General features: G+C 30.8%; 2 protein-coding genes and 1 pseudogene across 3 annotated transcripts; 1 reads left to right on the top strand and 2 right to left on the bottom strand.

Moving 5' to 3' along the window:
• Positions 1-28,401: 28,401 nt before the first annotated feature.
• On the bottom strand, positions 28,402-30,227 carry LOC128174847 (uncharacterized; annotated as a pseudogene).
• A 7,964-nt stretch (positions 30,228-38,191) lies between these two features.
• LOC128172167 (mantle protein-like) lies at positions 38,192-47,908 on the top strand. The gene is made up of 18 exons (XM_052837946.1): positions 38,192-38,316; positions 38,912-38,926; positions 40,485-40,505; positions 40,607-40,657; positions 41,037-41,114; positions 41,340-41,381; positions 41,609-41,644; positions 41,894-41,941; positions 42,553-42,588; positions 43,271-43,348; positions 43,758-43,799; positions 44,065-44,100; positions 44,843-44,926; positions 45,138-45,149; positions 45,591-45,680; positions 45,915-46,309; positions 47,626-47,658; positions 47,768-47,908. The coding sequence occupies exons 1-16, from the start codon at positions 38,286-38,288 to the stop codon at positions 46,286-46,288; spliced, it is 1,074 nt and encodes a 357-aa protein (XP_052693906.1). The 5' UTR covers positions 38,192-38,285; the 3' UTR covers positions 46,289-46,309; positions 47,626-47,658; positions 47,768-47,908.
• Positions 47,909-54,292: 6,384 nt separating this feature from the next.
• Positions 54,293-62,386, bottom strand: LOC128172185 (uncharacterized). Of its 2 annotated transcripts, none has more exons than XM_052837968.1 (13): positions 62,271-62,386; positions 61,460-61,477; positions 59,174-59,200; positions 58,554-58,613; positions 57,989-58,051; positions 57,845-57,874; positions 57,621-57,641; positions 57,488-57,505; positions 57,354-57,371; positions 55,941-56,012; positions 55,737-55,751; positions 54,856-54,884; positions 54,293-54,754 (listed from the first exon to the last, which is right to left on the bottom strand). In XM_052837968.1, exons 1-12 carry the CDS (start codon positions 62,311-62,313, stop codon positions 54,871-54,873), a joined length of 399 nt encoding a protein of 132 aa, XP_052693928.1. In that variant the 5' UTR covers positions 62,314-62,386; the 3' UTR covers positions 54,293-54,754; positions 54,856-54,870. The 2 variants fall into 2 exon arrangements, with proteins under 2 accessions (XP_052693928.1, XP_052693929.1); XM_052837969.1 differs by having other exon boundaries at positions 57,989-58,039.
• Positions 62,387-63,582: the final 1,196 nt, after the last annotated feature.

Raw genomic sequence — 63,582 nt, 5'->3', positions numbered from 1 at the left:
AGAGCTTATTTGTTTGTTAGAAACAATTAAAGGAATGGTACATGTACAAGAAATACACAATATTATTACTGAGTACATACTTTGCTCGTTTATTCAATACACACCAACCCAATAACGAACCCGAACATTAAAAAATTGGAATATAAAAAAATATTTTTTTCCAAAATATGTCAACTAGACGCTACAAAAGTGTAAACTTGATTTGTAGTTTTACATTTTGAAGCTGTTCAGCAAATTTCATATTATTCCTCAAATGCATAAAGAAAAAAAGTATGGAAAACTGAAGTGGGATAGACAGACGGACGGACAAACAGACAGGCAGATAGACGGACGGACGGACGGACAGACGGACGGACTGACGGACGCAGAGGAAAGCTCTCGTCCCCTGCGGTGAAACTGGAGCAACCATAGCAAATGTGATATCCATGTCTAATCCTTTACAAAAAAAATTTTTTTGGAGCAGAATTGTGTTCCTCGTGTGTTTTATTTATTTGCAAGGTACTTTTATTATAATGGAGAACAATGTTTCATCGAACACAATGACTCACTGATTATTGATAAAGAAGACTGATTTTAGATATCGTGAAATGTGTATTTCTTAATTCTTTTCAAATGGTATCTGTTTAATTCAACCTATTTCAATTTTCATGAGACGTTAGTCATTGTAAATGTTTCATTAAAGGGACAATGCCAAAAAGGAAATAGAGTATAACAGGTAAAGTGTTTCTGTTCGATAATGATCGGCGAGATTACGACCACATTCTAATATTATACATTTGATGTAATTGTGTGGTTTATGTATAAGTCACACCTATTCAATTAACTAAAGCATTCATACAGTAGAAGTACATTTTGACCCCTGTTAAATAGAGCAATAAATCAATATCACAGTTAATTCTTTTTTTGAATTACCTCAAGTTATACCTATTGACACTCCTATTCTGATATGTGGTTTGATAGACCACCATTATGATTGTTTTATCTTTAACAGGCATTATTGTGATGGCTTTCATTATTGTTATACTTATCTTTTAAGTTATATTTATGAAAAAGTACTTACTGTTTCTGACTTTTATTGTCTGAACCTTTCAAGTAGTTTTTATGTTCAGTTTATGACACAAAGAAAAGTAAGATTCGAGATTGAAAAAAGATTACTATAAAGTGTATAAAATAAGCTACTGTACTTGCTCTCAAACTGAAAATTTAATTTCTAAAAAGGGAGATATAAGTCACCTTAAGATAAACATTTAAAAAATTCTACTTTTTGAACCCACATTTTCCGAACAGCGGGATAAAGAACTCCATCAAATTAACACAATTTAGCAGATAACTGCTAAGATTATGAGTTATTAAGTTTACATTACACTTAAATTGATATAAAAATCTTTTTTTATTGTCAAAATGAGACCTGTAATTGTTTTTATACTTTAAAAAATGTTTGGAAAACAAATATGCACGTTTAATTCCGAGAATGTTTATACTCAAGGTGTTATCTAATTTATGCCAAAGTTCATTGACAAAATCAGTGACCGGTCTCTAAATGTTTTCTACGAAAACAAGGACACATTATGACACATCATATGTAGAAAATTAATGATGCTAATTCCAACAGGTATGTCTGTCCCGCTTACCTTGAACTTTGAGTACCGTACTCAAGATAAACGTTTAATGTGTGTTGATTTAAAGTATTTTCATTGTTTATGATACTTATATACACAAGTAGATGTTTACTTGTTTTTAAACCTACGTTTGTAGATTCAAGATCTTTAATCGAAGTAGACATAATCAGAACAGCTACACTAAATGCTTTGATTTAAACATTTTTTATAAGTAGGTCCTTAACAAATTAAAACATACACTTTTTATTACAAAAAACCTTAATCATTTTGCTCTTACTAGTTATCATTTTTAATGAAAGATTCTCCCGATATGGAAAAAAAAACATTATTTATTTTAATAGGATATTTTTTTTTGTAAATTATATCATTTTTTCTTAAACTGCGACACATAAGCCACTTTTTTGATTAATTGTGTGTCGTTCATACCTGTGTGCGATGATATACCAATTAAATCTTCAAACAACAACCACAAAATATTGTTTTGACATGCAAATACTATTTGTCACTGTCATTTTTTTAAAGCCTGATCTAAATTGATTCCGGGTTCATGTATATAGTGATCGAAATTTCTTGATGACTTGAACTTTCAAATATGTGTCATAATTTTGGTCCACAGTTTTTTCAAACAAAAAGTAAATAAACTTGATGACATAAGTGATTCCTGTAATAAATCAATCTATCAATTACGGTATTGATTTACATATACATTGACAAAACTGATTGAAAAATACGCATTGTGCCTTGCCTTTTGCATATGGAGCCATCTGTGAGTTTGCTCGAACTTAATGTTTATTAAATCTAATCAATCATGCCGATTGAATCATATGTTGTTTGTTTTATGAGTTTATTAGAGACTAATCAATTACATTTGACAAAAGTTTACCCTGCCTTCTTATCAAAACGTCACTTTTGTGTGTGATTTTATAACACACGGAATGCTGTCATTATAACCGCAATGCTTGAAGAATCTCCCCCTTTTTACCATACACAATGATTTAAGCATCCTGGTCATAGATCTGTTTATGTAGCTACACTTACCTCCAGATGTGTATAACGTAAAAATGTGCGAGAAAGATAATGCGTGATGCTTGGTATATAACGTCAATTTATACGAGTAAGAATTTACGTAATGTTTGCTAGGTTATCCAAGTGAGTATGCATATCACAACTTATTTTAAATAAATATTCTTAATTGGAAAGATTTTACTTTGCACAAAGGTCTTATCTAAGGTTATCTAATGTATATTTTGTTTTATGAAAATAAAGAGATTTTCAAAAAATAATGCTGTTAGACCGTTTTTGATACCTTAACATTGGTTATCCAATATTTGATATTTACAAAGCAAAATCCATCGTTATCCTCGATTTGTAGTAAATGAAGTAGACACTGTTGTTACTGTGGTTTCATTATTCGTTGGTGTCAATTTTATTTGATTCAATGAAAATCACAATTTCACGGATAGGTGACCAATGATTCTATTTTTACAAAATGTTGATTTAAATTGCACTTCAATGAACATTTAAATTTGGTAATCAACAGAACAAAGAAATCCCTTAAAACTTGTATTTAACGAGTATTGGTGAATCGACAGTAGACGTTTGAACGTTCTCAATTAGACGTCATTGTGTTTTATCGAGGTTGCACTGTGTGTGATATTTGTTAATACATCTGAGAACTAAGAGTTACGAACAATCAACATTACCAAAATCACATATTATTAATAGAATTTAATGCATGTGCATGGGAAAATAAACATCTTGTTTTAATTTTAAAAAAGCACTTTTAAGATCAATACATTGAAAAAATAAGCACAATAGACTCTTTAAACTGTTGGCACATGTATTCATTAAAACAGGCGTATTTTATATCAATCTATCTTTTGCTTTAACTTGTTTTGTTGTACATTAAAATGTTTAATCGTTTACGTTAATACAACAGCAGATAACGGCACCAAGAAATAATACAGAATTTTTTTCATGTAAGAAAAAATATCACCATGCATAATCATTAACAACAAATCATCATGCCTAGAACCACCTGTGTTTTAATTAATCAGTTGCAATTTTTTCAGCCGTTCTTTTATAAGAATATTTTTGGGTTTTTACGATCAGAAGACAAGAATACTAAACGCCATTTAAAAATACATATCACACAAATTGTTATCAAACAATATCGATAGAGGCATTTCTGTTTGGTCATTGCTCCTTACAGTTGACCAATCATATGATTTTATTCTTTTTTGGTTTTATTCTTCCTCGTTCTTGCAAGGACAACAGTTCTGCTTTTTACATGAGTGTTTATTTTTGGAGTATGGCCTTTTAACTTTGCATTAAAGAATTGAAATTTATTGCCTTTTTTTTTTAGGAAAAATTACATCAGATGGTTATATCTTTAATAAACAGTTGTGTTTTTTGTCACATTGTTTTTGCTAATGTTTTACGGGATTAAAATATTTAGGTGTATTTTCTTTGATTAGTTTTTATCAAAATAGAATCCCTTAAAATTAATGTTTATCATTATAGTCGAATACAAACCTGTCAATGTAAATTCGGGTTGTAGTTCAAGGGAATAAGGTTTCTCTCTTTAATTTGCTGAACCATTCTGACATTAAATTATAAGCTATTAAAAACAAACCAAGTCAACTCGTTTTCAATACAAAAAGGTCACTGAATTGACAAATGGAAATTGACATGTGCTAATACACCGGATATGAATTTAAAAACATAAACAAATGTAGGGGTCGCATACTTTTTAAACTTCAGCCTAGTGTTTGCACCGCATAAAAGGTTTGTGGACGAAACAACACCAGTAAAAACATGATTCTACAATCGTTACACATGTCAGTCTTTGAAGGACGTCTTTGGATTTTTTGAGAACATGGTGAAGGAATGTTGGGTCTCTTTTTTTAAACAGAGTATCAAAAACAAAAAAAAGTTAAAGCAAAAGTGAAGATGTTGGTGAAAATATTTGAATGAATTTTAACAAGATCTAAAAGAACCAGTGCAACAGAAAGATAAAAATTGAAACTGAGGTGTAACAATGTAGATATAGTAGCCAATTGTTATGGTCACACCAAAAAAAAAATAATAATCACGCTTATAAATTTCTCACTAGATTACTTTGGGTATGAAACGAAAGAGGGCAAAGTTCAACAAAGGATTGCTCTAAAGTGTCAATCTATCATTTAAATACAAGATATTGCCCCACTTTATTGGAACGACTTTAGAAAATTAAAAGGATAACCATGGCCATACATTTATCATATATTGACAATATTTTACGTTAAAGAAGAGTAGTATTTCATTTTATTGCCCAATTCTGAAACAACTCCAGTGATAAAGAATGGATATAACTGACGAATCTTTAAACGGTTGCCCTTTTTAAAGTTGATGCGGATTATATAAAAATAGTTTTCATTTCTTTTCAACTACGAGGTTAAACAAGGAATCTTCCATCTTCAACTTGTAGTTTGTGCCAATGATTTGCGAACATTCGAATGTCTATTTTCTTTTTCACATTCCTCAGACCAAAATCTTCAATACCGTTGATAGACACATTTATGTTTTGATTACAAATCTCTCACTATAACAATGTTTAAGAGACATCTAAAGACACCTATAGACGTGTTCGATTAAAAGGTTCTAATCGCATCTAACGTAGTACATACATTAGGTGGGAGGAAACTGGAAAAGTGAATAAGGCTATGGTGTCTGGATACAATGTCGCCTGCTTCGTCTGTGGCTGTTAACAGGTTCCTAATGACCATTAAGCCAGATGAAAGCGACTATTCACTAGGGCCAACTGAAGAGAAAGCTAACCAGGCGTGATCAGCCATGGGCTGCCATATTTGCTGTAACAACAATGTTACTTCCTAAAACAACTTTATACGACTTGTTAAAGGTAGAGGTTTTTTCACTAAATTACGACGCATTTTTTTTTCTTTCTTTCTCGAAAGTTGCCAATGACACCTTTGGTTGTTGTTCAACAGGAAATTAATCACATAAACCCGAAAACATTCAATCAAATTACGTAATTTTCAATACAGAATCAGTCACGTATGTTCCAGGAAACATCATTATCAGCCTATTTTCCTAAAACTGACCATAAGTTGCTTTTTCTGTTCTCTCGCTGATAACGGTTGATCAGATATATGATTTTGCTAATAAAGCACATTTTAAAGCGTCAGATGATTATCGAAATAAAACTTACTTTGTGAAAAATGAACTATTACTTGTATATGTTTTTTGCTGCAACGCTTACTGATACATACAACTGAAGTATTGACAGTAAATAAGTTGGTTATAGTTTGTTTGTTTGTTTTTTTGTTTTTTGGCGTTTTCATCGGTATACCGTGATCATATCTATTAGAATTAATCATTTATGTAAACACTAAAATACATTTTTTTCCATTCAGTAGAGAAAAAAATGTGAAAGTATTTTTAAATGCATTACAATTTACAAAAAAAGAGAAAAATTTCTAGGGGTATGGTCACGATTTTGGTAAATAATTATTTTTTTTCAAATTTTGATAGTTAAAATGGTTCAGTGAGGCATTTTCAAAAGGCATCCAAATGTTGAGTGTCATTAGTTGAATGATAAGCAGGTTACAGCAGAACTTTTATTTATTTGTAATATAAAAAGGGTTTTATTCACATTTTGAACGGTGAAGAAAAATTTCCAGTTAATCACCTAGAATGAATGTGTTAAATGTTAGGAACTGTGAATTTAAGCTTTAAATGAGTAAGAAAATAGACATATTAGCTTGAAAAAAAAACTAGTATATTGATCCCATGTAAACAAAAACAGGACACGGACCTTGTTTACTTAACAAAGAATTATTGAAGCATTGTAATTAATAAAATCAGAAGAACTGAATTTGACCAAAGTCGTGATCATGCGGAACATTCGGAAGAACCCCAGGTTAGTGGTTTCGACGTGTCCACCTATGTACATGACTGTGTATTATAAACTAATCAAAAGTGCTATTCATAACCATGCTATTCGCTTCTATAATGTCTTGCTTTTTTAAATAGAGTCCCACATGGGTATAAATTTAGAAATATTAATGTTTTTGCATTCAAAAATGAATGCTGTAAAAATGATTTAAAAAAAATGTTTGGACGTGTCGGATTTTAATATTACTGACTCTTATTTTTTTTATTGCTAGAACTTCCAGGAAAATGGATGTCATAACACGTGTTATTGTGCCTTAATGTTGATTCAAGAAACTCCATAAATAAAATTCTTCAAAGGAAAAAAATTTCCTCTATTGACGTTTAAACAGAAGTTCCTGTGTTTTTCGAACCGTAACGAATAGTTAATAAATAAAAAGTTAAGGAAAAAGGTCGCGCATACATAACAAGTAACATCAGTGGTGTAGTTCGTATTTAGTACTTTGTCACCCATCTTTCAGTAAAAACATTAAATGTACCAAATGATCTCTTTTTTTCTAAATGGTTGTATATTTACCTGAAAAATTCTTACGTAGTGAAGACTACAATCTTTTATACTCTGAATTGTATATTGATGAACCAAGTTTAAAAACATTGAAAATAATGTTTTTACATCACCTGTTTGGGTTTTTATTTTATTATTACAAAACGAAAATATAAACATCATTTTAAGTTATCAATATTTTATTATCACTATCAAATCACCAAATATAGACAGCATGACTCGCGATCATTATTTATATTAAGACTGAAGGAGACCGAATTGGGTTTTTGTTTCTTTTTGGAACCATCTCAAATAAAAGGTACATTTCCTATACAAATACACAGACATTTGTAATTTTTCCGCACTTTTCAGAAGATTTTAAAAGTGCTACAACAGCAAATTACCTCAAATTCATATATGTAATTAGTATTAACATCATTTTTCTGTCTTTTATCTGAAGAATAACTAAATTCTTTTTTTTATTGGGGGTCATTTAAAAATACATGTATTAGATGCACTAATTTTGCTTTTATTTGAAGTTGTACAGATAAAAAAATGACAATAACAAACTGTCAACCATCTCAAAAATTCATATAACGAAATACAAATTCAAAGCAGAGCAACACGGACATCCAGATAGATAGAGGTAGGATCAGGTGCGTAGGAGGAGTGAGCATCCTCTGCTGACCGGTCACACATGCCACGTGATCATTGTCACAATTGGGCATTTCATAATCGAGGTAAATGTCAAAATCGGGAAAATGTCATAATAGGGAAAAAACGAAACGTTGATTTGGTTTGTTTGTGAAGGTCAAAGTACAAACCTTGAATCAACACGGACCTCAGTTACATTGGGTCTATTGACGTAGATTAGATCAACGGATTAATTCGAGAATTACGAAAAAACGAACTCTGATAATACGATTATTTCTTGTGCATTCTCTTTACGTTTTCTTTTATACTATTTCGAACAACGTACCACACTTACTACAAATGTTTATTTTAACATTACGTAATAAAAGGACAATGACAACACTCACCTACCGGATATCGAAATTATCATATTTTTTTTTCATTCATTTTTTATTGTTTATTTATAGTGTTTGATTTTAAATTTTACATTGAAACAGTTTCAAAAAAGGTATGAATACATTGCATTATACTAGAATGGGCAAAAACATTTAGAATGAAAACTATGTATGCCTCCTTTATTTTAGATTTTAATCATTCATCAAACTAAAATAAATCATTAATTTAGGTTTAAAATCTGTAACTATCAAGGAAAGATTTAGATACATTTCAAAAGCATTTAATTTTTTTTGATCGGTTTCAGTCGCAAGAAAATAAAACAGTGTACAAAGTTTGACTTAGTCTAGGGTGTCTTTGTGATCTAGGGACCTGCTGAAATAAACATCTTTATTCACATATTTTAGCAAGTCACCAAACATAATTTGCTAACTATGATGCTGCTAGCGAAGACAACCCACTATTTAATCATAATGCCAGGAACTACATGAATAAAAAAGAAGACTGAACTGAATGAATCGAAAAATACTCACATCTTTCTTTTTCTACATATTATGCAAATCAGTTCAATGATTGTTTTATCTGTTGACGCAAACAAATCATAAGATGCATTGCTTTAAACTAATTTATGCTGATTTAACATTGAGAGAAACATTAAAACAATTATTTATTTATTCAAAATTTATTCAAATCTACCAAAAAATTTGAGTTTGGGTTTAACGTACCTAGCCGTTTAAACAATGAGAGGGGCATTTATATAACCCCGAATATCTTTAATATTAATTCAATGTTACCAAACTAAGAAGTTTCTACTCAGTCATTTAACATTAAAACTAGTTCTTATAGTTCTTTTTGAATTGAATGTTTTCGTTTTTTAAATGTGTAATACTCAATCCCGGTCAACATTTATGTCTTTTGAAATGAACATTGATTGACTTGTCAACTTTTCTGTCGTTTATTTTATTCTAAAAATAGCCGATATTAAGGGTGTAAAAGTTTTAAAAAAGCTGCAATGAAAAAATTACGTTTATGCTATACAGTTTTCTACGTTTTTAAGATAAAAGAAGATGATTAAGGTATACGTTTACTCAGAATGAAAAAAAAAATTTCACAGATCATAATGAATGATAATGAATAACCAACTATTGTGTGTAGACCTTTCATTGTTGTGCTGTTTTTCACTTTCAAAAAAAGTAGGTCAGTGCCCCACTTTTTGAGTTAATGGCCATTAAAAAAAAGGACGAGTGCACTTATGGGCCCCGGTGAAAAGTGAAAAAATGAAGAATCAAATTAAGCATATTTTTTTCCTTAACATTATCTATTGATATCTATTCCATAAGAATTAACAAGTTTTAGCGCTGAAATTATTGTTTATGAAAAGCACGAAGCTTTTAAAACATAGTAGGGGTCAGCAGACATTCGTGATTTTGTATTGTAAATCGAGGACAGGCATTCATTTTAAAGCCTTTGTTTACTGTCAGCCTAATGGAGTACAAACTTGTGGAAAAGACAATATACGCATTATACATTTAGTAAACTCCTGTGAAAGTAAGAAGATTGTACTCGGTTAGGCTGGTACCTAAAAAATGAAAAACGTATGAAAATTTCAAGGTTTTTCTTATAGCAAGCGAAATCTATTACCTGCGTGACCCATGTTTGAACTCACGCATGGAATAAATTATTTCAAACAATCACGTGGTTTCTATCCAGGTAAACGTTTGTCAAATGTGCTCACTGTAAAACATTGACACGTTTTAGATCGCTTTCCTTCATCTTTGTATGGTCAGGAATATTTGTTTGTCACTATGGTAATATGCAACTTCAAAGCTTCATTCGATTTTTTTTTCAGACGTAAAATAATGCATAAAGTATAATTCAGCAAACGCGCCAATCGATCCACCAACAGAGCAATGTTGATTTAAATGTCTCCTCCCTCTGATTTAAATAGACACAATTCAAGTAGGTTCGGTTCGATTTTTCCGGATTTAGATTATTTATAGGCATTTAAAAATCCTCAATTTTTTTAATTGTATTCTACTTTTGGTAAATTTAAGCGGGCATATAAATCAGAAGTATCCATGAGTGCTTAACTATTATGAGAAAAAAGCAATTTGATGATATTTTCTACATATAAACGGCACTGAAAAAGGGCCCATTCTCTATAGCTTAAGTGCACTTGTTCTTTGAAAAGTTAACAAAAATTAATTTAGAGATTTTCTTAATTGTAATAATAATATAAACTGCTAAACTATTTTAAAAATGAAATACAGTTTATGAATGACAGTGACACTAAATAGACAAAAAGCATTAAGTTTTCATTCTCAATTTTCATGAATATTCAAGCCCAAATTTTCTCTGTTAGTTTTTAATTTCCTACCCATTTTTTATTCAATTTAACTAAAACCTATATGATAAATTAAAACTTTTAAGTATTAAACGAAGTATATTGACCTTACTCTCAATGCATAAAATTCGTTTGAGGTCAATGATCAAAATTTCGAGAATTGGTGTTGGTTATCGTTTTTAAGCATTTTTAGTACATTGGTGGTGTGTGCCATTCGATTTTCTAATTGAAAACATATGCAGAATTTTAATGACTAGCAAATAAAATCTTAACTTTACATATTTAAGTATTACCAAACATATTTCAGTGAAAAAACAAAATCTGATTTTTTTAGTCTGAATTTTCTCTGTTTTTCTCTGTTCAGTCCAGCTTTGTTTAACGCTAGTTCCATAATTTGGAAAAATAACCGAATGTTATATCAATGATAATTCATTTCATAAGTACTTTTTCTGTTTAGAACAATTTTTACTCATGACCTTAACAGCAATCCAAATTTGAGAGAAAAAACCTGAGTAAACAACGTTCTTAATTCTACATGTTTAAGACTAAAAGAATTGATAATACCGGGGAATGTTGTTTACTCAAAAGCATTATATAATAGTTTATCTTATTTACAAGTAATTCATCTTTGTCCATATTTGCAGAACTGCAGAGGTCTATATTGAGTCTTCTTATCTAATTGTTTACTTGCGAAAGGCGGAAGTTCTAATTGAAAAGAAATCAAGTAAAAGGTTGGAAGGTATTTTTAAACAAATTTTTGAAGTTTTATACTGATTTGCATGATTCCAACTATTTTGACATAAAATATCCCAGAATAAGAAGTTCAGAATGTACTTTAATCAATTAAGTTAATTAATTATGTCCCCTTGATCATGTAGGGCAGTACACCACCAGCATACATTTGTTTGATTAACGCAACGCCGCTTTTCCTTCACTCATAGTTTCCGGATTTTTCCTTTATCTGCGTTTCAGAAACAGAAAATAAATTTTATAGCTTAAAAAAAGCCAGAACATATTATTGTACATTTTCTAAAATCTGATAGATACAATAATAAAAAAAAAACGTCGTTTCCTTAAATATCAATACTTTAAGAGATGATTTAAAAATGAAATTTACATTTCAAAAAAATGTATTAAAAGTATATTCACAATCAGTTATATCTACTGAAAAAGTTAATATATATAAAAAAAAGAATAAGAAACAAGATGTGCAATAAAGATTGAATATATCTTTAAATTCTTTGTAAAATTTAAAAAACAAATTTCTAAATAGTTATTTGATTTGTTGCTCAAATAAACCAGAAACATCGAGTCACATTTCTTGCTAAGACGTCAAAAGTATAAAAAAAAATTTGGTTTTAGTGATTATAATGTAGAAATCAATTTTGATTTCAGATTGTACACCATTTTAGACATGCATCTTAGTTGTCTTTAGTGTTATAGAATTAGGAACGTTAATTTCTGTTGAAAGGAAATAATCTAATATGAATGTCTGCATAAAAAATCCATGATATCAACCGGAATTCTATTATATTTATTTATTTTAAATACGGTTATGCATAGTTATTAATATCGTAAAAAAATATATTATAAAAGTTACTTTTAACGATAGCCTTTATGTCATTATATAAAGAATTGCAATACAATTTTAAAACAAAAATGCTAATATCGTTCTGTATGTTAAGAGAATTTACTAGAAGTTAAGTTTGAAAATAAAAAAAATGCCATGCAAACGCATCCGTGAATGAGCAATGAAGACTGATTGTCTGAACCAAAAAATCAGCGGCCTGTATGTATTTTTCATGTTCCTTTTAGCGAAACATTAATTTGATGAATTGATAATGCGTACGATGAATCTTCGTATCATTTCATAAAAAGGAAGACTGTTTTCTGTTAAAGAACATCTATAATAAATTGTTTTATTGTGCAATAATGAATACTTTTTTGTTTGAACTTAAACCATCTTGCCTAATATATTGCTTTCATTTACATTCACGAGATATCTCATCTTGGTGTTTCCCTAGCAGAATGTTCATTTCATTCAAAACAATAAAGTATAAAATAGAATGTTAGGTGCATATAAAAGCGCTCTCTACATGAAGTAACGCCTACTGGTATCGTCGTTCACGTTTTTAGAACGACAAGTAAGTACGTCCTGGTCAACAAAGTATAAATCAAGTAAACACTGCTTAACAGACTGTCCACATATTATACAAAGCTGTTATGAGAATAACAAAATCATTAATATTATTGTTTTGGACAAACAACACATTTCCCATGAATTTAAATCTAGTTTAAGAAGGTTTTTTTTAAAATACTTGCTGCATACACATAATAATAAAATTATTGGCCCTATTTTTTTTAAATGGTATTAAATATAGACAAAATTATTTAAACTAATGAAAATATAATTCTTTGTGAAAAGATATCAAAGATTATGACTGGTTGTAATAGAATATAATTGTAAATTATTATAAAAAAGGATTGCACTGCTTACAATTTTTATATGGATCACCTAAATTAAGTTTACCAATACCACTTCTATATTTGACATATATTAATTACCTTCCACAATTTTTAAATTATCTAAATTGGAAAGATATATCATATGTCATTAATGTTGGAGGGAAATGATATCAACATACCTCCAAAACTAGAAAAGTAAAAGAGAGTTTTCCTACATCTTAATAAAACTATGGCACACTATTTGAAGTTCTGTTTGATTGACGATAATAAATTTGTGTGCAATGTTGCCAGGTGAGTGAAGTGTTTGAATTAACGAATATATGAAGTATAGTTTTTATCGTTTTAAATACCAAACACACACACACACACACACACATATATATATATATATATATATATATATATATATATATATATATATATATATATACCAAACTTTTACGCTTTTACCTTACTATAATGTAGATAAAGATTGTTAGATGTTCTACATGTGATAAGCAATATATAAGAGCATATATAACACATAAATATTTCCAATGTTATTCTTTATGTCTTGAAAGGAAAAGAATTTCTAAAAACACATGCGTTAAATTGTGGTTAAGCTGCATATCTGCGAATTCTTTGAATATTTTATTCGTAGAATTTTAAAAGACTCATCTTATGTATTTAGAGGCGTTCTGTGAAATAATAGATTACACAAAATTTTAATCATGTGTTAAATAGAACATATTCGATGCTAAAGGGCAAGCGGAAATACAGTAGTAAATGATGGTTGTACCATTCATCTTTTTGTAGGTAGATTGAGGACCATCCCACATATCATAATTTAAGAGAAATGGATACACAAATATCTTTCACCATATATCAAATGGTTCCGTTTTCAAAGTCCAAAGTAGGTATTACGTCCAATCAGCAATCACTGCGAAGACTTTCTCTACAAACAACAGTCGAAATTTGAATGAATTAGAAGTGAACAAACGGGCGTTATATTTATTATTCAACTGATGTAGATACAAATGGGTGTCTAATCATATGATATATTTTCATAATTAGTTGTTTTCGTCCCGTTGATTACCTAAATAAAACGTTTCAGAACATTTCACAGATGACAAACGCGAAGTTTAAATGACATTTAATACTAAATTCATATTTAAAGACATATATTTAAGAAGAGAAAAAGGGAATTAAGAGATGAATGACAAATCAAGTCATTACATTTCGTAATAATTGCGACTAGTTTCAAACGAACAGTGTTGAAAATCGAAAAAATTAGAGGTAGAATATGGTTCCTCTAAGGAGTAAGCATCCTCTGCGGACCGGTCATACCCGCCATGTCGTCATCGGATTGCCCAACAATGAGTGGGAAAAACAACAGTCAGCATTCGATCTAATGGAAGATTGTATTTGCCTTCAAATAATGACATAAATCGAGACTGTTATACGTAGTAAACATGTTTGAAAATAGCGTGCCCCGTTTTGGAAATTGTTCATATATAGAGCATGCCCCACTGAGAAATGAAAACGGCAGGTAATGGAGGTATATAGCTGCATAATCAAGGAACATTGACGGTGCACAATTGAAGACAACACGTTTATACGAATGTTTTGTTATTAGGTTACCATTAAGGTTCCCCAATTCTCAGCTTCAAAGTATTTTTTTCATATTTTCCTTTCAACCTTTATAAAAAAGATGAAATAAAATGAATTTTTTAGATTTGTGAATGCATCTTACAACTTTATTGCGAATTTGCCTACAATGGATATAATAGAATAAAGAAACAAGTTGAGTATAAAAAAAGTACTGGAACATCGGTGGCTCGAACTTTTTACCAACATGTATATAAGTAGGAGTGCTCCGTGAATCCACTTCGCCAAGCATGTAGTTGTGTGACTAATGTTTATTCTATAAGTAGAATACTAATTAAAATTGTTTGAATAAAAGTAAGAATTATGGTACAAATAAAAGAAATCCGAATAAATTAGAGTTATTAAACATTGCTGAGGATCGAAGATCGTAAATGTCTTTTTCTAAAAAAGTCTAAATATAAAACAAATGACTCAGACTCTGGGATACAAATATTTTAAAGAAAATCGTTATCATAATGTTTACAATCATATCATAATTATCAGCGGTCAACACATGATAAATATACAAGTACATCTTTCAAATATAAGTCAAATTGATGATATATTTTTACAAACTATAGATTTTTCTTAAAAGCAGGAACAGTGTTTATAAAATAAAAAAGGTAGTTACATTTTAGATTGTTATTTAAAAACATATAAATTACTTTGGCATTTCCCATTGTCTTTGATAAACATTCAGTCCATCACCATTAAACAGATATATGCAAGTATCTGAACTTTGTTTACATGCTCCAAACATGTAAAGAAAATGTTAAATCATCATTGATCAATACACTGTTAAATGTGAAACGCATGTAGACCTTCCCTTTCATTTATTTTGCGCATTAAGTCAAACATATTTGTACAAACAACTATATCAATTTAATATCTGTATTATTTTTATAACTTTGAGTGACATGGCTGAAACTATTATAAAATCGTGTACAATGTAGATCAGCCTTTAATATACAAACTACAAATTGAGTGTCTCTCAATTTGTAATGAGATACATGTAGGTATGAACAAAATGATTTTAAAGGTAGAAAAAAAATTAACAATCGTACATATGTTTCAATAATTTTACAAAAACCATATAACTACATACTTCAAATGAATATATATATATGCATGGGGTTTTTTTTATTTTGAGTGAGGTTGGTTTATACTTTGGATGAGGGAGGCTGTATTTGTTTCAAAATGACATTTGATACAGCTTTAAACATGAACTCATATCGCCCAATACACTTCTTAGAAAAACGAGAACAACCAAAAGTATTTTAAAAAGTCATTTTGTATTATTGCAGATGATAAAGTTAATACTCTAGAAATATACATCAAGATTTTACCACAAATAGTGGTATCTATTATTTACCTACCACAAATAGTGGTATCTATTATTTACCTACTTTGATAACTGCAAAACCTATTCTTGGAACTATATTGTTGTAAACTCTAGGGAATTTACCCAGAAATTTAAAAACATCACACAACCTAAAATTTAAACTCTCTCTCTCTCTCTCTCTCTCTCTCTCTCTCTCTCTCTCTCTCTCTCTCTCTGTGCCATGACCCTCTCTAAGGTGTACACATCTTATATCTTTTCTTTATTTATCAGTGCTGTTACATTTATGATCTGATATTTTTCACAATAATATTTATCGATGTTATTGAATCCATGCTATAAATTGAATCATTACAAGAATTACAAAACCGTCGAAATCTTCTTCAATATTCAAACGAAGCAAAATAACGGATCAATTTATGATCAACACCTTTGTAATATTTGTAATTTGTTTGCTATTCATTTTCATAAAAAAACTAATCAATAAACAAAAGATCTTTTGACACGTATTACATAACGGTCAGTTTAAATCTAATAGTATTTCTAAAGCTCGACCTCTTCCTACTTCTGCAATTATGACGCAACATATCTAAGTTTTCTTCCATTCTTGCTTGCACAAATCATGTAGTCATTGTGATTTAATCAATTACAGACGTATTTTAGTTTTTAATGAGGAACAGAGGGCGAAAAACCATCTTTAAGCAAGTCCTTAAAGGTGGCTTAAAGGTGACTTAAAGGAGCTTAAAGGCTATACAACCTTTAAGCCGCCTTTAAGTCACCTTTAAGCAAGTGCTTATAGGTCCTTAATGTCCAAACTTCTTTAAGCTTCCTTTAAGCCACCTTTAAGCATCTTTAAGTGGCATTTACGCTCTCTTTACACTGCCTTTACACTGTCTTTAAGTGGCCTTTAAGTCAATATTGATCAAGCTGAACAATAAAAACATAAATTAAATGCAAAAGCTCTTTTATAGAGATGGGAGGGGGTCATCCGAGTGATAATATAATATCCAAGGAAGGGGGGGGGTGTTCCAGGCGGTTTTAATCGTCGCTCCATTAAACACAGATCGCTATCATCAGCACTGCTCTGATGGACACAGATTGCCGTTATGAAATTCTTTATAATTTTTTGGGGGTTTCAAAATTATTGTAGGTATGAGCGCAGTCTCTGTATCTTAATATGTGCATAAAACTAATTAAAGTATGTTTGTTTCCTATTATAAATTAATCGGTGAAAAAAATTTCTCTCTCTCTCTCTCTCTCTCTCTCTCTCTCTCTCTCTCTCTCTCTCTCTCTCTCTCTCCCAGTTCATCCGGTTATTAAACAAAATAAAGATAATGAACCAAAAATGCATGATTTAATTTGTTAATCGGTTTAAGGTTTGTATTTTTTTTTCAATTTTCATTATTTCTAACTCTAGATCTGCTAGATACATGTTAAAGATGAAAAGACTCTCAACTGCCTTTGTTATATCGGGCAGGATATTACTGCTTTGTTTGTATAGACATAGTTTTGTTCGTTTGTGTATATCTAATTAGAGTCTTTTGTTTGTCCAACTTAAGAAAACCCCTGGAACTAACACAGAATATACAAGATATACACAGCAGTTGTGTCGTGTGCCCAGGTGCATGTTTGTGTATATCTAATTAAAGTCTATTGTTTGTCCAACTTAAGAAAACCCCTGGAACTAACACAGAATATACAAGATATACACAACAGGTGTGTCGTGTGCCCAGGTGCACGTCAGGGTTTCTAAAGGCGTTGAATCTTAGTATGTACGAGTATACGATAAGTCTAGTGAATAAAAGTTAATTTACATTTGTAATTCATTTTCAAAGTATTATTTCCTAGCTCTGGGTTTCAAAGATGTTACGTCTACAAATTAACGATACATGTATGTAAGAGCAAAATCTTGAGGCTAATTAATTAATGTACCGGTGATCATAAATAGGGGTTGATTATTTAAATATATGTATAAGGGTAAATATGTCAAATATACCCGGCCTGGCACATCATACAATTGTATGTACAAGTCATTTGCAATTGCCACATGCAGTAAATACGTCACCGGTAATTGGTAATTTTGTTTGTTATGGAATTGATAGTTTAAAAATCATGTACATGTACATACAAATACATGGAAATATTTAAACATATTGGAACGGCGCCGCGATCATGAAAACCGGGAAATTGCGGGAAATTGAACAAATACCCTAATAGTATCAATGCATTTAATAAAAGAAATGATTTCATTTTCTTTCTTACATTTTTATAGCTATAAATTAGATGAACGTATATCTACTCGGTTTAAATTTATTAACTAAGAAAGCCTACTATAGTGAACCTAACGGTTTCAATTTAGGTATAATATATTTTTGTTCACTGAAGACCAAGTTCCGTATTTCATTCTAAATACATGCAAGCATGTAATTTATAAATTAGATATAATTGATTGTTACAAACTGAATGGTTTGTCAAAATCTTTTCAAGCAAACACATTCAATACAGTGATTCAATATCCACTGATATATAGGATTTAAAAACGCTCATAGATATGTAAGTTGCCGTGGCGCAGAGGATGTGTTGTGATGCTAGTAAACTAAGGGTCCCGAGTTCAATTCTCGCCGTGTCCGGTTTTTTTTTTTTGTTTTTTTTTTTTGTTTTTCTTTCTAGAACAAAAACCGTTTTAATACCTTTTCTTTCATAAAGTTAATACATTTTGTTGGAAATTAAGCACAATATTGAATTAATTTTTTTTAATGGCTTAAAGGTGGCTTAAAGGTAGCTTAAAGGTGGCTTAAAGGTGGCTTAAAGAAGTTTGGACATTAAGGACCTATAAGTTGTCCTTAAAGGTAGCTTAAAGGTGGCTTAAAGATAGTCTTTAAGCTGCCTTTAAGCCATCTGTACGCTTACTTTAAGCCACCTTTAAGCAATACTTATAGCTTAAAGGTAGCTTAAAGGTGGCTTAAAGATCGTCTTTAAGCAACCTTTAAACACCTTTAAGCTATCTTTAAGGAGGACTTAAAGATGGTCATTCATCCTGTGGAAATTCAAAGTTATGATTTCCGTCACATCCAAAGGGGACAATCACCAACGATTACCTAATCAGTCATCCAATATGTTTTAATCATGGCATTAGATATTCTATTCATTCATATATTTTTGTTGGGTTCAAATCGGGAACAAAAACATGTTAATGCTGAAAGAGATGTTCGTGGTTTCGTGTTGAGAAGTCTATCTCTTCAGCTGATCTTTGATTCATAAAAAAATTTACAAAAGTTAGTAAATGTCCATTTTAAGAGTACCTCTATTTAACAATACAATTGAATGTGTTAATGTTTTGATGCATCCTTAGTAAAAAAAAACAAAAAAACAAAAACCAAACAAACAAAAAAACAAAAAAAAAACGTTGTTCTTCTATCTTCAGCTGAAAATTGTTTTAAAATATTTCATGAAAAAAGGTCAAATGTCTAAGAACAAAATGTTTTTGAAAATTGAGAATTGTTTTTATCCGAATATCAGTCGATATTTCAATCTTAAGGTATGTAAATGTATATAGTAAAAATGTAACTGTTCAGAGGAAGGAAAACAATGATTAACACTAAATTAATCAATCAGTCTATCAGTTATTTATCAAAGAACAAATGTTAATACATGTAATATATAATAATGTGATTATCATTCATGTATCATTGATTTTATAACTGACATTTAGTCAACAATATAAAAACTTGTGAACAAATAAAGTGAAATATTAATACATTTTTCAATACCTTCATAGATATTTAATCTAGAGACATTTAATCAATTCTCATTTAGTTCCATGATTTCCATGAACTTTATTGGGACCATATGTTTTCACATTATGTACAAACCAATAAAAATGTTTATTATAACAACGAATCCAAGGTGTTCTTACGAGTGTGTAAGAACCTTTAAGTTTCTGTTAGAGCTGCATATTTGTTCTCTGTTCTTCTTTTTAAAGAACACCACCTCTAGGTTCATCAATATTAATATCAGTACAAAACGCATGACTAAATTGAAAAACTCTCTTTATCAAGTTTTATCAAAGATTCTCTTAACACCGAATGGTCGAATTTTTTAAAAAAAAGTCGAAAATTACCGAAACATTTCAACACATAGCCTTGCTTTAACGGTCATTCAGAAATAATAAGCTGCGTATAATGATATCAGAATTAGAATCCTACCTGCCAAACATACGACTATAGCATAAAGTGCTAAAAATAGAATTTTTGATGCAGCTGAGTAAGTATAGGGGAATTCTAAAAATAATATATAACAAATGACCCACTTTTTTGATGTAAATCTTCTTTAATGCACATGACAAAACTGTTCTTTTCTTTGAAAAGGTTTTAGCCTCAGAATTATTTAGTTAATAGAGAAATACAACATAATGTTGGTTTACCAATGCAACCAAAGCACAATAGTAAATCATTTATAATTATAAAATCGTTGACAGTAATTTACTTAATTAACAACAGTTGTATAGTGTAAAAACAGCTTACATTAGATTTTTTATCTGATTTGATGATGTTTTATGGAGACAAACTGCAATCATATATTATGAATTTATATGTGTACGACGACCACATTATTTTCATATTAAGGTTTAATAATAAAATATGATGTTATTCTGCCATTATATTAATAGCTTATTATAATGACATTTGATAATTATTCTTGGCATATAATTCTGCATTATGTACTGTTTTTATTGTTTGTTTAAATGATAAGGAATGTCCTTATATATCTTAAGATAGCATCATGAAAACCTTTAACACAATTTATTAATAAATAACCTGTAATTATATAATTTCTTAATGTTTTCACGAATATCGTATTATATAATTACAAAACAGAACGTGACAAGGTTGAGGTAGCAAACAACATTATTAGAAAGTAAAATTGTGCGTATTTTATTCAATGTTTTTAGACTAGTTTGTTTTTGATAAATTATTTATAGTTAAACTTAATTATCCGATTGACGACCCCATAAAAATTTGAATGAAAACGTGATAATCTAAAAAAAAAAAAGCGAGAATATGAAATAAAATCCTCAGCTAACTCCCACGGTGAATTATTGATAAAAAAAAAACTTCATAAACCAGGGGCCCCTACCCAACACTTCTTGTCTTATTTTGCTTTTATGAGATGTTGAAATGATGATTTGATACATTCGTTTTTTAATCGTACGTCACACATTTTTATTATTATGTATAATCATTACCTGCTGTTGATTTCAATCCATCAAGAGACAATGCTATGTTTTTATAACAAGAAGAATGAACGAAAGAAATATGTAAATTAAATGGTCGGTCAACTTGGTCTGTTACTATTTTCAGAAACGTGTTGATTTCCACGCAGTCGTATTATAATAGATTGGTGTTGCCCACACAACGAATAATGCTTAGTAATTGAAGACAATTTCCAATTCCTAATACATCACGTTGTTTGTTAGAAATTTTTCATTCATCTTTGTTGTATTCATTGATATTATAAGTAACAATTGCTTCTAAATTCCAACATTTTGTCACTTATATTTGATCGATCTGGTTTTTAAACGAATATAAGATCCGGTTAAGTAAATTCTACAACCTCATTTCTTTCTTAAATGACAAGTATCAAAGTTCAGATCTTTCCTTTTATCTCACTATTCTTTAGTTTCTTTTTTATTAATATGATATTTCGTTCATTGCTCATATGAAGCTTATTTCATCGTTCCCCTTTCATTCCCTACCATTAGCGGAAAAAAATGTTCACTTTGTTGTAATTTTTGCATTTGCATTGCTATTACGTAAATTAATAATCACTTATTTTGAAAACGCATACGTGTAATTCAATGGTTTGTGTATTTAACTGAGCTTTGATATTCTATGATAGACCTGGGAACATGTATAAAGATTCAATTCAAAATTTTCTCTGCAATAAATTTACAATTCAACCATTCCAGTGTATAACTAATGTAGCAACCCATCTTAGCAGCAATTGCAACATCTAAAAAAATATATATACTGTCAAAAACTAGTTACTCAGCTAAACAATATTTTAGATTTGAAATATGTTATTTCAGTTGTAGTACAAGAATGTTAGCTCATCATTTTTTTTATGATTAATAATGTTTTGGGGGTTTTGAGTTGTCCTTTAATTATTCAAAATGTAGGGTTTGTTCAAAGTTGGCGTAATCTGGGGATCTTCATAAAATTTCTTGGATGTAATTTATTAATCTATCACCTTTTTTAGTTTAAAAATTTTTTGGTTACCCTCCTTTTTTCCTAGGGTGTCGTCTCGAACGCTATTACGTTACTATGGTACCCTAAGGGAATAACAAATATGACCCTGCATTTATTTTGAAGTGAGAGACTGTGTGGGTTTGAATAATGCATCAATCATTTAACAATTAATGTAGATTGTAGGAACAAAACAACATATTAATAGTTTTAAAGATACAAATAATGGATGACTGTGCATACATTCACCGATTTGCACTTTGTGTACATGAAACCATTCATCAACAGAAAAATCTTTAAAAATTATAGAGAAAAAAACCTAGAGTTTCTCTGAATTTTATTTTAATACATGTTTGATGTTCCTAAAACTAAGAATCAATGTACGTAATGTTGTGATTTTTACTCATTCCGATATTTTTACCAATATCATTTTAATATTCTCTTGGAGTGGTCTGTTTGTAGGTTTGTAGTGATCATATGGAGATAGATGTATGTATGTCAGTTAAGCATATTTCTGTATGTATATGTCAGGTAAAAGGCGCACAAAATACATTTTCAAATAATTTCTTACGTTTATAAAAAAACAGATAATGCATTTTAAAATATATCGTTTGTTACCAGCCAAACTTGTTTGGCACTTTTCAGGGTTAAAAGGTGTGCGTACAATTTAACACGTACTTATAGATAAAACAGCAATAGCTTAAAATCACGAGATTCTTTTGTCAAAATCTTTCCGTACAGAAATTTAATGCAAACTAATCTAAGAACAATAGTCCCTCAATCTGTCTGTCAATTGATTTTCTTTGAGCTCTGGATAGAGATTATAGTGATATTCCTAGGTGTCAGGTTAGGCCGTCATAATGAATATTATTTATGTATCAAATCAAATTACTTGTCAGCGTCATCAATTATCAAACAACCACCGCATTCTTCCGCTTTTTAAATACAAACCTGACTATTTCTTTAAAAAACTAAATGGCTTAAATTGTTAATTGTTAAGTTTTTAATCTTAATGTTCTTACCATACTATTGCACTGAAAATTGTTTTGAATAAATAGGTTTCAAAGCGTACGTTCTTGCATTGAAAAACCAAACAAAACTCAATTTCTATCTTTATGTACATATTTTAATGGCAAAACATAAATAATCGATCATAAAACCGGATATACACTTATAGCTGACGATTACTGGCATTTATAAACTCTGGGCTTGGCAATGACACAGGAGGCAAGAAGTCATTGATGATCAGATAGAGACTTCAATCATTAATTACGTCAGAAATTGCATTTTAATTGCATCTTAATTAATTAAATATCATTACAAAACACGTGTCAACTGTCAAATCCCGAATGTTGCAGGAAACTCTACCTGAACATCACCAGGTGATTGAGTTATTTATACCTGCTAATCAGTGCCGGTAAAAGTGTTTGATTTCCTCTTATGACATCACATTGGGTGTTGCATGTTAATTTGGTGATATAACGACATTGGATTTGAGTAATTCAAGGCAACATCTGTAAAAACTACACCTTTTTAGTTCCGGTAGTAAAAACGAGAAGATGTTAGTGAACGCCTGGGAACCAGTATGAAGTTAATTAAAAATTATTTACGACGAATATATTCTGCCCTACAAGTCATAAATTGTATTATTTTCATTGTGTAGGTCAAAGTTTTGACAGCGTTTTCCAGCTACAAATGTAATGAAGTAATGATAGTGAAATATGTTAGCGTATTTGTTTTACATAAACAACGGGGAAAACCATAAGGCCCCCAAAACATTGGAGAAAACGAGCAATCTGCTGTAAATAAAAGTTGAATAACACTTTATTTTGCTGACTGACTACATACAATTGTCACAAAATAAGAATATAGGGGGAAAAAAAATGAATAACAATTTTCAAACACTGGAAAAATATTGAGATCATTGAAAAAATAACGTTCTGGCAATAACAAAGCAAATTTTTGATAAGAAGCTATTAATATTAGATTCCACATAGGGCTAGGTAGTTCACAATCGCACCATTGCACTATTGAGGTTTGCGATCTTAGTGCGATGTACTTGAATGTGTTGACAGTGAAAAAATACTGCAATGAGATGACGCAATGATGCGATGGCGCGATGACGATAATGCGATGGCACGACGAAGCGATAGCGCGGTGATAAGTTGGTACGATGGCAATAACGTGATGTTGCGAAGGCGCGATCCTATATTGGGTCCTCGATAGGTCTTTATTAGGCTATCACCTTTTTTTCATTTCACCATCGCGGTATAGACTGCATTACTCATGCGCAATTGGACATAGAAATGGTCTAAGATAGAGAATGAAAAAATGGATTATTTATCAAAGATTAACCTTACTTGGTTGATAAAATTGGCTTTTTGATAATACTTAACGATGACAAGTTAACCATGCTTTTCTTACCATACATAATATTTACAAAAGCTAAATATTAGATTAATAAATAAAGATAGCAAAAAAATGCACGATCGAGGCATAATGTTTAAAGGAGAAGGACGACATTCACACTTTTATAAAATGAGCAAATTAAGAGTAATTCCTGTCAACTATTTTAAATTTAATAACTTAACTGTCTACAGTGGTTAGTGGTTGCAATCGTCATGTTTGAAAGTGCAGAGGAGAGAGAGAGAGAGAGAGAGAGAGAGAGAGAGAGAGAGAGAGAGAGAGAGAGAGAGAGAGAGAGAGAGAGCTGGCAAGGGGAGAGAGATCAGGTATGATTAATACAATTCATCTGTTACAATGTGACTTTAATACACTGTGTGAATTATTTTGTGTAGTAAAGAAAAACGATGGAGATTGTATGAATGTATTTACTTACATTGTTAGTTTTAACTGCTAGGTTAAAAAAAAGAATAAAGAATTTCTAAGCCAGTTAAATAAGAAATTCATAAAAAAAAAATAGTTGACATCCTCCTGAACATGTTTTTATTTATTCGAATTTTAAAAAAGAAACAGTCAAGGATTAAATTCAAATGTCATTAAGAAACCAAAAACCAAAATAATGTATATAGAAAAAGCTGTATTTCTGAGAAATTAATAATTTATATGATGTTTCATGCAAAGCTTTATTTTAATAGAAAAAGCTGTATTTCTGAGAAATTAATAATTCATATGATGTTTCTTGCAAAGCTTTATTTTAATATTTGGAACATTAATTACTATCAGTTGTATATCTTTAAAAAAGTCTATGTTTTCGTTAAAAAACAGTCAAGGATCAATGATAAAAAGACTGATAATAGAAAGAATGTATTTCGGAGAAATTGTCAATATTATTTATGTGTTTCTTAATGGAACGCTTTATTCAAATGTTTGAGACATTAAATAGTTTGGTATACCCATTTAATGTCCATTCCATTTATTTGGGTTTTTCTTCTTAAATCAGTCAAGGATTAATTCAAATGTCATTAAGTAAACCAATAACCGAATGCCTGTCTATAAGGAGAATGTATTTCTGAGAAATTGCTATCATAATTGATATGATTTTTCATTGGAAGCTATATTTTAATGTCTGGAACATAATTCATTATGGGTTGTTTCTCCTTAACGTCCGTTCTATTTGAGGTTTTTTTCTTTAACAGTCAAGAATCAATTTAAATGTCGTAAAGAAAGAAACCAATAATTATGAGACTGTCTAAAGGAAAAATGTATTTCTAAGAAAGTGCATTTATTATCGATGCGATTATTCATGAAAAGTGATAATTTAATGTCTGGAACATGCAAGGTCATTATCATTTGTCTCTCATTAATTTTCCTTTTGGCTACTCTCTGCCGTTTAATCTATTTCCCTCCGTAATAAAAGCACTTTCATCTTTACCAAAAGTTATTTTGTAAGACTAAAACATATGCTTTTTAGAGATGTATATTATATCATATTCATTACTTATATGTAATGTTAATTCTTATATATAAATGTTCAATAGAATAAATATTTAAAAAATACAATTTTCATTAATATGCTTTAAAATATAACTACAGGTTTTGAATGAAAAATTAAAAAAAATTTACAGGAGATTGCCTACCAACTTTTTTCATTAACCTTTACAAAAAGAATTTCTTAGGCAAAGCGGCAAAAATGTTTTTTACCAGGCAGTTCAAAAACAAATTGTGCTAGTAAATATGTTCAACCTTTTCTACCACCCTCAGTTCTATTAAAACACACTGTTTTACAGTCACATTGCTACAAATTAATTAGAATACCTATTCATGTACTCCCCCCCCCCCCCCGCACCTTTTCACCTTATTTTAAAATCTAATATAACTCGAAATGTCACTGGACATTGTACAAATACATGACGATGTAATAAAATGCCTTCAATTCTTAAAACCATGATTTGATCATTCGATTGTTGTTTGTTTTGTAATCTTCATATGCTAAACTATATTTTAGCTATTGTAAGTATGCATATGTCTGGCAAGAAAGGCATGGTTAAATTGTAATTACTAATTATTTTTATAGATTCGAGTCTATCTACGGGGTATAGTCACTATATTTCTGATATATAATCCTTTCATTCATTCACTCCCTGACGCCATCTCTCTTTTCATTTTAGCATGTACAATACGGTCTATAGCACCATGAAGCAATGAAATGATGAAAGCGTGATAGAGACATAACGATGACCCGACAGAACACAACGCCTTCGTTATATCGCAACATCGCTATCGCACCATTAGATCATCGCGCTATTGCTTCGTCGTGTCATCGCACTATCGTCATCACATTTTGGCGCTAACGCGTTATCGTAATCGCGCTATCGCACCACTGCTTCATCGTATCATTGTTTCATTATCATTGCGTTATCACGACATCACACTATCGATCTAAACCTCGATGTTGCGATGAAGCGATGGTGAACTTAATGGCTCAATCTGGTTTCCATACAAAACTGATAAGTCGTAGATGAATAGTGTCTTGTGGCTGAAACGTTCACTAAAGCCATATTATATATTATTTTGATATGACGACCCGTTAAACATATACTATTTGGGTTCTGTTTGCCTTGACAGTTTAACAAGGGTTATACAACTTGTCTTACAATGCAATATTATATAGGACGGAACAGGCAACAAGTAAACAATATTGCAAAGAGAATCAATTATAAGTACTATACTTTATCTTGAAATCAGATTGGTAAATATTTATTTAGAGTACACTTAGCGGATATAATTTGATTAAAAGTTCTTTAATAGAAAATAATGCAATACTTTCAATTTACAGAAGAGTACACCTAACTGTATATGACTTTAGACTGATCTAGAATGATTAGAGAAGAGTTGACATCATGTATATGTTTTTAGACTGATCTAGAATGATTAGAGAAGAGTTGACATCATGTTCAATATGTCAGTTGTAAAGTAACTTCATTGGCATTTACGCTTTAACGATTGTGACCTGAATACAAAACTGTAGCACGGACTTTATATGGTACTCACGTGTTTAGTGTACCGACTCTTGATTAGTACATCTTTTCTATAAAAAAAAATAAATGATTGTTTCGACAAAGTAATAAAAAAAAATAACTCTTCAAGAACGGATAGCTATTAAATGTACTGATTTTGACAAGTACTTGATATTTTTATTTCATCAAATCACGCATCCGTTTTAGTTTGATCACCAATGAACTCAAACAGAGAAGTCAAAATTAAAATAAAAAGAAAGTCGAAATAACATATTTGTCTTTAAAATTTACCATGCACAATATACTTGTAAGAAGGTTATGAAAAGCAAATATGTATATATTTTATTTTTAAAAAGTAATCAAAAATATCAAAGACAAAACACAACATGTTTTCTTCAATATTTGTAAAAAAAAAATGTCGACGAAACGTAAACATAAAAAAATCCATCTAACCATTAGTAGGTAAATAAATATAAACAAGAAGATTCATCATTGTTCATCAAAGTGCACCTTAAGTAATCTGTTTGCTGCAAAACATGGAATTTGCGTTTTTCTGTCTCCATTGGGAAGACCAGACTACTGTGGTTTCATTAATTTTCGTGGGTATCAATTTTCGTGGATTTTCGGAAAACCACAGTTTCAAGGCTACGTAAATTCGTGGCCAATGATCCTATCAATACTAAATGTTAGTTGAAATTGAACTTCAATGAACATTTAATTTCGTGGACCAACATGACAACGAAATCCACGAAAATTGGTATTCAACGAAAATTGATGAAACCACAGAATAAGAGATTGAACAGGCATTGCAGACTTATCAATGAAATTCCATTTGCTTCTGAATGGTTGTTTTGGTTTTTTAAACTTTTGAAAAAATCGTCAACATGGACCAGACAGCTAAAGAGCAATTGAGCATATACAATTGTAACAATCAAATTGTTATAAGCTATCTGGCCATTCTTCAAGCCGTGAGAACTTTACAAAAGTGTATTTTGATGCCTCTTCAGCACTTTTGCAAAGTGTCCATAGCTTGTAGAATGACGTATAATAGTCTGATAGATTTAATTGTATGTGTTTAATTGCTTTTTAGATGACTGCATGGTTCATGTTGACGATTTGGGTGACCTGGTTTTTGTGTCAACGCAACAAAACTCAATCTTCCTTTAGCGTGTTCGAGAAGGAAAACAATAGAGTTCCTCGGTCTATCAGTGTGAATAGGGCAAATAATGAGATATGTACTTTAAGTATTCCTTGAAGTTTAAAACCCCCGGCTTTATATTGTAGATATGTAAATAATGTCAGAAGATTAGTTTTCAATAAAAGATATTTTAATTGTGCACTAATCTCACAAGCAAAGAAAAATCTCAAAACTAAGAAGCATATTGTTTTAATAATTTTAGAACTTTTTACTTTATATTGCGCGAGCGACACTGTTGATGAGGTAAAGGGAAGCGTAGTATTTAGAAGAAAAAAAAACAGAATACTTTTTACAAAAAATAGTTCACCTTTTTTTTATTATTATATCGTTGTTATCTTTGATGTAAGCGACGTCTTAACTACCTTTTTGGTTAACGTTGATAAAAGCGCTTTGCTTATGTTAATCCAAATAATGAAATGTTTAAAATTCTGTTTACGGCGGTAAACTGCATGCACGTGTCTTGATTTACATCTGACATAGATAGCATTGAAGTATAATATAAGAACATTATCCATCCTCTGAACGCGGATCGACCCCTACAGAAGCTTACAATATCTCCTCTCGACGCAGGGTTGGATTCTGCTGGAGTATGGGTCAGCACAGTTTCGCCTGCATTCCATTTACTCCAGTAACGAAAATATACGACACGTCACCACTGGCACAAACACATTTACCATGCGTTGTGAAATAAGTTGTTTCTGTAAATATATTGCTATTTTCGTGAGCAATAACTTTCTAGTTAAAATCGTAAACACCATTCATGGGGGCTATGAACCCTCCTAGGTTCGGAATGTACCCGTCACTTTCGTTTGTGATAGCTACGCCAAATATAATCACGTGAGTTCTGCTTGGATTAACTACATTGGCACCCATATATGCATAAAATGCATCAGCATCACCTGCCAAAAAAACCAAATTGAAAATTCACGATAAAGAGAAACATTTTAAAAATGGGTTAGAATGTCATAATGCTAAAAACCATAATTCCTAAATTACTATCGAATAAACATAGGTCTGGAAGTCTTTGATTTTAAGATTACAATAACTATATCAGTACATTAGATGAAAATGCATGTTGGTATAGTACAAGAAAAGGATCTTGTAGGCGAGAAATGTCTTTAACTCTTAATAGATTCTAAAATACATGCATGAAATAACACCCACTGATTGGATACCAGGTAGACCTTGTATTTCTATTTGTAAACTTTCGCCATGTCGTTCTAAGTTTGGTTTACTCTTGCTTTTCAATATTGGTCTGTTTTCATCAGCTATTTGCAATTACTCAATATCCAGAGTTTCTTTCTGAACAATGTGTTCGAGTTTTGTCTTTTTTTCCAATTTTTTTCTCTAGCAATCGAATTTTCTCTTCATATTTACCGGCTTTTTCTTCTAATACAACCAGTCTTTCGAGAATAAACTGGACCGTGGTTCCATGACTTGCCAATCCAGAGCCATTGCATCCTCTGCAAAAAAGTGTTGCACATATTAAAGCCAAGATGATTAACATTGTTAGTTAACACTTTCTCTACTAACCTTGAAAGTGATATAGTCCGAAAGCAAAGGCTTTATTTTATAATAAACCTTATCTTATCCAACTGCAAAGGTGCAGTTCTCTTGGGAGATAAGGTTATAACCTAGACAGACATGAACTCATTCTATATATTGCGTCTCGGTGCATTAAGAAATCTACAAGATCCTTAAACATTCTATTCATTGCAACTTGGTGCAAAATGACCTGATGTGATGAATCATAGAATTGCACTGATGAAGAACGAACAGCTGGATCGACTGATTCATCAGTTCATCAGACGTCATTGGTAAAAGTAATGTCATCGTTTGAATCAGTGCTGCTGGTTATTTGATATTAAAATTCAGATCTCGTGATGTTTAATAGCTGTCCCAGTAAAAATACATTTTTATCGTGCCCTGAACCAGAATCGCTGACGTGGTGTTTATTTGCAGAATAGGAATAGAAGCAGGATAGATAATCAGTCAGGATGGTGGAACCATGTTTTGATTTAATATTTTCTTGTTTTTTTTAATTTATTTTATAAAGAGTATATTAGACATATGGTAAATATTTTATGACTGTTGCAGGATGATGAACATGTATTCAAAAAATCCTGAAATGAAATATGCCGAAGAAGATGGTGGGGGGGGGGGGGGGGGGGGGGGGCTTGGCTTATATATCTCAAGCAGCAGATTAAGACTAGGTTCATATATTATATATTTTATACTGCATGATATACAAAATCAAACCAAAAAAATATTTTTGCTTTACAAACATTCAGGGGAGCTAAATTATTTGATTTACCTATTCCCAATGCAATGTTTCCGCAGCCTATCGGTAACAATTTGTTTAATTATAAGATATATTGATTATTATTTTTTACCAGTACTTGTTTAGATAATTGATGATTGTATCATGTTCCACATTATGGGAGGGAGGCCGATGATATATTTTACTTTAATCTTAAAAAAACAAGTGCTGCATCATATTATAAAAAATGTACTTGTAGTTACATATTACCTGAAATAAAGGCTAAGTTTGCAGGTTTCTTAAATGAACACTAATATTGATAATATGCATAGGTTTGACGTTCTTCGCTAGGCAGTAATTTGACGCTAGTGCCGCTATTCCTTGGGGATCGCTGTAGCAAAACAATTGGTACGAATGTTAAGTCGATATTCAAATATCGTTTTGAACTAGATTGTTTTTTGTCAATTTACATATCGTCAAGATATATGTATCAAACATTAAATGATAAGTAAGATAAAAGTTCTATTCTACGAAATCAAGAAGAAGGGACTGATGTAGTACAAAAGGGGTCAAAGACTAGTGAAATATGTTACAAATAATCCATTAAAGACGCAAAGACATTCAACATAACAATATCGACCTACAAACAATATCTGTCCTGTACATTTGCAACGCACTACTGTGTAATAAGGGATTTCTAGGGATCAAAGTACCCCCACTTTGAAGCAATTTTTCTGGAGAAGGGTAGATTGTTCAGCATTGTGTTTGAAAATGTTTGTATTGATGGTTCTAATCGGTTCCACTGATCGAAACACTAATGGCTGTCCCTCCAGAACATTCAATCTCTCCTATCTAAAACTCTATAGATGTAAGAACAAAAAGGTTAATAATCCTTTAGTATGATATGTACTGCTTTCAATTTGTTCTAGGTCTTCTTATTTTTATCGTTAGTTAAAATTATGAAAATTGTTGGGGGGGGGGGGGGTTCTTGTTCTTTTTTTCTTCTTTTTTTTTTAATTTAATAATAATCTCGTATATTGCGTCATTTTCAAATATTTAATATGATTGTATCATAAATTGATAAAACTGTCAGTACAAAATGAATCTAAACTTTTCAATTTCAAGATAAAGACATAATGGATATTAAGACTTAATGAAAGTCGATTACCTAGTAATTTTCTTAAACACACAGGTGCTGTCTAAAATGTAAGAAAGTCAGAGTTGTTATACATTACATGAACAAAATGTAATTTTTTGCATGTGTCTTAAATGACACTAAGGTTGCTGACATTATAATGATGATAATTATACAACATTCATTTCATACTCCATTTACATGTTTTTCTTAAGACTATTTGTTTACCTAGAATGCAAAAAAATGATGATAATATCAATAAATCGTTTATATACTATATACCTTTGATTGTAGTGGGTTTTTTCACATAAAATGGCTGATGGCCTAATTATTAAGTTATTTAGCTTAAATTATGATTTTAATCAGAAAAGAAATCTCTCACAATTAAACACCATGAATTTTTTTACGGTGAAAAAAAAACTGCTTGAAATTAAACTTTGAAAAAAAACTTATTAGTGGTGTGGCTAAAAAACACGAGGTTATAAGCAATTTTTAAATATTCCAGTCAGTTTTAAAAGCTTTATCTATTTTCTATTGAATGTGAGAAAATGAATAATAGGAACAACAGAACATTTGTTGTTGTCTTAGGTTATGTATGTTTATCTTCTCCTGCTGATAATGGAATTATATGAGGTCAAAGAGCAATTAATTTTAAGATAGACTGTCCATTAATGTTTTGGTTTTTTTACTTCTCTGTGCATTTCAGGTCATACAATTCTCTCGTGGATGAAATGAAATAATACTAGCAAAAAAATCCTGCAAATAATATCGACAAACAGATCTAAACATAGCTCTTATTATTTAAAGTGCAATCAGTTTAAGACTTATTTAAGACAGTCATAATTCAGAACTTCACAGTATCAAAGACTTCTCTTTTGAAATCTATTATTTGTGAGATGAAGGAATGCTGCAAAAAATTCTACGGTTATTGCGTGATTCGGATGTACTGTTTGTTGATAATGCCAAAAGAACCCGGATAAAAAAAAGGTGTTAGATTTACAAATTAATAATCATTTATGATAGTCATTTTCATTCTCTAAATAATTTGGGGGGGGGGGGAAATATGACTTTTTTTTTTATAGAAAATTTATATATTATTGAAATTCAATCGTAGCTTACTGACAAGGTTGTATATTATTTTTAAAGATTCGTAAAATAGTTATAGTTGAGATTGTTACATGCATTTAACTTTGTAAATTTAATAAGGAATTTCAACTCAACACACTTGGAAAAAAGGCCGAGCGATTTTTTCCCTGTTTTCCAAAAACGGTACTGTTTGAACCTGTGTTAATGTTAGTCACCGTTTGTGTAAAGTGATTTGGTGCCGTGTCAAATCTAAACAGTTTACACAATGTCGACAGCATGGGTGAAGACATCGACACATTTTGAATCACTGTTGAGTAACAGGGCTATAAAATTGTCAGCTTTTTTTTCATCTAAGTCATGAAAACATGCGAAGGAACACGGTTTGGGACAGCAGACTCTGTATTTTTCTTTAAGGTCAAACACATCTAAACAAAAACGCTTTCAAGGTTACACCTTTCAGTGAAAATAGATCTGAGTTCAACTGAATGCAGAGAGATGTTTCAGACTTGTTTATGAATTGACCTTGCTATTGACCTTGTTGCTTTTTCTTTAGTAACGAGGGTAAAAAGTATTGCACTTGGCATATCTATTGATGAATGGCTTTAATAGAGAACATTAAGCTATATTTGTGATGCAAATGAAGCAAGAATAATGAGCTTATTATAGATTAATTAGCCATTAGACAGTAGTTTTTGAAAAGTAAAGGTAAAGGTAGAGGTAAAGTAAAGTAAATTGCCTCGCACGACAACATCTACACATTACCACCTAGCGAGACCCGTACAGTCCATAGCATCCTCCACTCCCTGGGTAGCATACAGGGCTGCCACATAACGGCGCTCATGCTTTACATTCACATAGCCAGCTTGTCTCGTTTGCCAGGTTCCCATTTTAACCCCTGGGTGAAATGAGTGCACAAGTGGAGTAAAGTAATTTGCTACAGAGCAGACTCGAACCCGGGCCTACCGTGTCAAAATCGGTCGATGATATTTAATGCGCCAAAACCTTATCTTTATTTAACAATCATTTTTAACAATATTCTAACAATTTTATCCTGTATATTCTCTATAGCAATGTCATAATAAAACCAGGTTAAAGTCCACTTAAAAACCTAACAAAATTCATAATTACGAATTTGTAAGTAAAAAAGATAGAAGGTACACTGCTGTCGATAAAATGGTTTGCTTGGGATGTTTCCTTCACATCGGTCAAACTCATTATTTAAACTTAAAAGGACACATAAAAAATATCCGTCAATGACGAGAGAGATTGCATTTCCTTTTAACATTTCCGTATTGTCTACCAGGATATTTCAATCATACTAACTGTCCACTACCTTGCCTTTCCCTTACTCTACTGCACGCTTTAATGCCCTCTCTCATTCTGTATAATTGACTAGTCAAGCATTTAATTTTGCCAAGCACAAAATCCTGGTTATTTTTTTTTTTTATATTTTCATATCATAATGATGCATTTAATGATTATTTACTATCAGTATAGATCAAGATAGAGCTTTATTTCCAGAATCGTTACGCATGGGTTACATAAAGACTTTAAACCTTACAAAATAATTGAAACATAATACTTCAAATAGGAAATAAATATATTTTAAAAATAGAAATATCATTTATGTTTTGCAAATAAATGTATAAACTAATTTTTTCTCTTAAGATCAAAAACCTCAAACCCAAACCCCCATCTCACGAAAATGGCTGTTCGCTCTACGTTTCTTTGCTTTCAAAAAGTTACGTACGTACATACAACTTAAATATCAACGTAACGTTTGCTAATAGACGTATACTGAACTTCATATGTGCAAAAATCTGTAGATGTTTTTTTCGTAACCTTTTTATCGATTGCAAAATGGTTTTGCAATGCATTTTAGAGTTGAATTAGAGCTTATTTATCGTCTGTATCACGAACGATGCATAAAATGGTGGTTTGTTGAACTGTGTAACCGATATATGTTACTCAATAAATACTATAACATGTTTTATATGATACTTATATTTGATGGTACTTTGAAATACAATACTTACTTTGATAAAGGGTTTTGATATTATACTTCAGATTAATTTGATCTTCATTGTTATATTGTTCACTTATGAGGAATCAATTTTCAGTCCAAACATTAATATTCAATCACTTTTCATTTTACCATATTGATAACAGGGAAATATTCGCCCGATTCTGACCCCCCCCCCCCCCCCCCCTCCCTTTCGTCCTCGTTGTCATAGGGGGGAATAACAATATCTCAGATTGTTTCTCTTTAAACAGAACTTTGTCTGGGAGAATTTAAGACGGGGCGAAAGCATTTGCAAGTAAACAAGGGTAAAAAAGATAACCCTGTGCATACAGTATTTAGTAGTCAATCTGATTGCAGATGTCCACTTTGATATTCATATTTTTTTGTCAATACATACTAAAACTACTGAAGAAAACCTCAAAAAGAAAACAACAACAGATATGTCCGTTACCCCTGTATGAACTTGCAGCTTTGTTTGTTTTTCTGTAAGAATATTTGTGGCATATATAGGTTATTTAGAAAGCTGACAAATAGAAAATTTCTTAGAAAATTATTTCTATGAAAAGGCAGCGGTGGTTCATGAGAGCATAATGAAGGTTGAATGTCAAAAAAACTCATTAAGATTCTGGTCAACTGGAAAACGACATGAAGCTCAAACCAGTAAAAATTTTAATTTGTGGTAAATATATATCAATTATTAAACTGTAATGAAGACATGTGAACAGTTATACAATGTATGTTTTTTAATTGTTAATTAACAAAAAACTAAGGAACAGATGCATTTGCAATGGAAATTTTTTCAGGAGCATATTGAAGTTATTTATAGATTTTTTCGAGAAAAATTCCAAGATGAACTGTTTGGTTACTTCATTGCTTGACCTATTCATGAAATCAGTACTGTATACCGGGTTATTTCCCCCCCCCCCCCCCCCCCCCCCCTGTAATTTTCGCCCTTCTACACTTTCAAAAAGTTTCGCCCCGTCTTGAATTCGCCCAGACACTTTTGTGTTTAATTTGATATTTTCAGCTAGACATTCAGTCATAAATTCGCCCCGTCTTGAATTCGCCCAGACACTTTTGTGTTTAATTTGATATTTTCAGCTATACATTCAGTCATAAATTCGCCCCGTCTTGAATTCGCCCAGACACTTTTGTGTTTAATTTGATATTTTCAGCTATACATTCAGTCATAAATTCGCCCCGTCTTGAATTCGCCCAGACACTTTTGTGTTTAATTTGATATTTTCAGCTAGACATTCAGTCATAAATTCGCCCGTTGACAATGAGGACAAAAGGGGCGGAATAAAACTGGGGCGAATATTTCCCTGTATATGTTTTAGTATCATTAGAGACATTTCAACTTTGATCATACGCGGATGGGTAGTTCTATTGCAATATGTTGAAATTGTGTCTATATTTAATAAGACTAAGATCAAGATGTATTCGGTTGTTCATGAAAATGAATTTTCCATTTTCTGATTTATTTAATTGTCGCAAAGAGTTCTGGATGACAAGATTGTTATAAAACCTTTAATATAAGAATATTGTTGTTGTTTATGAACTAAAGCAGTCTAGCACACCCAAATGGTTTGAATATATAATAATATAATCTAGAGACATTGTTCCTTCTTTGTTATGAAATGCCCAGCGATTTTTAAGTTTATTGACACGATGATAAAGTATGATTCATTAAATCTTTATTTTCTTTGTGATTTCATGTTATAATAAGTCGGTTGCATAATTACATGTTTTCATCTGAATAGGGATATTTTAGCTACATACATATCTTAAAAGCCTATATTTTCATGTATATGAAACCGGCACGGTGGTCTCTCTTCGTTTTTAATAATTAATTAATTTAGCCTCTATCATTTAATAATTAACATTTTCAGATCATTTCTTTTTTCAAAGAAACTGTTACACTTATACACTTGCGACTTTAGAGAGAGAGAGAGAGAGAGAGAGAGAGAGAGAGAGAGAGAGAGAGAGAGAGAGAGAGGTGTACATACATGTTTAAATATATTGTATAAGTTTAAAAGAAAACCTTAGATAAAGATAAGTAACCGCATATTACTGTAGTATAATGCTATTCTATACACATATATATTTATATCATGTTTATTACAGCAAACAATATTAATGAAACTTAATCCAGACTACCCGACAGACGTAACGGTATATTTCAAATACATGTATATATCACAACTGATATAGACCCTTATTTATTATCATCACTTCTGGCGTTGGTCTACTCTACTAACGAAACATCGAGTTGATGCCGTGTTAACATCAACATATTGTTGTGCGTTTAATTCTTTTTCTTTGTAATTATGGGTAGATTATTCTGTAAATGGCGGTTTATTTGAGAATAAAGGCAGATAATGTTTCATAGTCTGTTATAATCATTATACAAGATATTACATTAGAAAAGGACGACTGTTTATGACCTAAGTACATTCATCGGGTCAGTTTGATAATCCTTGGGAATAAAGACTGTACTCATACTAATACAGTGTATTTGCTTAATGGACTAAGTAAATAAAGTAATAAGTACATAATGGAGTGTTTATTTTCCAATTGCAGACGTGAAAAAGAGAGAATGTATCAATAAACATCTGTTTACATGGCGTTTGATTTATCTCTCAAACAATTGTTCGTTCTATAGGGTTGTATCGCTCTCAAAATGGATCATTTGTCCTCAAGATACATGTTATTAATTATGATGTGTGAATTTTCAGGGCTATCCGTAACACACTACAAGTCGGTGTTCTACAAATACGTGACAGATAACATTATTCCAAACCGTCCTTACCGTGCCCCGCGGACAAACATGAATATTCATGATCATTAATTTCCTGGGCTGGCGCGGTTTATGTAAATGATTTGGTGGGCGGGGCCTCCAAAACCACGAAAAGGGGCGTGTTTAGGAGGGAAAGTTGTATTGAATTCGGGTCTGCGGATAGGTCGATCGCTACATTTAATAACTTGGTATATATAGCATTTATTGCGAGTTGGCACTGTACGGCTTGAATAGGAAGCAGCCTTACCGCGTGTGTTAATCATGATTGCGGCCATTCTGTTAACGGTCATTGGTAAGTTTTCAAAATATATATCAATTACGTAATGATTTTTTTCAAATTAAAAATTTGATATTGTTTTTAAAAAAATCATAATTTTTCGATTTCTCTGAGCCACGTGTCAAACCACGCATGTTCTCTAATAATTTTTTTTTAAAAATCAATTCATTTTGAAAATAAAAGTTTTACTTCAGGTTTTTTTCTTTGTATTCAAATTCTATCAAATGTATTTTCATAATTTAAGCAATAAGATTATTACACTTCTAAAGAATAATGATACAAACATTGATATTCAGTCCGTATGAACTGATCAGAGGGGTTGTAATATTCATACAGATATTCATTTTTCATCTACAATGACATCTAGACATGTAAGGGTTTGACACTGTTGAGAATGCCTGCCATACTAATGAATGCCTGGCATTGCAATATAAATCAAAAATAAACAACTAAAACGGAGTCACTCTCTTTTATGTTTGTCCTAATTGTATTGAGACAATACACATTATAAAATTTATAATCATATTTCAATAAATGTAAATTTAAAAGATTTTTATTTTTTTTGTTAATTAGTTTAATAATTCAATTTTTTGTTTCGATTTTTTTGTAGTCGGGGCTTTTGCTGGTAAGTATTCAACATAGCTTACACCCTTATGTTCATTATACATTTTTATGTTGACAGATATTAATTATCCCTTTTAATGCATTAATAGACTGACAATATTTTTAATTCTGTATTCTTATAACTTCATCATCTTCTTATAAGAATAAATTAAACGAGATCTTTTTTTCAATGCAAATGTTAATTTCCGGTGTAATTTGTCATCTTAAGGATTAATTTATCGCAAAGACAATTAGCTTCAACAATGATTAATCAGAATTCAGTTCTTACTTTTTTAACACACAGTGAGAGATTCATCCCTGCACAATGAACTTGTTAAGAGCGTCGATATAAATGAATTATGCTAATGTATTTAAGTAAAAGCAGTCGACCGTGAAATGATCAATTGATATCGCACTGGGATTTTTTTTTATTACGCTGCAGTGTTTAATGATGTATGGGGCCCGGGGCATTGAAGCGCAACTGATGCATTGTAGTATGTCATGTCTCGGCGCACGTGATCATTTGTCCTCATGTCTGCAGCGATGTAAGCGGCCCAGAAATAAAAATAAAACTGTCATGTAAACTTTTTACTGAGTAGAAAATTATTATGTAATTGGCATCGGATTCTCATTAAAAAGAGAGCTTCAAAAATATTAACAACAGAATAATGATGCATTGTTATTAAGTCCTATTTATATCTAGTATGGACTGTAAAAACAATTTATTCCTGAATGTTCTGCGCACTTCATTTATTTTTATGAAAATGAAATCCTTTTTTTTTTTTTTTTTGGGGGGGGGGGGTTTTATCATCCAATGGGTATAACCTAAAATATATTTAAAGACATATTGAATTTCAGTAAAATATATTAAAGAACAATTAAAAAGAAAAATGCATTGAACTTTTTTAAAACTTATTTACTGACATTATCACCCCGCCATCCCAAAAAAGTAAAAAAAAAAATACATCAAATTGGCACGATTGGCGATTTGGTGTATTTACAGTTGTTCCATTTTTCTCCCCAAAAATCGATTACCACTCAAGTACGTTTGATCTTAAACACATATCAAAATATAAAACATGGGCAGTTTGTAAGTCTGCCGTACGCCAGGAAAGAATTCATTCCGTGAATACCAGACTGTTCTCTGTTCGTGATCATTCGCCGGATATAAACGAACCAGCACCGGCAATAATTGTGCCACTTGTCGTATTTTATTCACTGTGCTGAGGCAATGATTTTTTTGCCAGCACTGACCTAATTTTGACCTATTATTTTATGAACGGCAAGGTGAAAATAGCGTTGGGGTCAAAATTGCTATTATGTAAAGGACGCGCTTATTACAACTCCTTTTATGTTCCAACATATAACATCTAACAGACTATCGTAAATCAGGCATATTACCTTGACCTATTTTTCTAGAGTAACGAATGCTATATCTGAGTTATAAATGTTACACAATATTGATACACTACAATTATTTGTTCTTTTTTCTTACATTATATTTATAAAGCATATTAAATCCATGATCTATTTTAATTAAACTTGTGTAATTCAATATATGATTTCCATTACTTTTTCAGAGCCATCCGTACATGTGGTCCGTAAGTATCTAAAATATAAACGATTTTTAAAATTTTCTTCTCATTCAAATATCCCGCCGTTTGATCAACCAATGAAACATAATCTTTTTTTCATTTTTTAGCGCATGCCAAACAGGCTGTACATGAAGTAGCACATGACGTACACAGGGAAGGTAAGAGGCGGATCCAATATTTTAGCGTTATTTAACCCAACCAATTCACCAACACAGAGGCGGATCCAATATTTTAACGTCATTTAACTTAACCAATTCACCAATACAAACTTTTTATTTTATATAAAATAATAATTTTGCTTCGAATTTAAAAATACACACAGCCTAATTTAATATTTTGGTGGTCTTTTTCTGGGGGGGGGGGATATTGTAAGGTGACAAAAATATAATGTAATTGTTTGTTTTGTTGTAAAAATAACAAATGGAGGTTTTACAAGATATACTCGTTTTTTAACGAACCTTTTTTGGAAAATATAATATCTCAATTCTCCGTGTGTTCATACATGCCTCTCATTTGTCAGATTATTCTATTTCATAGTCGGGCTTATTCATCAGGTCCCTGTCATTCAGAAAGAGGTCAAAATTATTAGACAAGAAGTTCCCAGACTTGTGCATAGTAAGTCTCTCTCTCTCTCTCTCTCTCTCTCTCTCTCTCTCTCTCTCTCTCTCTCTCTCTCTCTCTCTCATTGTAATTTTTATATAGCTCTTTTATAATGCAGATGAATTCTCAAACTGCTTTTACAATCTCTCTCTCTTTCTCTGTAAAACAATATTATACCTTTTTGAAAACTTGATAGAAATTAGTTTTTAACGGTTAAATCTTAATTTTCCATTTACCTAGGACCCAAAATTATCCGAAAAACAAGAGTACATGTACAGAAATGTAAGTAGCGTTTATACCGGCGGTATGTTAATATAATTACTTTTACTTTTCAAAATGCGATGGTTTTTTCGTTGTAAAACGATATTTTTTTTTTTCTAATATCAACATAAAATTAGTTGTCAATTATTTTTCAGTGAGATAAATGAATATTTCAAATAGTGACAAGTTTCATATAGTTCTTATTTTTTATTATTTAATTGTTTGACGATGTTGTTTCAATTTTGTAGACATCTATGACAAGCCGTACATTAGGAAACACACAAGTAAGTTTGGTTCTATTATTATCTCCACATTTTAAATCATTGTTTTTATATACATCACCCTTTTAATGACATCTCTCTCTCTCTCTCTCTCTCTCTCTCTCTCTCTCTCTCTCTCTCTCTCTCTCTCTTTTAACTTTGATTTATTCAATAAATAATGCGATGTTATGTTCGTTTTCCTCAGTAACTCATTCGATGGTTTTATTAGTATTTGTTCAGTAGATCGTACAATGTTTTATTCGTTTTCTTCAGTTATCAAGCCTGTCGAGGTCGTGAAGAAGTTTGACGTTCACAAGACAGGTAATGTCATGGCAAGCTTTGTATAATTAGTTTTTATAATTAGATTTCCTTGATTAGGTTTCCATAATTAGCGTCAACTCAAAGTCTTAACTGACAGCTTATCATCTTCAGTGTTTATTGCAGAAGCCAATTTTATTAACTATGTTGACAGACAGTTCATTATGTTATGATTACCGATGGATGACATCACTAATGAAACTGATATATTACTGTTTTTACTAGCGTGGTAAAGTTTTGATTGAACGCATCTGATGGGTGTAATTTAATATATTTTATTTCAAACATATTTTATTGATGATTTAAAAGGATAAGGCAACAGACAATGTCTATGTAAATCCTCCTAAAAATTCAAAGTAAAGCAATGGTTAGAATAAATATTCTATGAAATAAAGTATTACAAGGAATAATTGAATTTAGATATTGATGTTGATTTTTGTCATACCTAAATGGTGAGAAAAATTGTGAGTAAACATATATGCTTCAAACATTCACAGATTGATGTTTGATGGGTAAAAGGAATGAAATAGAATATGCTATCAATGATAAACATGTATGATAATATGTGTTCTTAAAATATTACATGTTTATTCATTTTGTTTTCATTTATACAGTCGACGTCCCGCAGCCCATACACAAGGTCAAAACAGGTGAGAATGTTTTGGGGTTTAACATTTTTCACTTACGTGTACGTTAAATCTGTTATTACTTGACAATATTCCGAATTGTCAGTAAACAAAAATTGCCTACTCGTATTCTTCTTACCACTAGGCATTACTTTAACAGACAGATATGTCATTCATTTAACGTGAGAAGGCAAAATCTCTACACAATCAAGTTTAAATTTCTCTTATATTAGGCGTCGTGTCATTTTCTTCTTGAATATTTCTCAGAAACAATTCTTAATTTTTTGTGTTTCAGTCTTGAAACTTATATGAACGAGAGTACTGCTTACAGGGTTATTTTCGTCCCGTGTTTTTGCAAACAGTTTCGCTTTGTCTTTAATTCGCTCAGACACAGTTGCATTAAGGAGATAAATTGAAAAAAATGAGTTCGCTCAGTTTTAAATTCGCCCGGTGACATCGAGAGCGAAAAGGGCGAAAAGAAAATGGGGCAAATGTTACATTAAAGTTTTAAAATTCAGAGAATTTAAAACTATCTTTAACAGTCTAAACTGTTATAGATGGTTTTGAATTCTCTGAATTTTAAAATAGATAGTTTTGAATTCTTTGAATTTTAAAACTTTAATGTAACACAAATATTTCCCTATATGCAGATTATCTCAAATTCACTTTCCATTCAGTACTTTTAAGATTTTTCTCTTTTTTCCAGTGGTCAGACCAGTTCATGTAGACCGACCCTACCCACAAGTCATCGTAAAGAAGAAGACTCAATATAAAGAAAACAGAAGTAGGTCTCGACACGTGCAATAACAAAACTCAAAATGCACAGAAACGGTACAAATAAATGCCTCAGTATGAAAATTAGATGTAGGTTCAACACCTACAATAATCAATAGCCAAAATGCACAGAAATGATACACATAACTCAAATGAATATGATTGTTTTTTCAAAGGAGCATCTTTTATATATAAAAAAAGTTTTAAATAATGTGACCTGATTTTCAGTTCCAACTGAGCGAAATATTTTTTTTAAATTGGCGCTGTTGTAGTGGTAGGGTTTTTTATGCCTAAAAATATTTTTTGATAAGCGGCCCGAAAAATGGGTGCGTGGAACAAATCTTTATAATTTAATTTAGCCTTTTTTATCATGCTTTAATCATGTTTGAATTATCTTTAACTGTATCTTTTCTTTCCAGTCTTCAGACCCAAACCTGTGTTTGAAGAGAGAGTACATATCAGTAAGCACTAGAATCTCGTATCATAACTTTGTAAATCTTCATTTGCACTCCTATTATTACTAGAAAATAAACTGCCCCGCTTAAAAATAGTTTCCTTTTGCTCAAAAAATAAGTTTCCACACGAGACCTGTTTGCAAAAGTTATTTCCTAAGTAAAGAAGCATACATACAGTTTCAGTTTAAAATGTTTCATTCATTTTCTTTTTATCAAAATATTTGTTTAATGCTCATTTTTATTGATTTTCATGATTCTTTTTTTTTTCCAGAGAAACAACACGTACCTGTTCCAATCACCGAGCACGGTAAGTTTTTCCTTTTCTTCTTTTTTTTTTAGGGGGGGGGGGTGTCAATTTGACAAAGAACGATAACTATACTCTGTCCCAAGATATTTTGGATTCACGTTTGGACGAGTTTTAATAAAAATACACTTACCTGTGAAAGAAGTGCAATTGAAATAGTTGAAAGGGATATTTTCCAAGATAATTTCATTGACACATTATCATCTTTCACTCGGAAAAGTTTACAGGTACGAAAACAGATTCCTTACGGAGGTTATTAATGGGGAATGTTTACATCTTTTCTCCATTCGGAATACACTCGGAATACATCGCGCAATATTTCAACGTTATCATCCGGGCTTGCTGCAATGCAAAATCTCCGTAGACATAACATTTTTTAGCATTGTATTGAAACCTGATAAGCTAACAGGGGCGTTTTGACTGAGAAATCTTGGAAATTTTTCATACTTTTGAATGAACATCGTTTGGATCCTGAGGTATTTATAAATATCAAACAATTAAGCCAAACGTGAATCCAAAATATCTTGGGACAGAGTATAGGCTCCGCTATCGTTTGAATCATCCAACTTTTTTTATAAAATACAGAGAAAAAATCAACTTATATATTTTTTTAAATATTTAAAATCATTAAATACATTAAATGCATTACAATCCGAAATAACCTAATTCTATTTTGACTTTTATAGTTTTCATTTTATTGTAATACTACAGACGGAATAATCGAATACTTCTTCGACTTTTATAGTTTTCAAGAACATCCCACAACCTCGTCTGGTCGTCAGGAAATACCCCGTCGATGTTACCAAGCACGTACATAGCGTGAGGAAAGGTAAGGCTAAATACCGCATTTTTAATTTCGACAAAAATTATTCAAAATATGCTTCTGATATAAATACTTCAAAATACTAAAAAAGCAAAGAAGACTAAGAAGTACGTTTTTCCATCGAAAGGAAAATCATATACAAATTTTTTTCTATAACTTTGAAAATACCTACTTATATCTAAATATTTCGTTAATGTCTTTTTTTTCTTTTTTACAGAGCCTGTTGCAGGTAAAAATCAAATAACAAAGACTGAATCTATCTCAAAGGATTTGTATATTATTTACAAAACAAATGGGTTTTTGTTTTATCGATCCAACAATGGCTGAACAATTGTAAATATCGTCAATATTGGAAAAGATAAACGCTTCTTTACTTTAAGTTAAAGATCTTTTGGCTCTATATTGTATAACGAATCGGATGGGAAAAAAAATAAATAAACACAGGATTAGACATAGAAAACTATGTAATCAACAAAAATATACGTAAAATTTGTTATAATTGTATAAACAACAAGTTGGCTCCAATTAAGAAAGTAGATATTGAAGTGAAAAGAATGAATAGAAAATATCCAAGTGCATGTAATAATAAGACTTTTCAGCGATGTATAAGACTTGTCAGCAACGTATAAACTGGTTGGCATTTTTTTACGAATTGATCCTTTGCTTGTAGTTGCTCGAGTTAAGGAGGTGGGCGTCCAAGTACCAGTGATTGACAGGAAGAAGATCCATGTCCCAGTGGCCAAAGCTCATGGCGGTTACGGTACGTCAATACATCGGGTCAACTAAATAAATCAGCTTGTAAATGGCACTATCTAAAAAGATGTATTTGTACCCAGAAGTTGTTCAGAAGCTCATAAGGATGTTAAGACTGTACATGATTCGTTACAATTAAATTGTTTAGGCGCGGTCGATACTCTTATTTACTACTAGTTTCGCAAATCTAAGACCCCTACCTGTGTACATATGTTTCATGATTTTTGGCACTACCCTTTAGAATCCAAAGGTAAAGGAGGAGGGGGATTCATTGGGGGCGGGGCCAATTCATTAGGAGGTGGTCCTGGAATCGCCTTAGGCGGCGGTCCTGGAATCGCCTTAGGCGGCGGTCCTGGAATCGCCTTAGGCGGTGGTCCAGGAATCGCCTTAGGCGGTGGTCCAGGATTTGGTATGGGCGGCGGCTTCATAGGAGGTGGTCCTGCTCTTCCGGTAGGCATGGCCGGAGGACCAGGATCATTGGCAGGTTTTGGAGGCGGTGCTGGTTTTCAAGCGGGACCAATAGGTGGATTTGGAAGCCCCGCCCTAATGGCAGGCCCCGCCCCTTTCCAAGGTGCAGCTTTCATGGGAGGATCAGGATATGCTAATAAGCATTAGGTTTAAAACGTGAAGTTATCGGTGAGAAACGTAGAAAAAATAATTATAGCAAATCTTAGTAGGAAATAGAAAACTCTCCGGGAATTCCAAAGTTCCAAATAATATAGAAAATATTTGCACTGATTTTCAAAGCATTAGGTTCCTTCAATCGTTTCTCTTCTTTAGATATAGACATATAACCTATAAAAATTCAGTAGATCCTCAACTATTGGTTGTCTAGCAACAATTTTTTTCCTTATTAATCCATAACATCCTGTCTTTCTTTATATATCTAGCATGCACATCTATATCATTTCCTTACTCCAAATTATGTAACAAAAAATAGAAATTATATCAAAGCATCTGAATTTACCACATCCAAAAAGAACATTTTTAACACAAACGTTGGTTTTTAATTTTTAAGTCTTTAACTTAATGCTCATTATTTGCCATAACAAACTATACATCCTATTGTTGTGTGTGTCAACATGCAATCTTTAAGAACGACAACACGCGAAAAAGAAGCAATTGATATGATAAAATTCAGCAATAATTCTACTTTACAGAGGAAATTATCTGCCCCAATTTCTTTTTTCCTTCGTTGACAATGTGCAAATTCAAGACGGTGTGAATTGTATCGAAGCAGAGTCATTTCTTTTAACACGACTATGTCTGATAAATTTTAGACGAGGCAAAACCATTTACAGATGTATAACCTTGTATGTAGTTCTTCAGTGGCTGTTTATGACCTCAATTTAAATATCTGTTTTCATAATTACAACAGGTCAAGACTAATTGGTCTTGGTAAGCGTATGTGTATTTATGAGCAGTAATTTATATATTTTGCTTTAAAGACGTCCAAAATAAAGCACTTACACGTACAATGCACAATGCTGCCATATTTCACCATTTTACTATATTTGCACTACACCCTTTTTCACTGTTACATATCTTCCTTAAATAAAAGTGTTTTTGTAATTGTGACTATTTAATTTGTGTTAATTATTACCATATTGTCTGTGTGATGGTGATGGAAAAAAATCTTTACTTAAGACGTTTGCATATCAATCTTACGTTAATCCTTCCAGTATTATGATTACTTCATTATTTGTTATTATTTCTGATACATATATATTATATATTATGTAGATCTAAATCAATACCTAATAATCATAGTAGGGAAGACAATCATTAAAATTCAAATATTTCAAATTATTTCACTGTCAATAATCTAATTGATACAGGTGTTTTTTTAATCTTATTTTAAAAATAAGACATGTCCAGCACTTTTAATTTTCCCTTTCAGTTTGATTTCTTTTTTACATTTAATCATGCTTTTGTTATTTTCACTTTACCAGGTGGCTACCAATAAACCACTCAAATGAGCTCAGGTAATAACTTTTTACATTTTTACTAAATTACATAAATTATTCAATCATAACATTTGTAAGCCTGGACTTTGAACTCTCGATAATTTGATATTTTAATTTTGTTTTACAGACACGGTCCGATGCGACCCTGAAAATGGATTGGATTTCATTTGCCATGGTATCTCTGTATTTGTACATACATTAAACATCGGTGCTCATGTAATGTATCTTCATCTCCCGGGCGTCTGTATAAATAGATCTATATTTTTAACCCGAATTTTCTTGTTTTTGTGTACGGTTTTGAGTTTAAAAAAACATTCTAAACACCTCCATCCATGTTGTGTTTTTTCCAAACAGAAGGTCTACATTAACATTACAAAACTGAGGCAAGGTTACCACTGTTACAAATTATAGTTTTAAACTGTAGCATTAGCCGATATATCGATATATCATTATATCATTAGCCGATATATCGTCCAACACGACCAACACTGAAATATAAGCAAATCTTAATTGCGTTTATTTGAAGCAGATAACTATGTCAATTGATACTTATTAGCTGGGATTCAGCAAAATATTACGGGCTAAAAGAAAGACTGAAAACAGTTTATTTTTCATAGAATTAAAATTTGTCTGATTTTAACAAGATAAACAGATTGCTGATGCATAAGGTAAAAATACTTTTTTCATTAAAATTAAATACTTCTATTTCTTTTTAGAATTATCAATAAAAATGAACACTTTACGCGCTACAGTGATTACTGTTGTTCATTGAAAAAGATTCTAATAAGATAACACTAGTTGATTAAGTCTGATTATTTAATTTCAATTCAAGCAAATTTTTTAAGGAATCTCTCTTTAACTAGTCACTACAATGTAGTGCTGAATCGTCGACAAATATCCTAATGATTTCACCTTTCTACATACTAAGGATTATTACCTTAGCATATATGTAGCCTCAATGTACCGTCAACCGTCGTTTTTCCTCGGACTAAAATGTCACATTTCAATTGGTTTAGACATTACTCGTGACTATAGCTCTGTGTCCTTCTGGTGGGGATTAATATTCGGCAATATGGCAGACACTTCGCCAACTCATCTCAACATTTCATAATATTTTAATACAAAAAACGCTTTTTAAAGTTTTTGAAATATTTGAGTAGTTTCCCTTTGAAACTTATTTTAAGTTAGAGTAGTTGCCCTTTAAATTAACGTCACATTGTTGTGTCTGGAGCAAATTGAAAATGACTGCGACTGAAAGTGAGAAAAGGTTAAAAAATTTAAAGAATGAGAGAGGTAATTTTCTGGTGTTTGATTGTGTAAAATTGGACGAGATTAAAGACACTTTTATATGGATTTGCGTTGATCATCGCTTTTGTTGAAAATAATGTCTTACTTGATAATCCTCGAGAAAACAAAACATTAGCATTGTTACTGATCGTCTACAGAAATACATCGGGTTAATCAATCTCATAGATTGATACAACCTAGCAAGTTATGATATACTCGTAATGGTCGATGCATCGTATATGAACATCAACAGTTACTGTTGCCGATCACTGATCTGTCACCTATAGATTTTATGTAACTTCTTGATGTAAGTAGCGCATTGTTTAACTATAAATATCGATCAACCATTTAAGCAATGGCCAGTTACAAATGGTTTAACCAATTTCTATCAATGTACATTTACTGTCATATTTTTGGGTACATGTACGATTGATATCAGTAAGCCATCACATTAAGACACACGGTAAAATATCATGTTCAGTTATAAATAGCGGAAACGTCACAAATCGATGAACCGCCATCATAACATATTATACGTACAATTGTACCTTCTTTAGTCGGCACCTATCAATGTACAACCATATATTAACATACAATAAAAATAGTTGAAACGTCACTTATAAATGCTTTGTATTTTCTATTGTACAGTTCAGTTCATCACCTTCAATCATTGTATCGCCATATTTTAGCGAACAGTTTCATATCGGTTAACTGCCACCCTTCAGTGCACCGTAATTTTGACGTACAGTTACATATCGTTAAACAGTCACCTGGCAATGTTTCGTATCCTCTTGGGAATAGATTCATATCGTTTAAAGTAAACTGTTGATTTACCATATCTTTTTAGTTAACGATTACATATCGCTTCACACTTTAATGTACACCCCCAATCATGACGTTCAATTACATAACGTTTACCAGTCTTCATCGATGTAACATAATTTCTGATGTACGGCTATAAAATATCGATGAATCGTCAACAATCAAGGAACTGTTGTATATTTTGACTAACAGTTACATGTTGCTGAAGAAACACCATTATATTGTTTCATAAATGAAACATCTAGTGCAAGTTCTTGCAGTTATGCAGTTTCTGTTGATTAATTTATGCAACGTCAACATCAAAAGTACAAAGAAAAAAAAAGTCAATGAACGTAGGTAATTGGTCTAAAAATGATATCTGGTCAGCGTACAATCTATTTCACACCACCTATGTTATGCAATATCACAAGAGAAAACGTGTTTATTTTGAGCGTTTTACTGTTGTGGCTATCAAAATTGATTAACGTTTAAGTTAACCCCACCCCATACTAAAATAAGCGGTTTTTGGGAAATAGAGCATCGATCTCATCACTCCAACAGTAATTAAAAAGTAATTTCCATATTTCTCCAGTACGCTATTTACACATACCATTTGCATTTCCAAAACAGTATTATGCATTAGTTTCTCGAAAAATTGTTCAATAAAAAGTGATATAAAAATACTTATGTGATTTTATCGTAATATAATTGCATAGAATCATTTTATACAAAACGTACTACTAACTTATTGACTTGTTGTTTAAAACAGGACTTGGTTATAAAAAAAAATCATGTGACAACACTTAAACAATAATTAGTTTTGAATATGTTTAAAAAATGCTAGTCAACGTACAAAAATATGTGTCACCAGTAATATTATTGCTTTTTTGCAATATTGGATGAACAAATTGTCTTACTCAAGTAAAATTGTATTTAAAATACTGTCCAAACTTTTTCTATTCTATAAATTATACAGATCTGAAAATCTTATTGAAAAAAATTTCAATTTCAAAACATGTTTTTTCTGACAACCAAACGTAGATGTGAATATAAGTGAATCAATAACATTATCTTTAATTAGTATAAAGTAGAATCTATCTTATATATAATTATGTCAGGTTGCATTGCGTCGGGAATCTATAATCTTTGCTTATAAAGAAAAAACCGTTTAAACAATAAAAAGATATATACAACGCGATATATGTTTATGGAATGTGTTTTTATTAACCATTTTTTTAGCCATTTAATCTGTAAAAGAGTTATTCCTCTTTGATTAACACAATTAGCTGAAGAAATGATATATTTTGTTTCCTTATTTCAAAATACATACTTTTTAAAGTCTGATGTTTGAAAAGCATGAATATTGATTTACTCCAAAATGAATAGAATGCTTTGATACGGTGTTTATAACATCGGTATAATAAACATACAGGTAACATATGCAAATACACAGGTATCATAAAAATATTTTATTAGACATTCAATCAAAAATCAATTAATGCATGTATTTTTCTAAAAAAAAAAAAAAGATTGGCAACTTTGATAGATCTTAATATAACATTTATTAATATTTATGCAATCGGTAATATGTGTCTAGAAATACAGATAGCTAGTTCAGAATCTGACGTATCCTACGGAAATATGATTCGATTAGGAGATAGCAATGCACAAATTTTATTTATTTAAATCAGATACGAATGTTACAGCTACATCATATTTTATGCTTTACTAAGCATAAAGGAGATTTTGAAATATACTATTAAAAAACTTTAAGCTTTTCAATTTTAAAAAAATTAATATTTTTTTAATGATTATTCTATAATAATGTTTATGTTTTTATTTTTTTTTTAAATGTAATGTAATCATTAAAACATATGTATCGTTATCACTTTGTTTATTCTTTATTTTTTTTTTAAATAGACCATGTTTCTTGGTCATATATAACAGCCATGGACTTTGCATGACATTTTGAGATTGAAAATCAAATTAATCATAAACACAAGCAAATAATTCCAAACGTATAATTATAAATAATTTTAGCATTTGGTTTTTTTTTCACCATCATTATTATTTTAAGGTGGTATGGGACATCTCTCGATATTAATGTGCATTAACATACATTATAATTGAAATACTTTCACCTGCTGAAAGTTTTTTTTAAACTTTACAATATTCAACTTAAAAAATACAATATTTAACCAAAAAAAAGCTTTTTAGAATATTTGTAGAAGTAAAAATTGTAAAACTCTCAGCGGGATTCGAACTCAGGACATACGGATTTGTAATAAACTCTCTAACCCGTTGCACTGCGCTGTTAGGTGGTCAGACTGGAAAAGAAACTTCTAACATAAATACACTTTATTTTACTGTTTATTTCGATACAAAATACACATAGACGTGTTACATTCCATCTTAATATCTTTTTTTTTCATTTCGGGACAAAGACATCACTATATAAATCGAAACTGTTTTGACAACTATAAACGTGTTATCTCGCTATAATAATACATACGTTCTTATAACATTGTTAAATATTTGACTAATTTAAAGTATCTGTGAACACTAACAATGATTTAGTATAGTTTTTAGTTATCTTTTAAAGGATGTAGCCGTTTATGAATTTTACAATTTAAGTATAGGATCTATTTTTTTGCGACATGCCCTTTTAATTTGAATTCGTTAGATTCTCTCTTTGACATTTCCCACTGAGCAAAACAAGATTAAGAATAACTATGTTTTAAGCTTGAAAGTATTAAACTCTCCCCATTTTTGTGCGTTAATGCAAAGTGTGTTAATATAGACGATATTAATTCTCTTTGACTTGTATTTTGCGTTGACTTGACCAACAATAACGCCATTTCTTAAATAAAAGTGTGTATTTTTTCAAAATTGTTACATTATGCCATATATATACTTTTTAGCACGCAAAATTATCCCAGCTCAGTATATATCCTATACGATATGTTCGTTAACTTTTGTTACATTACAATTTGACGAGTAAAAAAAATAAAGTTGAAACAGTTTAAAACATTTGCTTGTACATGGTGTCACTATATCTGACACAGAGAACTTTTTATCAATATATCTGTATTATTTTCATAAATAAACTTTTGTTCCTTTATTACAAAGTTAAAAAATAAATAAGACCAGCTTACATTAATTAGATGTTTTTATGGAAATTTTAAATAAAAAATTCACAAATGGGTAAATATCAAATTAGGTTTTGAAATAAAATTCATTTTGAAAACAGTGGATACCTGATTCTTCTTTTTTCTATAAGGGCTGTTTGATTTGAGAAAGAGCAGGAAACTGGGTATGCAAGATAGAATCCGAAAAAAAATTTAGTCTTTAGGAACTAAATATTTATACGGGTAAGACATTTAATGTGTTTTAGTCCTTACTTCGACAATGTATGTGACTCACATTTATTAATGATGCTCTTTGATACCCGTTTAGTGCAGGTTATGTTTTTGAAAAAATTCTTTATGTAACGTCATGTACTTCAGAAAAAGATTGCATAAAGTCACAAATGGTATTGTCTATGCTGTTCATTGTTCATGCTGTTACGCTGTTCATTAGGCACGAATTGAACTTTCGTTGTATTGTGTAATAATTCAATCCGGGCAGTAACGCGCTTTCTGGCTGGCTAAAAATTATTTTATATCGTATAAAGAATGTTGCCTACGTCAAAAACGTATCAATACGTCTGATGATACGTTTGAATTTTGTACAGATTTTGTACAATTTTACACCATTTTAAAGGTCAACTGATCGTTTTTATCTACAACGAAGAGTAAAAAATAGTAAATTATAAGCAATGAACTGAATATTTATTTGTTTTATACGATATCTAATGCTTCGCGGTTTATAAAGCGTAATCTGCTCCAAACCATTTTATATCGTATAAAACAAATAAATATTGAATTCATTCCATAAAAAATAATAGGACACGGATTAGAAAAAAAATTGTCAGAAAATAACAAAAACATTGAATAAATATTGAGGCTGGTTGGTTAACAAATTAACTGATATTTAACTTTTAAATATTTCTGTTATTTCGTACAGAAAAATAGAAATATTCTGGTTTCAAAATTTTGACTTGTTAATAGGTTTTAACAAAGACAGAACATTTCGTCTCGAAAAGGTCAATAAAGCATAAAACTCCCACAGCTATTAAACTTGCTTGATTAATTGTAGAAATGTTGGGATGTTCAGTTGTTTAACAATATTTCTCCTATACTGATGTTGCATAATTCATGTTTAATTTCAAACACTTCATCCAGCCAACAATGAATATGAATTCCTACTACTAGTATATCAATAGAACTACCCACGGTATGGCAGAAATCGGATACTTCACAAGTCAGTGTATAAAACATCTGATTTGATTGGATGATTCATAAGTCTGTGTATAAAACATCTGATTAGATTTGATTATTTACAAGTCAGAGTATAAAACATCTGATTTCTCTAATTACACGCATTTTTTATGACTTGAATGAAGTTGTCTTATTTTGTAACTTTGTTCTTCTCTTGCTGCTTTAAAACGTAAAATAACAAATGATCCTAAAACGTTAAGATTTATTCTTCACAAAACATTCACATACGTAAAATAAATTAAAAGACACGAACGAGCACATTTCAAATCAACAAACAATGATTATCTTTTTAAAAAAAATAATTTTGTTTCATAGAACAGAAGGAAAAATACATTTTGAAATAGCTTTATCTATGTTGTTGAGTATATTTTTTATTTTAAAAAGTTGGTCATCAAACTGAAGTGTTCTCAGATATGATTTACCATTGATTAAAAGGGTCTTGTAGCTCTTAAGAGTAATGATTACTAACAAAATACATGTTTTTATTGTATCAAAATAAAGGCAAGACATTTTTAATTGAAAAATTGTAGTATAATTCCCTCATGTTAGTATTAAAAAAGGTAAATGGTTGTACGACTTCAGTCCAGCTGAGTGAATTATGGGTAAAATTTCCAAAAGGTTTGTAGTTTGTTTCATTCCAGTGATTTCTAAAATGTAAAATAAATCAATAGATAGTAGTTAAATGAAATGAAAATATTTATAAGGTAATTGATTGGTATCTCAAATAGTAAAGCATACACCTACATACCATATTCATACTTTTTCAAGCAAACACGTCTGAAAAAAAAGAATTGTCTTTTGTTCAATACATGACTCTTGTAAGGTAAATTCATAGAAGTTCATAGAAGTTCTTAATTAACTGAGGTGCATATTTAAAATCCCTTTAATTTTCTTCGATTCATTTTTTTTTCTACAAAGCAGGTCACATACTAGTATTGGTTCTATGCCCTTTACAACAAATGTTAAATCTCCACATTTTTAGGAAACTGAGTAATTCATTGTGTTGCATAAATCCTTATGAAAAGGTATTAATTGTAACAAATCATAAGATAAAAAAAAATTGGAAACATTAATCTGTTTTCATCTTTCGTGCTATCGCATGCTATATCGGACGGTATAAATCCCTTGTGTCGTATGTATGAATTCAGTCTAATTGGGTCAACAAGAATTTTGTTCTTAGGCGAGGACCTGTGTTACTAACCGCCGATTTCCCGTAATGCATTTCCACAGATGTAATAAATGGTAGATTTATGACCGGTTCGTGACACATTCCCCTATATCTTATTAATATTGATACACTCGATATTTATCAGTGTTGGAGATAAACAGGTTAATAAAAGAAAAAGAATGAACGCAATTTGGTCAAAGAAAATTGCTTTTATACTCAGGTATTCTAAATCGGGCACATTGATACTTTTTATTACCCCACAAATTTCACACTAAAACTGATCAGAATACTAATCGAGCACAAATATATATAAAGAGTAGATCTAATGGCATTCTACTGTGAGGTTTACCATGTGCAGTAACAAACTTCGATTTCGACACAGAAGTTAATACAAACACGTATGGAAATAAAAGAACCAGTTGGTTTTTTTTTTTTAAATTATTTAGAAGATTTTTACTTACATGTGTTATCGGGGTCTGTAATAAAATGAAAACAAAATGATAAGAAATGTGTTAATCTAAATGTATTTCGATTGGTAATGCATACTTTTTTGGCTAATTCACACTAAAATGGTTTAAGGTGCAATAGTTGTGATAAGAATTATGTGCGGATTAGTTGCCTTTACACACGCTAACAAAATCAAGGAGTTAAAAACAAGAACTTACCAAACATATGCATCGGGTAGCCTCCTAAACCTGACCCCCGCGAGCCGAAGCTTGACCCTCCAATCATGGGGTCTGTAATTCATAATGAATATCAAATTAACAAATATCATAAGTTCATTCAAATTAAAGTAATCAATTATGTTAGCTGCAAAAGACATAATATCTCATACTATAGAAATATGACATGGCTGCGACGGCAACATACCGAAATCGTTATGTCGCCCGATACTAAAGGCAGAGGGAAACATAACTTTTCGATGGTTGTCTGTTAACGAAGGACATGTATTTTGGTATTGTATAGAAAACATGTCATTTACGTTTTATAACTTTCTTTATAAAATGGTTTAAAAACGTATTTATTTTAAACACGAGTTGAATTTTTTGTTTATTTGCAGAATACAAATCAGTGTTTATCATTTTCAATAATAATGTTCATACACATAAACGTAAACGCTGTTGCTATTCATTATTTTGGCTGGCTGAAATTTCTTTAATAAGGTAAAAATTGTATTTTGTTTATTTTTGGGGATTTTGGGGAGTTTCATTTTTTTATTTTTTTTTTATTTTTTTTTTTTTTTTGGGGGGGGGGTGTCACGTAATGGCGCTTTTGTTGATTAGAAACATTGTTTTAATCGATTTTTCTCATCAGTAAATAAGTAAATAATGAAAAGTAATTGAACGAATTGTGGATATTGTTTTTGCATTTTCATTATCGCTAAACTGCTCATGTTTGTATAGTTGCTGGCTATTTTCCATAATTAAATGGTTTTCATAATTATTATTCGCAAAGGTGAATAACAGTGTATTGTTGGCAATATATATATGTTTCCGGTATATTATAATTGTTTCCGGAAAGGCAATTCAACTGTTTCCGGTAAAATATATCTCTTTCCGGGAAGGCAATACAACTGTTTCTGGTATAAAATGTTTCTTTCCGAGAAGATAACATAACTGTTTTTGGTGTCTTGCAGAATTTTCAAAGTATATGGATAGTTTCTTTTCTTTAATTTGATATATAACAAGAACATGTCTTAAATAATGTTCATATGTTGCACCACGTCATTTATTTAGGTCAGATACATGCAAAATATAGTAAAATTGATTTTCCTTTTTTCTATTTATTCACTTGTTTGATTGACATCTTTACGGTAGCTACGGTAGCTGTGGTACTGCAGAGCAATTTCATATAGATTAATGACGTAGCGTTATCAATTAGCGTTACGTCATATCACATCAAACTATGCCAATTTGCTCTGAAAATTAAAGTACTGCGGCTACCGTAAAGAAGCGAATTGCATTAATCCATTATATTGTGTTCATCGTCAATTTTATTAATTTGTTAATATAATAAAATATAAACTTTTATATATAAACTACAAATATTAAATTTATCTTAAAGAAAAGGATACTTACATATATCTGGGGCGTCCCCTACAAAATGTAAAATATGTATTTCTTTAATCCTGTGCATATATTATCAATGCAAAAAAGATTATTGTCTCTATAATAAAAAGGTTCAAAAAGGGAAGATTTAATTTTAAACGTACCTAAATCAAATGGATTGTCTACAATAAAAAAATGCATTTAGAATCATGTTATTTCAGTTTACATCGAAAAAATATGATTTTATTTAAACGCGCGTACAGATAAAAGTCTAATTAAAACTCAATTAAACCTTACATGTGTCTGGACTGTCACCACCTATAATGAGCAAAACATTATAAAATGAGAAAAGGTTTATTATCACTTTTCAGACTATTGATATTATTTTTAAAGAAATTATTGCAAAAATTATTGCATGAAAATTAATAGAAAAGGATAAATATTGACTTTAGACTCTGTATTCTATTGACATGCAGGAAAATGTTTATAAATATAAAATGTATAGAAGAACATGTACATACCAAGCATTATGTAGCCACTTCCTCCGGAGGCTGTAAAACAAATAGAATAACATCTAAACTAAATGGTTTTTAAATAGTCTTGCGTAAAACATAATTTAAAATCATTGGTAAAAAAATGTCATTTAAAATTTGCAAAGTACTCACATCCCATACTGTTTCGGAGTCCAAAAGATGATCCACCAAAGTTGACTGTGTCTGCATCATATACTATATTTAGAAACAAGGACGAACAGGACAATGTTTAGTAAGTGACGTCACAGAGGCTGTTATTGCAAAGCGTGCGTTTGTTTTAAAGCAAGCCTTGGTGCATGACAACACAGAAAAAATTGTGCAGGTTAGTTTTTGATTAGTATGTAATGAGGTTATCAAAATATCTATAAAAAAAGATTTAAAGAATTATAATCTTTTTTTCCTTTTTTTTTAAGCACCATTTTCTAATTACTGTGTATTTGGTTATCTTGACGAGGAAATCTCAGAAGACTGAATTTGTTTTAACTTCTTTTCTTGCGATTCCTTTTGTTTGCCAAAGCAATATAGCATTCATAAAACCTTATGTCAAACTGGAAATATCTAGATTAGACTTAAACTTTAAACTTAAAGAAAAAATTGGAAGAAAAAAAATTCATTGTCCAAGGTTAATCAATGTCACTGCTTTAGGATAAGCAATATCACAACTATTAACAGAAGTAGTTTGTTCAAAGGAGCTTACTTGATGACAAAGATCCAAAGCTGAACTGGGGACGTGTCCTCTGGGAGTAAATACGCCTTGCTAGAAGAAAAACATTGTTTGAATTAATATGAGGCTATATTCAAGAATTCAAATTAAGTCAGAAAGAAAAGTTTCCAAACTGTGTTTCAATAAGCTATTGATCAAATGCTATTCCATAATAGCTCCTAATTGTTAAATATTTTCCATGAAAAATGCGATAAAATTATTAAACTTTCATGTTGTATACCGAAATCTGATTGGTTACGACGCAGTTTATTATCCGTTCTATTAACCTCAGCATTAGCAACACACTTAGCAATAGGTAACACAAATAACTGTTACATGCGCGTAAATTATGAGCGTACGATTCGCCATAGAATTGGAGTCTATTTCCTTCAATTAACAAAAATTATAATAAAAGCAGTTACGTTCTTTTTAAAAATTAAGACATTTAGTATAATTAAATGAATAATGCCTGTTTGGGAGGGTAACGGTTGAAATTGACACCTTTCGAAAACCATTGTCAATGGTTTTCTCGGGTGTGTCTTTTTACCTGTTGACCTGCCAAACAGGCACTATTGATATAATGTTCTATATCTCTTGAGTTAAAATATACATACACTGGGATCTTGGCATCACCCGTAAAACTGCAACAGAAACAAAATATATCATATAAATAAAACATCGTCATCGTATTTTTATTGCGGCCTTTTTTGCGAAGTTATATCTAAAATTAGTTTTTAAACATGTTAACATTATTTTGTGCTAAATTTTTCTTTAAAAAACATTCACAGATAACGCTAAAAATGAAGTAAAACATATTTCTGATTGATATCGATAAAAGGGTGTTCCCTCTGTAAATCAATCATTGGTTATTCACACGTTGCGTAAAACGTGAATATGTCGATAGAATGTCAGATCTACATTTTCTGCAATAACCATGCCTCTTTCCCATGTACGAAGTTAAAGAGAACAATAATAGTCACTAACCAACTAGTTTATAGCAGTCAAAGGCGAGGGAACGGTGGACGTAGATAAAATACAAACAGACATCCATAGCTCATTTCAGTACATTTTACGCTTTAAAAAAAGAGACAGTGCATTATGAAGACAGGCCTGAGAACGTTTTATGACTCCTTTTATTTACAAAAATGTTCTATTTTCATAAGTGGATACTTTGTTTTGTCTTTGATGACTCGAACCCGCGTCACCGTTTATGTCCAGGGAGAATACGTCACACAAAAAAATATCGATAAAAATGTATTTTTTTTTCTTTCGCGGGTTATGTATTTTCTTCTTCAATGATCGCTACCTTCATAACCTGCATGGATCATCAAAAAATCATTTCATTACTTATTTTACACCTTTCTTTCAAAAATTTAATAAACTAATTATAAAAAGTAAGTAAAATAAATTAAGCCAAATCGTCTCTTAGTATGACATAATCATGCAGTCCGTGATCTTTCTTAGGTCGCTGTAGGTTTCAACCAATCCATAAACGGGCGTGTAGATATCAGTCTGGCTGTTTCAATAGAGCTAGGAATTAATTATGAGTGCCCGTAAGAACTAAAGGGAGCCATACTAGATAGATGTAGGTACAATGAAATGAAACAAAACATACAAGTACCAAATAAAATCAAGTGATACTTTCATAAAAAGATATGTATCACACGGAAAATGAAAATATTTTTAAGTAATGATGAGAAAAAGACAAGCAAAAAATACATAATGTGGGTGTTCTATTTTTTAACTGCAATGGCGCCATCTTCAGGTTCCGCATGAATCAGTGAAGAAAGCATTTTATTGTTTTATTATTACCATCATCACATGTAAAAACATATATCATGATGTCAAAGGAAAAATATACCGAATAATTAATAAATGACATATATACTTCGCATACGTTCCTAGATCATGGTTTTGCTTTTCTCTAACGTCGCTTATTTTCTCGGATAACTGGAATCCACGTCATTCTTTTTTTTTATTGTTACGTCCCCTGTTTCTTTATAATTCTTATATCACATATAGCAGGAAGCAAAAAAAAAAAGATGGCCCCTGGCGGTGGTCAGTGTTTTTGTGTGTTTATCTTCAAATACGTGTCATTTATGCCCCGTTCCCTTGTTTACAGTTATGTCTAACAGGAAACAGTTGTACGCATAATAATTACCCAGATGATATTACAAGTAGTTTATCATCAAGTTCCCATACGCTTGTTCATATACCGTATAATTTTAAGTATGTTTTATGATCTTGTTCCTCTTGTATTTTGAAAACAAAATATGTTTATATAAAAAATAACAATAAAGATGATATTGAGATAACCACGAATTAACTAACTGGGAATTGTCTTACATTGGCGTTATATAATTTTTCCTATGAACAATAGTTTTGAAATAATAATTCTAACGGATTTGGGTTTTTTTATTTGGCTTTTCTTTTATAGTCGATGTGATTAATACGAAGATTATAGTAATGTTCTACCATTTAGTTTTCTACGGGGACGATAAATATAGAATGCAAAAGATATACAATTGGTATAATGTTGGATTTTTAATGCCGATTTAGTCATTTTGCAGAATTAAATACGAAGACTTAGGAAATATCCTAACTTTTTTGACAACACAATGTTTTTGGCAAATATTTATCAATCAAGCGATATTCCGTGGCATTCCGATAAAATATTTAATTTTTGAAGGTATCCTTTTTTAAACCTTTTGAATGGAACAATTCGACTGAGATATGTTTATTCCTCTAATAGGTTTATACCATATTACACATACCAACTCATGAATTTGTCAAGGATTGGGGCACCTCTTTTGTGTATGTTCTACAGATGTCCTTAACTGCTACAATTAACATATGCACACCATGAAATAAGATGGTTTCGGAAAATGCTCATTTCTTACCTATAGAAGATGCCATTGCTGAAAAAAAGATTTATAAAATATAAGTTATTAAAAGTTTTTGAATTAAAACAGACAATAAATGAAAATATAAATTTGGAATACTACTAACAGTACAAATCTACTGATTTACGCATAAAGATTTAAAAAATGAAAGTTTTTTTTTATCAAAAGGGAATTATGTAGTTAAGATAATCTCCAAATCAGATTTGTTGAAATAATTTGTATGAAGTATTTCTACAGGTTAATTGATAAAAAAAAAAACCAGAAAAATACGTGATAACTTTATAACTCCTATTAATTCCGTCTTGCAAAAAAGGTAGAATGCATAAAAATGACATAAAAACTAACGAAAAGATGTCATATATGAATTTTATCAAAATGACGCATTTGATAAAATTCTTAATGTAAAAATATATTTTTTGAAATCAATAAGGGTTTTGAATAAATAAGCTCAAATGTTTTAACTTACATACAACTTTAAAACAAAATTTATTTTTTTAATATTCATTTTTCATTTATTGAAATAAGTTGTCATAAAACTAATTTTAAAAGAGTTTATTATTTTAATATTCATTTTTCATTTATTGAAATAAGTTGTCATAAAACAAATTTTATTAAAAGAGTTTATTTTTTTAATATTCATTTTTTATTTATTAAAATAAGTTGTCATAAAACAAATTCTAATAGAGTTTATTTTTTTATATTCATTTTTCATTTATTAAAATAAGTTGTCATAAAACTTATTTTAAAAGAGTTCATTTTTTTAATATTCATTTTTCATTTATTGACATAAGTTATTAGAGTTAATTACCTGCAACTGTGCTCAGGATAAGTAGACGTACTAAGACCCCCATTCTGTCCGTAGATATGCTCCAGAAAGATGGAAAGAAAGACAAACAAACGACTCACACTTACTGCGGGGACTGGCTCACTTAGACACTTGCTTATTTATATGTGCCTTGAATAGGACCAATAACAGTTGCAGAAAATGCGCGCGCAATATTTATTCCTAATTCGCTGCCATTACCTACTAACATGGAGTTTTATAGATATGTTGATGGTTATTCTGCTTGTGAGATGTCAGATAATGGCTTCTAGACGCGTTGCGTAAAACTATGATAGTTGTTTTCAATAAAAGTAAACATCTACCAAATAAAGGTAGTTTTTAGCTTTAACTGTAGGTTCAATTCATATGACGTAAAATCCGTAAAATCGACGATATAGATCCAACAAGAGTTGATAAAGATACTTTATATTTATGTTATACATTTAATACTCATAATATATGTACGATGATCACTGTCCCTAAAATTCTTAAAAACTAAAAAAAGGTACTTAAGCAACCTCAAGAGAATAATTATTTGATAAAGTCTTTGATAGAATAACGCAATATTAGCATTGAAATATAAACAATTTACTTAATTTTGCTCAAAATACATCCAACCTCCTTTTTCTCCTCTAAACCCTGATAACTAAATCTTAATTCTACATTTTAACCTTTAAAGATCAAATACTCAATCTGTTCATAAAAGAAAATAAGATTAAATTAACTAAGGCAAGTGCTTAAAATGGCCTCCAAATATGAACTGCAACTGTACTGTACTAATCTAATAGGTTTACTTTCATATTGAATATTTAAATGCGTACAAAATTTTGGAAGATACAAATACACAAAGATATAGTTCATCTGTAAAGAAGATTGACTTAATTTTAAAATGTTTTTTTTTGTCGCTATTTGGATGGGCTTAATCATCATTTGTTGTTGTATAAATAGGATATAGCATGTTCAACTATGTAAATCATCTTAATTATTTGAGATCCAGCTTAAATCTCTTGTAGACTGCAGTGCTCAAGAGGAACAAAGCCAAATTTGTAAAGATAGGATACAGCATGTGGGGCCATGTAAATCATCTTGGTGATTTGAGATCCAGCTTACATCTCTTGTAAACCGAAATGCTCAAGAGAAACGAAGCCCAATGGGCGTCACGTTGTCTACCCTTCCCTCGATTGCAGCACGGTGACGCTAGGTTAGCGGTTTGCACTGCTCGTGTCTATATAAAACATTATATAAAACAACGTGCAGAGTATCTTTGCATGTCAAATCATGTCTCGTTGTCTAAGTC

The sequence above is a fragment of the Crassostrea angulata genome, chromosome 2 (genome assembly GCF_025612915.1).
Source record: "Crassostrea angulata isolate pt1a10 chromosome 2, ASM2561291v2, whole genome shotgun sequence".
Lineage (NCBI taxonomy): Eukaryota > Metazoa > Mollusca > Bivalvia > Ostreida > Ostreidae > Magallana > Magallana angulata.
This window is presented reverse-complemented; position numbering and strand designations above follow the sequence as displayed.

Coding starts and splice junctions, on each gene's coding strand:
- LOC128172185 (XM_052837968.1), bottom strand. CDS start 62,313: ATGGGGGTCTTAGTACGTCTACTTATCCTGAGCACAGTTGCAG. Junction 58,614..59,173: donor GGTGATGCCAAGATCCCAGT/GTATGTATATTT, acceptor TTTTTCTTCTAG/CAAGGCGTATTTACTCCCAG. Junction 57,642..57,844: donor AAGTGGCTACATAATGCTTG/GTATGTACATGT, acceptor TGCTCATTATAG/GTGGTGACAGTCCAGACACA.
- LOC128172167 (XM_052837946.1), top strand. CDS start 38,286: ATGATTGCGGCCATTCTGTTAACGGTCATTG. Junction 41,645..41,893: donor GTACATTAGGAAACACACAA/GTAAGTTTGGTT, acceptor CGTTTTCTTCAG/TTATCAAGCCTGTCGAGGTC. Junction 43,800..44,064: donor TGAAGAGAGAGTACATATCA/GTAAGCACTAGA, acceptor TTTTTTTTCCAG/AGAAACAACACGTACCTGTT.